Raw genomic sequence first — 72089 nt, forward strand, 5'->3', positions numbered from 1 at the left:
TCTGCTGGTAAACTTCATATCTCCTGGCCATCTTCTCTGCCACAGGAAAACTCTTGTTTCTTACTGCACTATCTGCATTCAACCTGCCTCTTGTGGCTGCCAGATCACATTGCAGAATTCTTCCTTTGGTTGTACTTGGGCTCCTCTGCTGATTAGAGACCTCAGTAAGGGCTACATTGTTTGCTGCTGGCATGTGGTCAGTCAATATAGCTGATGGTTTTCCTTTCACTGCTTTGTGGGCAGAGGCTCTAGAAGGCTGTGGCCTATTCCTTTGTTCTGTTGTCAATTGCAACTTCCCATTCTATCCCAGCAGCAAAAACAGCCATCTGTGCCTCTAGATGAACTTTTCTCCATTTTACAGTATAAGAAACCCTTGTCATTCATGAATACCAGGAGTTGAGGCTCCCAGTTCCTGCAGTGAGCTCCCTGTAGCTCCTGAACTCACCGCTGCTCTGGGTGGCTTCAGGGAACTCACTGTAGCTGCTGGTAACTACGCTGCGGCACTGCGGTAAACTCATCACAGCTGCCAAGAAACACTGAGGCTCTGAGCAGCCACTGTGGCTCCTGGTCCCCAATGTGAGTTCCCCATAGCTCCTGCCTCCACCCCTCTTAGTCCAGGACAGGAGACCTGCAAATACACGGGACTCAAAATATCAATTCAGTAAACTGTATTATGGGCCTACTTTTTCTTCTTTTGTTCAGGCAATAGGAGCACTGAAGATGCATGGGATAAATTTCTTACCAAAGGCATGTCTAGACTACGTTTTAATTATGAAAGAGGAAATTCCCGGGGAATTTGCAGATCTTCTTTCGAAAGTGAAAGTGTTTTTTCTGCCTCCTATTGTCAACATTTCATGGCCACATTGCTAGCTCCCCTATGGACAAATAGAGCAAAGTAAGGTGGGTAAGCAACCACAGGGCAGCATTGTGGGAAAGCAGAGCTGATCCTTGTGCTTCTTGGGACAAAACATACCAATGTAGACAGGACCATATAAACCTTCCCACCCCCAACTCAGACAGTTTGCAAACTGAAGCTAGTGCAGAAAGTGGTTTCCCACTTACTAAGTAGTGCATGAAATTACATCAATGCTCCAGCTTCTACAATGTCTGCCAGAGGGTTTTTGGACGGAGATCAAGGTGTGGGTTTCAACCTGTAAAGTCTTTGCTGGTTTGGAATGTGGACACTTGAGAATGCCCCTGTTCATTTGTGATACCACCATGGTAAATATCAGCAAGTTCCCTCACTAAATGGGAAGAGTCTGACAGTAAGATGTTCTTCATCAAGTTCCCTTAGCTTTGGGAGCTGTCCTTAAAATCTAAATGAATATTAAAAGAGAAATATAATTCCTAGAGATTAAGGGCTACTCATCATGTTAAGGTTTCCAGAACAGGACCCTTTTGCTTGGAAACCCCTGTTCAAAGGTGTCAGAGGGTATGTCTACATTGCAGAGTTTTCCAGAAAAGCAGCCATTTTTCCAGAAAAACTACACTTAAGTCCACACTGCAATTGCATTCTTTTAACAGATAGTCGAAAGATGCAGAGGTTTTTTTCCCACAGCGGTAAACCTCTTTCTACGAGGAAGAAGCCTTTTTCCAAAGAGCTCTTTCGGAAAAAGGCAGGTGTGGATGGGGAAGAGGGATTTTTTTTTCAAAAGAAGATACCTTCAGGAAAAAGCACAGGTGCCCTGGTGGCCACTCTGTCCATCGTAATCATAACTGAAATACAAGATAGCGTCCAATGAACACTATCTTTCGAAAAAGCAGACGGTTTTTTTAATGTGCTTTTGCTGTGTGGATGCTCTCTTTCAGAAGAAGCTTTTCTGGAAGAGCTCTTCCAGAAAACCTTCTTCCAAAAGAATCCTGAAGTCTAGACATAGCCAGAGATGGCTTTTCTCCCTTTGCTTCAGGCATTCCTTTGTCACTTATAGTTGAGCCTTTAGGACTATGAGCAGGGACAGATGAGACTGGGCTAGAATGGACTAAAAATAGAAAAATTAAAATTTGGAGAAATTGGCCTGCTCTATCTGAACTGATATGCAGATTCTCCACTTTGAGGAAAAAATGGCAAGTGGAAAGCTTAGGATAACCCTAACTGGGATTTAGTTGAATTTCGCTGTTTAACTCGATAGCTAATGTATACACTGCAACACAAACCATTCTGTTTATTAAGTGACCCTTTTTATTTTTCTGAGAAATTTATTTTTTTGCAAATGGGTACTTATATAATATCCCATTGAACATCTGTATAAACCAGTCTGTTTCCAAGGGATAAAATTCATCCACAAATTTTCCAGACTAATCCAGACTCCTTTAATATATGTATATAGAACCACAGCTGGGTTATATGGATGCACCTGAGATATTCAGATGGTTCATTTTTCTATTTCTGAGGGCTAGCTGTTCCAAAAAGAGTCCAGCTCCCATTTAGGCACCTAAAGGAAATATCCAGGTTTTCAAAAGTGCTCAGCATCCAGCAGCTCCCATTGTTTTCTACAGTCCTCCATGGAAAGTACCCCTTGCTGAGCACTTTCGAAATCCAGCTGCTTCATTCAGATGCCTAGACAAGAGCTGAATTCTTTTGAAAATCTGGCTTCAGCTATTGGTTCTGGGCATTTCAGTGTATACTGTATCCTACGTACAGGGGACTGATCCAGACCCATGCTGAGTATCTACAACAGACCCTCTCAGGATCAGCCCTTAAATAACTCTAATTTGTTGTCTTTATGAGACAGCTCTCTGATAAATTGGGATGGTCATTAGGATTATTGACTTTAAAATTTCTATAAATTCTGGCTTTAAGCAATGTCTTCTTAGGGCTCAGTTTGATTATCTTTTTCAAGCTTTTGTTTAAAGCCTCTAAAAGCAAAAGCAAGTATAGATTAGGAAGTTGAAAAAACAGAAAGTAGCGAGGAAGAGCAAAGAAAGAGGATACAGATCAATAACTCACATAGTCAAGCAGTAAACAAACTAGAACAATTATGGTGAAAGAACCGTTATTGATCAATATCATGAGCAGCTCATAGGCTGAGTTCCATTTATACTACAGCAGCACTGTATTCCCTACACTTTCATAGTATAATTGCCCTCTTATAAAGGAAATAATTTTTATCACCAAAGAAATTCTATGTTCTTTATATTACTTAGACAAGAATGACTCCAAGGCTTTGGTAATATAATAAGGCTGGGGTATTCCCTACAGATATCCCCAATAGCATGTTTTAATGAGGTACCTCTCTCTTTAATAGCAGGAAACAATAAGTAAATCAAAGTATTCAACCAAAATAATTTGCCCTCTAGCTTGTTATGATGCAAGAAGCCAAGATCAGATTCTGTGCATATAAGATTGAAACAATTTATTAAAACTAATGTTTGAAATAAAGTTCACATTACACAAGTTAAAAAGGAAGAAATACAAACATGCCCTAAAGGCATTTAAATTATTTGTGAACTACAAGAATATTATTTACACATATATATCAAGTAGTGTCCTACACTGAGAGATGCCCCATCATTTACAATAGTGATTGGAGTCATTTGGGGCTAAGTATTGACAAAGGCGATACGAAACAATACTTTCCACCTTCATCAATTCTCATCTGTTGGCCGCCATGACAAAACTGCACATTTCCTGGTCCTCAGCCCTAGTAAACACAATTTGGCAGGGCAGAACTTCCTGCTCAGCAGAAGTTCCTTGCAGCAGGAATCATCGCAGCCCAGTGGCCAGGGCATTAGCCTAAACATCTAAGAACTTGGGCTCTAGTCCTGACTCTTTCTCTGATCTGCTTGATGCTCATAGGCACTCTGGCATAGATCTTCAAAGGCATTCAGGTACCTAACTAACATAGTGCGTCTACACTGCACCCTTACCTTGAAATAAGCTATGCAAATTGTGTAGCTTTTTTGAGATAATTTTGAAATAGCTTATAAAGCGCTATTCCAACGTGTCCCTTAACCCTTGTGGAATGAGGGTGACAGGGATGCCGAAATAGCACACCCGTTACTTTGAAATACATCTATTTCAAAATAATGAGCATGCACAAAAGACGTGGAATAGCTATTTTAGGATACTTCTATGTATTCCAACATAGCGCCCGAGTGTAGACATAGCCTCATTAATTTAATTGTGCCTCTCACCTTTTGTCTGCCATGTCTATTTAGGAATGTCCATTCACTGTGTGTTTGTTCAGCAAGTGGCATTAGGGGTCCCTGATATTGACTGTGGCTTCCAGACATCACCCTAATTAAATATATCACTAACCACAGGGCATCACAGCTATTGTATCTTTCCTATGGGCGGAGGGGTCGGCAGCTTCTGTGGGCTTCTGGATGAGGTGTGGAGGGACTCAGCTCCATGGTCCCGGAAGGGGTAGGGTCTTGGGTGGAAGGAACAGGGCTGGGGACAGGCAGCACTTAGCACTGCCTGGACCATGCTGCTGCCCCTCCCCATCCCAACCCATCTTCAGATAGGGTTGCCAGCTATTTGGTTTTGAACCAGACAGTCCAGTATTTGAGCTTTCTGTTCCGGAAACAAATTGAGAAAATATAAATGAGAAAATATAAATGTCTGGTATTTTCTAAATAAGATGTAATGTAGATTGTGATGTAATGTCAAGTGTGTCCAGTATTTTTGTTGAAACCATCTGGCAACCTTATGGTCAGAGTTGTGTAGCATGTACAGCATGGCACTCAGGCAGTAATTGAAAGGGGCCAGGAGGCCCAGGCCCTTTGAATTGCTGGGATCTGGGGCAACTACTTCCTTTGCTCCCCCTCCTAGGCTGTGTCCAGACTCAGGGTTTTTTTCGAAAAAAGTAGCCTTTTTTCGAAAAAACTTCACCTGCGTCTAGACTGCAGCCGCGTTCTTTCAAAATTAAATCGAAAGAATGCGGCTTTTCTTTCGACGGCTGTAAACCTAATTCCACGAGGAAGAACGCCTTTTTTCTAAAGTGCTCTTTCGAAAAAAGGCATTCTTGAAAGCAAACAGGGCTTTTTAGAAAGAGAGCATCCAGACTCACTTTCTGCTTTCTTTCGAAAAAGCGGCTTGCTTTTTCGAAAGTTCCGTGTGCAGTCTAGATGCTCTCTTTCAAAAGAGGCTTTTTCAAAAGTATCTTTCGAAAAAGCCTCTTTCGAAAGAGGCGAGCAGTCTAGACATAGCCCTAGTGGCAGGTCGGCCCATAGGAAACAGTACTGCTTAAAAATGCATGAAGACAATGGAAATCATTTAAATAATCTCTCTTGTGCATTAACCCTAACCAACTGCAATTCATAGTTATGCACTTGAACAAACTAGAATAAAGGAAAGGGAAAAGAAGACTGTAAATGTGCTTTCTGGGATGGCCTTACAATTTAAAGGGATTAGCAAAACCACACCTCAAGCTGCTTGACAGAGGCCAGTGGTATTCACATGTTACCTCTTCCACCATTCCTGCACATCAGACTGGATTGGGAATTAATAATTCAGCACAGGACTCTGAGCAATCACTTGCTTGAGGCCAATCCTGAATGCTTGGCTGGAGATATGAGGGTTCTGCTCTGACATGAGGTGCCCTATTTATAATCTGAGGAAGATGAGTCAAGGTTCTAAGCATCTTCTTGAACATCTTAAAGAAACAAACACCTAATTAATATTTGGCTTCAGCGTATAGGGTAGCACTCTTTCCAAGTCGCTACACCTCTTCGGATCATATTGCTTACAAAGCAACATCCCAACATTCAGAACTCTCATTTTGCAGAAGGAAGAGGGATTTATTTAAAACCAATGACTAAACCCATTTGACTAAAATAAATATTGCAAGACTAGAGCTGAATAAACAAGAAGAAAAGGATTCGGGGACAAGTTCTAAAATCATTTCTTTTTTGCAGTATTTGAACAAGACACTTTTTCCTGAAAGTTAAATGTTGTGAAATAAAAGGTTTGTTTGTTAGTTTGTTTGTTTTGTTTGTTTAAATCATGACTGGGGAAGTCAATAAAAATACTGATGGGTTCAAAAAGTTTCTTATTTGAAATGAAGCTTTTTTTTTTACCTTTGGCAAGTACCTTTGGAAAGAAAACAAAATAATCAAGCTCTATTTAAAACAGAATATTCAGAGTCAAAGTGAATATGCACCGACAAAAGCTATCCGGACAGGGAGGTTTTGAGGACACGTTCAGATTAGAGGATGGTACACTGCCTTTAGTTACAAATCCAGAAACTTGAAACAGAAGACAGGATTTGGCTCTCTTTTCCTCAACTATCTCATAGGACAGGGAAGATGCAAAAGAAAATTTACCCCAGCTCCATATAGCAAAATAAACTAGAGGACTTAAATACAAACTATGTACAGTAAACTTCCGATAATCCAGCACCTTTGGGACCCAGGGGGTGCCAGATTATCAAATATGCCGGACTATCGGAAGGGGAAGCTATGAGGGGTCTGGGTGTGGGGGGGTGCCACCCCAGACCCCTCATAGCCCCCCCTTCCGATAGTCCGGCTCTGCCCCAAGCGTCCCTGATTCAGCCGCTGCTGAAACTGACCAGCAGCGGCTGAATCGGAGACGCCTGGGGCAGAGCAGCTGGAGTGCTGCCGGGTTGGTCAGGGTAACGCCGACCCTTGGCATGGCGAGACCAACCAGGCAGCACCCCAGCTGCTCTTGGGGACGCCTGGGGCCGAGCAGCTGGGGTGCTGCTGGGTTGGTCTCGCAGCGCCGCTTCTTGGCGCTACTGAATCAACCCGGCAGCACTCCAGCTGCGCTGCCCCAGGCGTCCCCAAGTCAGCCGCTGCTGAAATTGACCAGCTGCTGACTCAGGGAAGCCCGGGGCAGAGTATCTCTGCCCCGGGCTTCCTGGAGTCAGCTCTTGGTCAATTTCAGCAGCGGCTGACTTGAGGACGCCTGGGGCAGGCGCTACTAGATCAACCCGGCAGCACCCCAGCTTCTCTGCCCCAGGCGTCCCCAAGTCAGCCGCTGCTGAAATTGACCAAGAGCTGACTCCAGGAAGCCTGAGGCAGAGCTACTCTGCCCCGGGCTTCCCTGAGTCAGCGGCTGGTCAATTTCAGCAGCGGCTGACTTGGGGACGCCTGGGGCAGCGCAGCTGGGGTGCTGCCAGGTTGATCCAGTAGCGCCGAGGAGCAGCGGTGAGGGACCAACCCAGCAGCTCTGCCCCAAGCGTCCCCGATTCAGCCGCTGCTGAAATTGACCAAGAGCTCACTCCAGGAAGACTGAGGCAGAGCAGCTCTGCCCCAGGCTTCCCGGAATCAGCCACTGGTCAATTTCAGCAGCGGCTGAATCAGGGATGCCTGGGGTGCTGCCGGGTTGGTCCCACAGCCCTCAGGGGCAGCGCTCGGGGACCTACCCTGCAGCGCCCCAGCTGCTCTGCCTCTGGCTTCCCCATTCAGCCGCTGGTCAGTTTTAGCAGCAGCTGAATAGGGGAAGCTGGAGGCAGAGCAGCTCCAATGGTCCGGCTGCAGAGCACTTCCGGGTTCCTGATGGTGCCGGACCATCAGGAGTGCCAGACCGTCAGATGCCGGACCAATGGAGTTTTACTGTATAAGTAAATTATTTCCCTCGAAAGGTTCCACTTCACTCTGAGCTGGGCACGAAACTTAAATTGCAAAATTCTTCCCATACCAGGGGAGCTTGTAGGAGCCTTTCATATTGTTCTCAGCTAGGGTGTCATAAAGCAAAAGTCACACATTCATTATCTCATGAAATATAAATCCTATATTTCCTCCACTTAGCTGTGAAGGGAAATGTACCAAAGCATTCTAAACACAAAACCCCAAAGTCAAAATTCAGGCTCCCTAGCAGAAAGATCTTTGTGTTTTCAAGCCTGCAAGGTTTTTTAGACCTAGCCTGCACTGTTTGAAAGATATCAACATTGTTACATACTTACCCAAACACAACAAGAGAGCAGTTTTTGTAAGGCCTTTCTCTGGTCCTCACTGGGCCTAGATGTGACCTCTCACAACAAGCTTCACCTGGCCTTTCAGGATTAAAGAGGGCCATTAGCCTCTGCCTGTAAATCAATTGTTAGTACAACCACCTGATTCCCTGCTGACAGGCCTCTCCAGTCTTCCTTTAATCCCCAAAAGAAACTAGGAAACAAAACAGAAAAATGTGTAGACAGATACAAAGCACAGGAAAGAAAGAAAAAATGATCGTCATTATTTGCAGTGTTGTTATAGCCACATTGGTCCCAGGATATTGGTGAGAGAAGGTGGGTGGTCCAATAAAAGGTATTACCTGACCCATCTTTTCTCTTTAATGCTTTATCCAGATCACATTCACACACATACTCAGGAAACAAAATGCAGGACTATGTAGCACTTTAAAGACTAACAAGATGATTTATTAGATGATGAGCTTTCGTGGGCCAGACCCACTTCCTCAGATCAAATAGTGGAAGAAAATAGTCACAACCATATATACCAAAGGATACTCAGGAAACATGCAACATAATGAGTCTCAGAGACTTCAGAAGTCACCCTTAAAGTATACACCCCCAAAGCCTCAGGCCATTCTCAGGAAACACCTACCACATGGAAACTTCTGCAGAGTCACCCCCATGTGTGAAGTACAGAACATCTCATGTTGCTCTTAGAGGAGGAGGTTACATGGAGGTCAGAGCAAAGGGAGGGTTTTGTGTTGCCCTGGCAGGAGAGGGAAGGAATGGTCTGTGATATGTTCAGGGAGAAGTTACTTTTGTCACCCTTGGCACAGGAGCGAGAAGAATCAGGATGCCTTTGTCAGGGAAAAAATACTTCATGCCAGCCTTGGGGAGCAGGAGGAAAGAAATATCTCATGTCACCCTCTGGAAATCATGTGAGAGCATCATGTTGTCTGGCATCAACCGTGAATGTCCTGCAATGCCTCTCCAATCCTCCTCTCACCATTGTAATGGTGACTTTTGCAGGGAGTTGAATCTCCAACTTCTGCAGCCAGAAGGAGCTACAGATCATCATGATATTGAGTCTTGATTTTGGTGGAGGTTCTAAACATTAGGAGGATGGACTACTGGAGAACCTAAAGCTCTGGGAATGTTAGAAAACCTTTCTCCTATTCTCCACAACACATGCGTACTTAGTCACACATCTCTTGGAAGTGTTTTCATATCAGACAGAATCATAAAACTGGAAGGAACCATGAAAGGTCATCAAGTTCAGTCCCCTGAATTCATGGCTGGACTAAGCACCATCTACACCAGGGTGGCAAGATCTGGCTTGCCAAGCCTTTCAATCCAGGCTGTGACCGCCCACTGGGATCCTTAGGCAAGGAGCAGCCCCAGGGATCTGAGCAGTTGCTCCATCTGCCTCTCTGCATAAGAGGAGGTAGAAGCTTCACGCACTGTCCCTGCTCCAACACAACCCTTCAGCTCCCATTGGCCGATCCCACCCCAAGCACAATATCTCAGCTCCCATTGGCTGGTTCCCATTGGCTGCCCAAATATTGGAGTGGTCCCCCCATCAAAAATGATTACCCAGCCCTCATCTAGAACATCCTTGACAGGCATTTATCTAACCTGCTCTTTAGTATCGCTAGTGATGAAGATTCCACAACCTCCCTTGGTAATTTATTCCAGTGCTTAACCACCCTGACAAGAAGTTTTTCCAAATGTCCAACCTAAACCTCCCTTGCTGCAATTACCCTATTGATTCTTGTCCTATTGTCAAAGGTTTAGAAGAGTATTTTTTCTCCTTTTTCTTTGTAACCATTCAGGTACTTGAAAAATGTTTAAAGGACTTAGCTTCTGTGACTCCTTGAAATTTGTTGGATCGTGTGGGTGCAAGAGAGAACAGAATCATGCCCTCTCTTTCTCTTTCTTGCTCTCTGACCTCAGGTGTTTGAGACACATTTTGTTGGAATGGAGTTGCACTAGATGTAAGCCAGTGCAGAACCTGTCTCTGAGTTTTCATTCTTCACTATTTCTCTTGGGGTCCCTCTTTCCCCCAGCCAGCCTAGTGATGTAATTGTACCTGTGTTATGCCAGTGCCCACTAAAAGAAACTGAAGCTGAACCCACAGTTCCACTGCTTATTTTTGTTGTATCATTTTACAGGAGTAATTATTCATTTGCATCAAGTGCACCTTTTCTCTTCACTTTTTCATTCTGATTCAGCCTCCTCATGTCTTAATATTCTGGTGCTCTTCTAAAATCCATCACTGATTTTCATAAAACGCTTACATGAAATGGACAATATGGTAAGAAAAACGGCAAAGTTGCCAAAAGAGCAATTCCAATCTAATTAGGAGTTTGTACTGCTTCAGTGAAAGCAGCACTAACATTGTTAATATTCACTGCAGCTGCTTTGTCAATAACTCCCAGAGAATCCTCCAATTTATAAGGAAAATCAGGAAACTATTGGATTCTTTGACACTGATAGATCTATCAGTATTCATTGCCCCTTTCCTCTGCAACACGAGGCACAAATGCCAATAACTCTAACAGTCCCCTAAATGCTGAAGGATCATTATTAAAGTGTGCTTGGCATCCCTGGTCATTAATTATAATCTTGTGCACATATGCAGTGTGATTGCAGGAAATAATCAGCTTTGTCTGCCAAATTGGCAACATTTAGAAACTAATTTGTTATGACATCCCATCAAAGATATTTAAACAACAAACCCAAAGCTCTGCTGCTCTGCGCACTGTTAAAATATCAGATCACATCATTAAAAAATAGTTAACATATCCAAGGGGAGGTAACATTTATCCTTGAACCCAAGTTCAAGTGGAATTTTCAAAAAAGAACATGTGTAGCCTCTGTCTCTAGCAGTTAGCATGAGGGGGATTTTCTCCAGGGCAATGGCTTTTCTGGGGACAGGATCGCTTAGATTACACTCCAGACTTGCTGTCAGCCAGGAGCTATTAAGTGGCAGTGAATAAATGTTTGCCTTGGGCAAAGCTTATGCAGGATTATTTTACTGTACAGGATGTCTTCAGATTCATTTAGAGACTTAATATCCATGTTTGCCTAATTTCTTTTATGTCCCCTCTACCTCTCCCGCCAAGACGCAAAAATAAACCCCCTTTTCAGTATGCAGCAGGGGTGAAGGAAAACAGTGGGGAGAGATTCAGCTCCCCTTGTCTCTCAGATGTTTCCATCTACTTTAATCACTCAGAGCCATCTTTACCCATATGGCCCTGGTGTACACTAGGACCTTATTCCAAAATAACTGCCCCAAGTTCAAATTTATAAGTGGTGCATCCACACTACCAAGCCCGTTATTTCAAAATAACAGGCTGCCAAAAAAGAATTCTGTACTCCTGCTTTTCATGATGAGTAACTCTAATTCTGAAGCTGTAATTTTGAAATAACATTAGTGTGGACACTCCGGTGCTGCTAATTCAAACTTATTGGCCTCTGTGAGGCTTCCTGCAGCTATCCAGAGTGTTTCCTGGAGCTCTAAATCCGAGGTAGTACATCCACATTAACAGAGCCTGCCTCCAACTAGTTTTGATGCTTCTCCATAGTGAGGACACACTAGTTCAAATTTATTAACTTGGGAGTTCTTAAGTCAAAGTTAGTAATTTGAAAATAGTTTCCTAGTGTAGACATGTCCATGCAGAATACGCAGTTGTGTAAGGTTCCTGAAAATGGAGGGCACAACTGGTTCTTAATGTCCACCCACCCACCTCTTCCTATACCTATATCTGTTCTGTGGCTTCACTTCCTCTGGAGAGGATCTAGGTAACATGATTACAAGTCTGTAGAGGCCAAATGGAGTGGGGAAGGCCATCGTTTCACATTACTCAGTTGACAGCAAGATTTTCCAGTACTGTTTTTTCATGTCTAAGGTGGAGATATGGTCAGCAAACCTCAAGCAGCACCTTCACCCAGGACAGGGGGTGTGAGTCCAGTTGGGGTATTGTGTTGACTTTCCTAAAGCCTATGCAAAATTCAGTCAGCCTTCCATTGGCAACAGCACAATGGGGCTCTTTGCACATCAACCTATTTTGATAATAACATAGAGAGCACACTTATAAAACATAGCACAGGTATGAAGTCTGTGCATGTTACATTACCCAGCTGGGACAGGTTGCAAGTGCTTTGGAGGATAAAATTATAATTCAAAATTATCAGGACAAACTGAAGAAATGGTCTGAGGTAAATAGAATGAATTTCAATAAAGACAAATGTGAAGTACGCCACTTAGGAAAGAATAATCAGTTTCACATATACAAAATGCATTAATAGGAGTTTTGTAAACAAGACAGCACACCACAATCCAGGAAAGATGTGGAGAAATTGGAGAAGATCCAGAAAAGAGCAACAAAAATGATTAAAGGTCTAGAAAACATGACATATGAGAAAAGACGGAAAGAACTGGGATTGCTTAGATTGGAAAAGAGAAGACTGAGAGAGGACATGATAGCAGTTTTCAAGTATCTAAAAGGGTGTTATAAGGAGGACAGAGAAAAACTATTCTCCTTAACCTCTGATGATAGGACAAGAAGCACCAGGCTTAAATAGCAGCAAGGGAGATTTAGGTTGGATATGAGTCAACAGTGTGACACTGTTGCAAAAAAAGCAAACACGATTCTAGGATGTGTTAACAGGCGTGTTGTGAGCAAGACACAAGAAGTCATTCTTCTGCTCTACTCTGCACTGATTAGGCCTCAGTTTGAGTATTGTGTCTAGTTCTGGGCACCACATTTCAAGAAAAATGTGGAGAAATTGGAGAAGATCCAGAGAAGAGCAACAAGAATGATTAAAAACCTAGAGAACATGACCTATGAAGGAAGACTGAAATAATTGGGCTTGTTTAGTTTGGAAAACTAGGGGCCTAGTGTAGACATTCCCTCATAGACTAACAGATGTATTAGAGCATAAGCTTTCGTGGGCAAAGACCCACTTCGTCAGTTTTTTTTTTAAATGTTACAGTTTCCAATAACAAGCCTGGAAAGCTAAACTGGGTCCTGTATTTATTTTTTTACAAACTGAAGTCAGTCTTTAATTACATTCAATCAATTTGAAAAAGGATGCTCACACTGTTCTTTTTTTTTCATGGATGCTGACAGAGCACCAGCATAAAGTATGTAATATAATCATAACTATTGCTCTCTCTCTCTGAGACAGGAATGTAGCTTCCCAATCTTCAGGACAGAAGTGTGCAGTTTATTATACAATGTGTCTGCATAGGAAAAATAATAGATCATTCCAAATTTAAATATAGACCAAAGTATATTAGATAGTTTAATGTATTCCATGCATCTGTATTATGTTGTTTCCTTCAAGCTGTGACAGGTTATTCATTTATGAATCAAAATAAATATGACCATTGATCCTTATGCTCTTACCAGAAAAACATTCAATTTCTTTTCCTAAGTGAACACAACTGTTTTAAAAGGCAAACTACATCCTGCCTACAGATAGCTTTTTTAAACAAGAAGAAAGTTGTTCTATATCCAGCTACAACAGGGGAATTCTAGTAAGTTGGAGCCAATGTTTTCACTAAGCAGGCAGCTAAATTCAAAGTTGTTTCTGCAGTCATGTTTGACACTTTCTTGTCCAATTGCCATACTTCCTTCAGTGTTCTTTCTAATGTCTTCTTCTAGTAGAAGTGTCAGGAGCCCATCAACCCAGTTAAAGATAAGGGTGGAAAATACAAAGGAAACTTGTAAGTGCAAAACATTTCACCAGTGTGATTGCATTGCCATTCTTATAGTAATAACTGTTTACTCCAGGAGATTGTACTCCATCACAATGTTTGGTTTAGTCAAAGCAGTTTATGCTACTATTTCCTACATGTACCTATTTTTCCTTAGAATGTAATGTTCCATATTATTGAAACTGCATTTAGGAAATCACAGTTTTGTACAAATCCATTTCACCAGATTCTCAATTGCTATCATCAGCCACTGAACTAAAAACAACATTAATCTCCCCCCTTCTCCCCTCCATGTGGTATTTTCTAGCTTGCAACTGATTTCAAAAGCATTAATTTAGCATGCTGATGAATATGTTTTTTTTTAAGTTATTAACATCACAGATATTACTTTACCACACAGTTTTGAAATATATATTTCCCAAGGATGAGTCTTTAACATGGAAGATAATAAAAAGGTGTCAAGTCCATCAACATTTATAAAAAGATTAGCAATATCAAAAGAGTTTTTATGCTAATAAAATCTTTTATTTTGTCAATATTATTTAAATGTTTTCATATTTCCAAAGAGAAATGATATAGTACATGTGAACCTCTAATTAACACCTCATGAACAAAGCAGATATTTCTTGGATTGCTGAATATGAGAGATCATCACTACAGTTCTAGCGTTCAAGATTTTTAATTTAGTTATTTCTATAGCATTAGCTTTTAATATTTTTACATTTTATATTTGTATGTGACTCAACTATAACTCCATCAGTGCAACTATAGACAAGGACATTTGTAAAGATATTCTTTAAGTCTCTTCAACATTTCTTGAGAGAAAAAGTTTGAACTTTGCACCAGGATATATAATTATTGAGAGCTTTTCATGCTAATGTTGTAAGACTACAAAGGCTAATAATGTATTTAGGTCTGAATACAGTGTACCTACTATAAACAGATGCAGTTATAATACCTTTTAACAAGGAAGCATTTTACCTTGAAGTACTATTATAGTTTTTTCAGATTTACCCAATTAAGGCTAATATTGAGGTGTATATACATTAATATTGTAATTGCTTTCTTTTTTATTTTCATAAATGTTTTTTTAATAATTAAAACATATGCCTAAAAACATTGGCCTTGGAAACACTATATTTTCAAACAAAACTGACTAGCTTGAATGCCCTATGAATGAAAAATTGTCCTACTATATATTTTGAAACAAGTCTTGAGCTGGTGTAAATTGGCATCACTTCAATGAAATCCATAGAGCTAAATCTGATTTTTTCTAGTTGAGGCTCTACCCTGTTATGTATAAAAAAAATTAAACAAAGTAGCACTGTATTTTGATGTATTCCCAACTAAAAAACTGAAAGATGACTGGCTCTTTCCCTTATCAAAAAGACACAGAGGCTACGTCTACACTGGCATGATTTTCCGAAAATGCTTTTAATGGAAAAGTTTTCCGTTAAAAGCATTTTCGGAAAAGCACGTCTAGATTGGCAGGATGCTTTTCCGCAAAAGCACTTTTTGCGGAAAAGCGTCCGTGGCCATTCTAGACGCGCTTTTCCGCAAAAAAGCACCAATTGCCATTTTCGCGATCGGGGCTTTTTTGCGGAAAAGAAATCTCTGCTGTCTACACTGGCCCTTTTGCGCAAAAGTCTTTCAGAAAAAGACTTTTGCCCGAACGGGAGCAGCATAGTATTTCCGGAAAAGCATTAACGATCTTACATGAGATCATCAGTGCTTTTGCGGAAATTCAAGCGGCCAATGTAGACAGCTGGCAAGTTTTTCCAGAAAAGCGGCTGCTTTTCCGGAAAAAGTGGCCAGTCTAGACACAGCCAGAAGGTACTGAAGTTTTTAAATCCTGATGGGCACTGGGCCCATTTGTACGCTTACCATCCACCCCCGTGTTTCTGGGAGAGTCCCGATTTTAAGTGCTCTGTCCTGGTTTCCCATCAAGTAAGAAAAAAGCCCTGCCAGATCCAGATAGAAATGGCACAGCCATTTCCCTCCCCCACTGAGACAGCCTCACAGACACTAGCGCAGCACAGCAGCAATGCCTCCCCTTTTCTAACACGTTGGCAGCTACCTGAGTGCATTGCTAGTCAGGGCCACTTCCAGTGGCGCCCAGTTTCTGGGTTGGGTCGGAAGCGGGAATCCAGAGCATTCTCTGAGCTCCAGTGCTGTGTGCGCCGCTGCCCAGCAACCCTCTGCTAGCCCCTGCCCCACCAATGCACAGCCCCCTCTTTGCCTCTCCCTGCAGGCCCCATCTGGCCATGCCACCTCCTCCTCCATCCCCAGGCAGCTATTTGGTCTTTGGACAGCAGCTGCTGTGGTGGGGAGGAGTGGCACTGTGGAACGGGGTGAGGAGAGAAAGGGGCTTTTGCTGAGGGGAAAGGAGGAGGCCAGGCCAGGCAAAGAAAGGGGAAGGCACCAAAGGACAGGGTGGAGGAGGGACAAATGTTAGGGGATCAGGAAGAGAGAATGAGGGAAAAGGGTGGGGGGGGAGGGAAGGTGTCAGTGAGGGTGTGAAAAGGGAGGGGACAGGGTGATATTGGGAGAGGGGAGGGACAAGGGGGCAAGAGGAAGGATGAGGAGGGGGGAGGAGTGAGTGCCAGGAAAAGAGGGGTTGAAAGGAGAGGTGGGCATGAGGAAGGCAGGAGATGGAGCGAGTCATGTGTGAGGGCACAGAGGGGCATGAGGAGAACTGGGACAGAGGGTGGTGAGGGGATGGGCAGCAGGGAGAAAGCAGGCAAGGAGGGCAGGGTCAGTGAGGGAAGGGGGAGGCACCAGGAAGGTGCAGGGGTAAGAGAAGGTGCAGGTGCTAGGGATATTGTGAGGGGTGAAGCAGAATTTCAGACATGTAGAGAGGAGGGATGGGCCCCAGAGGAGAGGCAGGGCAGTTGGGTAAAGGGACATGTTATGAGAGGGGATCGGAAGGGGTAACTAGGGTATGTCTACACTACCCCGCTAGTTCGAACTAGCGGGGTAATGTATGCATACCGCACTTGCTAATGAAGCCCGGGATTTGAATTTCCCGGGCTTCATTAGCATAAGCGGGGAGCCGCCATTTTTAAATCCCCGCTGCTTCGAACCCCGTGTAGCGCGGCTACACGGGGCTCGAACTAGGTAGTTCGGACTAGGGTCCTATTCCGAACTACCGTTACTCCTCGTGAAACGAGGAGTACCGGTAGTTCGGAATAGGCACCCTAGTCCGAACTACCTAGTTCGAGCCCCGTGTAGCCGCGCTACACGGGGTTCGAAGCAGCGGGGATTTAAAAATGGCGGCTCCCCGCTTATGCTAATGAAGCCCGGGAAATTCAAATCCCGGGCTTCATTAGCAAGTGCGGTATGCATACATTACCCTCCTAGTTCGAACTAGGAGGGTAGTGTAGACATACCCCTAGAGATGATCAGAGTGGGACTAGAGGAGGAATGGGCACAGGGGGAAGAGAAGTGCTGGTGGAAGGGTCAAAGAGGAAGAGCAGGAGGCAGGTCCCCAAAGGGCTGAGGGGGATGAGAATGGCAGGAGCCAGGACAGTAGAGGAGGATGAGGGGCAGCAGGCACCAAGGGAGCAGATAGGGTTAGGGAAGAGTAGGATACATGGTAGCATAGATAAAAGGGAGAGGTTTATGAGGTATTTATTAATAACTTGGGTGCCACAGTGGCACACATCCAAACAATTGCACGTGAACTCAATACTGGTGCACAAGAAAAAACTCACTCCGCTCATGGGTGGAAAACTTTAGAGGGAACACTGCATCCGACCTCTCCCCCAGTGTTAATGCAATTCAAGTTGGGTTAATGCAATTGCAGGCTAGTTGTATGGGAGGGTCCTCTGGGGGCCAAACCCATCCATATTGGTACATGACAATGGAAGGAGTTCTTAGAGGGGACACGCAACACCCTTTACTTCCAGTCATGTGTCCATCTTGATCCCTGGAGTACTACCTCCAGGGGTGGGATTTCTTGTGGCAGGAGGTGTGGCTAATGGGGGTCAAAGGTGTGGCTAATGGGGGTCAGGAGGCATGGCTAACGGGGCTCAAGTGCATGGCTAAGATGTCCTTAATTTTGATTCAGAAAATATGGTCACCATACCCATTGGTCATGTCAGCAGATCCTTATGATGGGAAAACCAGAAGACAAGAATTACAGCAACCTTTATACCAGAGAGCCAAAAAAGAGCACTAGATCAATGGCAAGGAATGACAGACTCTGTTGGAAGAAATTCAGTGTTGACACCCATAACTTTACCATTAATAAAAAAACAAATAGTCTTGCAGAGACTTAAAAGTGAACAAAACATGTAGATGGTGTCATGAGGCATAAGGGATCAGTCGGCAAAGGCTTCCGCAGCCGACCGATCACCGTCTAGACTACCGTGCTGTGCCGGATCAGCTGATCGTCGGCACAGCACGGCGGCCATGTTTATTTTAATGAAGTGGGGATTATTTAAATCCCCGCTTCTTTGCCTATGCCAGGTAAACTAGTCGACGGAGCCATGTAGACTAGACATACCCTAATTGACTATTTCTTCCCCCACCTCCCTTTTTTTCTTCTCATCCCATCCCCTATTTATTTTAAAACTGGACCTTTAATAACTCCATTCATCTGAAGAAGCGGGTTGTGCTCACGAAAGCTCATGATACCATCTACATGTTTTGTTAGTCTTTAAGATGCTGCAAGACTACTTGTTGTTTTTTAAGTTTTTCTAGTTACAGACTAACTCGGCTATACCGCTGAAGCATTTTACCATTAATAGTTTATTTGGCCATCAATGCAAGAAATACTAACCGCACAAAGCTTTGAAAGGATGGGAGCAGGGGACAGATAGTGTACATATGTGAGGAAGAGACATGCTTTTTTAAAAACTCGTGTTTTTACTGTTACTCCTAATGAGTATTGTCCTTTTTGTGCAGTCTCATAAAAGGCCCTTTAACAGGATCACCTGGCATTTAAATGAAAATCATTAGCCTTAATTTCTAGAATACATTTTGAGAAGCCTTTATAGTTTTGAATTTAATTATATTTTAAGGATAATGCTCAAAACCAACAAAAGAACAGTAATCTTGATGCTGCATTGTTCTCTACAAATTAATATAAGTGGAACCAACCAAACTGGCAATTAATACAGCATTAAAAAGTGTCTCAGCTATGGTGGATCTTTGGTTTTTAATCCTTTTTATCATACCTAGATACATTCTTGTTCACATCCCATTAACTCCCGAATAAAAGTTCATTTGATTAATAAAAGCAGAGATACTTTTGAGTGTCACAAATCTCATGGCTATGTAAATGCCCGATCTGAAGAGAATTGAGGTCCCAATGTGCTAGGTATTGTATATTCATGCTACCCTGAATAGTTCTCCCATCTCCTTATAACACCCTTGTAGTACTTAAAACTGACACGTCCCCTCTCAGTTTTCTCTTTTCTAAACTAATCAAACCCATTTCTTTCAGTCTTCTCTCATAGGTCATGTTTTCTAGACCTTTAGTCATTTTTGTTGCTCTTCTCTGGACCTTCTCCAATTTCTCCACATTTTTCCTGAAATGTGATGCTAGAACAGGACACAATACTCCAGTTGAGGCTTAATCAGCACAGAGTAGAGTGGATGAATTATTTCTCAAATATTGCTTACAACACTCTAGTTAATGCATCCCAGAATCATGTTTGCTTTTTTTTTTTACAACAGTGTCACACTGTTGACTCATATTTAACTTCTGGTCCACTATACTAGCTTATGGTCCACTATAACCCTGAAATCTCTTTCTGCAGTACTCCTTCCTAGTCACTTCTCATTTTGTATATAGTTATGAAGAGTTCTTTTTATGCGTCCCCATACAAATTATGGTACAAGTTATGATAAGAGGAAGCTGTATACCAAATTTGAGTGGTTCTAACACTTAGGCTATGTCTACATTGCGCTCTCTTGTGCAAGAACATATGCAAATGAGGCACAGCGATGAATATCACCATGCCTCATTTGCATACTTAATGAGCCTCCATTTTTGCACAAGAAGGAACAGTATACACTGCTCCTTCTTGTGCAAAAAACCCTTCCTGTGCAAGAGCCGTTCTGTCTACACTGCTCCTTTTGCGCAAAATGGCAGCTCATTAAGTATGCAAATGAGGAATGGCGATATTTACCACTGCACCTCATTTGCATATGTTCTTGCTCAAGAGAGCGCAATGTAGACGTAGCCTTACTGTTTAGGAGGACTTCTTGAACAATCAGATGAATGGGCAGACAGAATTGCTTGCTCACTCACAGGCAAACTCACATACATATAGTAGATATATGAAAAAAGTTAAATTTGGCAGTACTTAATATAAAATAGAGGTTAGGAATTGTAGAAAACAGAAAAGGGCAGACAAAGTATACAATAAGGCACCTATGACTAGCAGAGATAAGGATGATACGAAAGAGATATTAAATAAAAAATTAAGTAAAAAAAAGAGAACTATAACTACAGTATTGGTCCATTACTACATGAAAATGGCAAAATTGCCAACAATGGAGAAAATTCACATTTCTATTCAGTATTTGGGAATAAGAATGATATATTCTTATGTTATGATGATAATGAAATATTTTCCATGTCAATAATAATTCAATAGAATGTTAAACAGAAGCTACTAAAGTGATTTGAAATCAGCCAGTGCAGATATCGTGTATCTAAGAGTTTTAAAAGAGCTGGATGCGGAGTCATACAGACTGTTATTTTTGAGTTTTAATAAGTCTTGGAATGCTGTGGAAGTTCCAAAAAACTATAAGAAAGCTAATGCTCTGCATATATTGAAAAGAGGTAAACAGGGACTACCCGGGTAATTATAGGCCTGTCAGTCTGACGTCAATCCCAGGCAAAATGATGGAACAGCTTATATGGAAATCAGATAACACAAATTAAAGGAGGGTAATATAATTAATGACAATTAATATGGTTTAAGAAAATATAGATACGGTCAGACTAATTTGATATCTTTTCTGGATGAGATTACAAATTTGGCTGTTGAAGAAAATATAGATGCAATATATTTAGACTTCTGTGATTCACTTGTCTTGGTTCATACACTTTGATTAAGATGCTAGAACCATACAAAATCAACATGGCACATGTTCAATGATTAAAAACTGGCCTAATGATGTCTCAAAATATAATTATAATAAGGAATCAATATTTAGTGGGTTTGTCTCCAAAGGCATCTTAAAGTGATCAGTTCTTGTCTCTATGCTAATTATCATTTTTATCGTGCAGCCGGTCCTTTTGACCACGGCCTCTCGCGTATTGCCCATACTGCCACACTAAAGCCCCTCACAAGAAAAACACAGGTCACTGAGGAGGATCCAGAGACAGAGCTTGAAGTCCCTCAGGTGCTCAGCACTGTTCTCAGTAAACAGAACTTAACTTGGAAAGCACCTGGGCCAAAAAGATAAGAGTAGGGACACAAGCTGTCCCATACACCAAGTTAACGAGCACCAAAAAAACCCAGGACAAGATAGGAATAAGAGAAATGAGCTGTCATATACATCAGTTAACAAGCACCTGGAGCAGGGAAGCAAAAACATAGCTAGCTTTCACGTGTGCCAGTCATGTCTGCGTCAGGCACTGAGGCAGACATCATGTCACAAGAAAGGAACCCTAATATGGTACCGGATATCAAATAACCCTAATATGGTACTGGATGTCAAAATTATAGTATAAAGTACCCTGTGCCCTAAGCTCAGAGAGGTTCTGTATCAAGATAGAAGGCACGTATCGTCCAGCCTGGCTAAGGGGTTGATCACCCAAAGCTGCCTCCCACCCACCGAATCACAAAAGGGTGTATGAATCCGGAGCATGCTATGCATTGTTTTTTGTCTGTGTATCGTAATTGTCACTGGGTTTGTAAGTATTGCTTAATATATTATTTATCAGCTTAGCAATAGTTAGTTGTGTTGTATTAACCATATTGTATAATGGTACCACACCTAGGTCTAAATAAGAACAAGGAGTAGAATTGAGGGGTTGTTAAGTGAATAGACAAACTAATATTCTTTAATGTATGTTTTGTTTGCATGCTACGTTGTCTTAAACAAATCAGAGACAGTAATTTAATATACTCAGATTTTAGCTAATAAAGTTTGTAATTGGTTAAGTACATTTAAGTTCGGGCTTTCCTCCTTCGCGGTCCCAGTCCCTTGCCACAAAACGCCACCCCTAGACAATCTTGCGAGCCTCTGGTTCATCAATTTTTAACAAGGACCTGGAAGAAAACATAACTATTGCTAAGGTTTGTGGAAGATACGTAGATTGAGTAGAAAACAATGAAGTCAGGTCAGTGATCTGGATTTTGAAAGTTGTTTGAACGTGTAAATAACTGAATGAATGCAAAATATTATTATTATAATATCAAGTATATTATAATACTTTCATTTCCAGTAGCTTGCATAAAAGGGGAAACATTTTAAACATGAACAGTTATTTACAAGCTGTCAAGTTTTTTCCAGCCTTAGAAATGTGAACTACTTACTCTTCCAGCTCAACATTTTTTTCCTAATAGACATGCAAGGATGACAATATTTTCCCCTTTTCCAAAGATCAAGGTTAAATGAGGATGAAAACAGAGCACATTGATTCTGCAATATTATCAGTAAGGGATCCACAAACCAGCCAGGTAAGAGTCATAGGTAAGAGTCACTGAAAGGGATAGTTTGTGTTGTATATATAATGCTTGTATAGTAAAACTCTAGAATTTTTAAGTCGGGTCTTGCTCCAGAAATCCTCATACTCATTTCTAGGATCCTTGGGGAAATTAGGAAGCTACTAGATGAGGTAATGCTTTGAAGCCATAATCTAAAGGGTTTTTTTTAAAGAGCAATTTAAAAAAAAAAAAAAAAAAAAAAAAAGCTCTTGGCATATTTTAAACAGAAAATTGTAATAATAATTATGGATAAATTGACCTCTGTGTTCTCTTAGGATGGTCACTCAAGTGAAGCAGATTTTAACCAGCTCCCTGTAGGATTCTCTATATTCTAATGTCAGGTTCCTATTTTCTTATGTTATAGAACATCCTGCAGTCATCCTGAAGGGTTGCCTAATGCTGTCTTAGGGCTAAAAAAAAAAGCAACATTTTCCCAGACCATTATGATATATATTTCTGAGATACAATGTTCCCATAAAATCCAGGTTATTGTATGCCTGTTTCTAATGCCTGTAGCTGCAGCTACCCTTGCAAACTTTGTAGCCATAATTCACCACAGCTGCAGCTCCATTCTTGTTAGCAATGGTATAAGCTGTAGCTTGTGCAGAACCTGGACATTTTGACAACTGTATCTAATCCTGTATGAGATAAAAATTTCTGATCTCTCTTTACATCTTCTATTATCATTATCACTGATGCAGCTGCATCAGTCACAAAATGAATTTTGCCAATCCAAACAAGACTTTTGACTGTCCAGAAACCATCTTTGATGGGCCTAATCCAAAGCCAATTGAAGTCAGTAGAAAAATTTGCATTGACTTTGGATCAGGCCCTAAGTAAGTAATTTTAAAAAGAAGGCATAATAGAAGCAAACATATATCATGGTTCCCACAATACTTATACAAAATAGTAGTCTGGCCAAAAAATTGACATAGAACTATCATTTAGATACTGCTAAATCACATACACTGTAATTTTAGAGAAATTGAAACCCTTTTCAGTTTTGGCATTATTTCAATGAATGATCAGTGCAGTTTTCAAACACATATTTGTGTGGCCATAATTTCTTATGCAACTTTCTGTCTTTTTAAAAAAATCAGCTAAATGCTGTTTCTCAGCGAAGCCTAACAGTGGGAGTATGGATAATGGATTGAAACATGAAAAATAAGGGTCAGTCTCTCAGCTAGTGTAAACTGGAGCTATATCAATTTACACCAAGAATTCATCTCAAAGGATTTAAGCACACCGGGAGATTCTTCCTTGTCTTTTGGTATTATTTTTAAGGGCTAAAAACCCCAAACAAAAAACCTCAAACACTATTAATCAGAGCAAAAACTACAGATTTCATTTTCTTGTCACTTTCACTAGTGTAATTCATGAGGCATTCCAGTGAAGTCAAAGGCATTAAAACAGTGTATAACCAGAATGAGAAATGAGAATTAGAACTTCTCCAGGGACTATAGAAAAAAATGATGATGGTGTCAACACTCCTTTCAGTTGTTTGCTTTGCATGGTAATGTATTGAGTACAGGTCGTCCCCGACTTACGAACAAGTTACGTTCCAAACACTTGGTTGTAACTCGATCTGTTTGTAAGTTGGACTCCATTAATTTAAATACGACTGTGCTGTTCATAAGCGCAGATTGCGTTCATAACTTTGGGATCAGCTTAATGGGAGGTTGGTCGTAAATATGAACAGTCATAAGTCAACACATTCATAAGATGGGGACGACCTGTATTGAAAGAGTCTTTCCTCCAATTATGACCATACCAAGACCGTTCTCCCACTTTACCATTCTAAGACACATAAGGTCAGAATCTGATCTGAATTTCACCAGTCTAACTCAGGGTATGTCTACACTACAGGACAAAGTTGAATTAAGATACGCAACTTCAGCTACATTAATTGCGTAGCTGAAGTCAAAGTAACTTAACTTGGCTTTTGGCACTGTCGACACTGCAGGAAGTCGAAGCAAGAACACTCTTCCTCCAACTTCCCCTATGCCTCGTGAAAGCAGGGTTACTGGCATTGACCAGAATGCCCCCTCACTTCAAATTAGCAGTCTTAACTAGACCGGAAAAACTTAAAAAGGCCATTAATTCAAACACTGTAGTATAGACGTACCTTCAGTTACCTCAGTTGAAGTCAATGGAGTCACTCCAATTTGACACTCATATAATCCTGGAGGCTGAACTGTGTTATATAAATATAGTATTATTACAGACAAAACACCAGACTGGTATCCACAGACGTATAATAAACCCATTTCACAAGTGTCACAAGCTCTGAATATAATGCAATACTCTCAGATGCAGAGAAATGTATAGTTGGCTACTTGGTCTACACCAAATCCAAAATAATGCCCTACACATTTTGAAAATATTTTTTAAATAATCCTCCTAATAGAAAGGAAGCCATTTACATATAAATATCATTCCCAGATTGTCGCCTGCTTCCTGAAAGGAGTCTATACAATTATCTCCACATATATTATGGCTCACTTTAGACATCACATACCACACATTGGAAAAGTAGAGCTGGAAGTTAAAAGTAATTTTGATGCACTTCACCATGTGCAATGAGTAACAAAGGCTGGGGGAGGCTGTGCCTCCCCAAACAGACCCGTGTGACCCCCACCCATGCTTTGCCTCCAGCTCTCTTGCTTCCCACCACCACTCTGCTGTGGCTCTACCATGTGGCTAGAACCTGGACTGGAGCTAGTGGGAGCAGGCCTGTGGCCAGGGGCTCTGGGCAGCTGGATCTGGGGTTTGTGCTATCAAGTGTTTCAGACCTGGGGGAGAGGGAGGCATTTAGGAAGTGCAGGACAGGAGTGGGGAGAGGTGGTGTTCTGGGCTTTGGCAGGGGAAATAGGGCAGGAGGCCTAAGGCAGAAGGGGCAGGCCAGGCCAGTCTGGGGACTAACCTCCCCAAGATGGCGGTTCACCAAACACCCATGCACTTGCCTTTCAACAACAAAAATGAAGTGTTGTTTTTAATGTTATCATTACTCCTAAAGATTAGACACGCTGTGATTCAGGCTGTATATTCTGTATACCAAAAGCCTACAGTGCAGACATGTGAAACTGATTCAATGTAAATAGCAGTGACATTACCACTTAGCTGGCTTTAGTCAACAAAACTCAAGCACAGGCTCTGTTGGAATTAGTTATGATATCTCTTGGAGCACTGTGGCAGCGCTGACATTTTTTTCATTTCTAGCACCAGATGTAAAACTTCCAGCATGTGTGTCCTTGAAGAGAACAGAAACAAGTAATGACAGAAGAGCTGGTACAGTAGAAACCGTTTCCAGCACTTCAGGTCAGTTCACTTGGTTTAATGTCACAAGGAGCTGAATGACAGCTCTCTAGGTCTCTGATTTACATTCAGAAATGGCTCCAATATTCCCCAGTGCACAGCATAGAACTGAGTTTATGTTGCCAAAAGGGATTTTCCCCCCATTTTTATTATGAGAGGTGAGTCATTGGGTGAACAGTTAAGTGTGAGGGAGGGGGTAGAATTGACATCAAAAGGAACAACAAGCCTGTAAGGCACCAGGTGTCTCCTAGCTTTCACTTTCCTGCCTTGCTCCTTCCTACCTAAAACAGTCCAGGTTTTAACACCCATCCTGGGGAGTTAGGGTGTGTCTAGACTACAGAGTTTTGTCGACAAAAGTGGACTTTTGTCAACAAAACTATACCTGCGTCTACACTACCGCTGAGTTCTGTTGAAATAATGTCGACAGAACTCAGCAGTTTTGTCGATGCTGGTAAACCTCATTTTACGAGGCATAACGCCTTCTGTCAACAGAGTTCTGTCGACAGAAGGTGTTATTGCATGTAAACTGTCCTTGCGTCTACACTGCCATGTCGACAAAGCAGCTTGCTTTGTCGACAGAACTGAATGTAGTGTAGACGCTCTTTGTCGACAGAAGCTTTGTCGACAGTATCTGTCGACAAAACTTCTGTCGACAAAACCCTGTAGTCTAGACGTACCCTTAGTGTCCCAACCAGAGTTCCACTACAATTGGAAGCCTCTCCTCTCAATCCTACTTCTTTTAGAACAAGGGGACCCTTTTTAGGTCAGATGTCACTGACCCAAAGAAAAATTAGTCAGGGTTCGCAAACAAGTGAGAACCAAAACAAACACACACAAAAACCCAAACCCTGTGGGCACGTCTACACAGGAGAGCAAAAGTTGAATTCAGTTATGCAACTTCAGCTACATTTGTTGCATAGCTGAACTTGAAATAGCTTAATTCGTCTTTTGGCACTGTCCACACCCTTACTCCTTGTGAAATGAGGGTCACTGAAGTAGGAGCAAGAAGTCCTCCAGCTCAGCATTATTTCAAAATAATGGCTTGTAGTGTAGACATGCTCTTTGTTATTTCGGAATAACTTTAGTTATTTTGAAATAATACTGCTCTGTAGGTATACCCTCACTGACCTGGCCACCATGTGTGAAAAAACAAGGAGAGACACTCACCTCACTCTTCTGGAGCTCCAGTCTACTGAGGCTTAGGGCTTACCTCTAGGCCAGATTAATTCTTCTGAGGGCCTGAGGTTAGCAGATTTTGTGGGGTTCCCCTAGGCTCTGGAGTGGAGCCAGAATTATGGTGTTCAGTATGCTCAAGGGGAGCAGGCTGGGAGGAGACCTCCCCACATAGCTGGAGCACCAGCACTGACTCACCCTGCTACAGGGGGTATACGTCCCAAGCCTAATGAGCCAGATCGAGGCAAGTGGATCATAGGTCATAGGTTCCCCATCCCTGCTTTATAGGCTGCCCTGCAGTCTTGATATTTTCCAGGAGATTGCTGTTCCAAGACAATCCTGTTCTGATCTACCCTTGAAACAATGGATCCACCCTGCCTCGCCTTAACCCATTCACACCTTTTCCCCTGTTCCCACAAATCCTTCATCCAAATGAACTCTCTCTGGCTCTCAAACCAAGCAATGCAGTGGTTGATGTGCTGTTGCCCAGAGTGAAGATTGTGATTTCTATTCCCTAGGCCACATTGTCTGTAGTTAGTGAACTAATGTGGCATCTGTGTATGTATGAGCAGGCACCACAGAGTTGTACACAATTGTCCACCACTGTGGGGACCACCTTCAGGAACTCTGCAGAGACAAATGTCTCTCCTGCAGCCTTTAGACCAATCCACTTGGTACGTTTTTTCCCCTTCAAGTTGCTCCCAAATGTGAATGCTTTTCAGGATTGCCAAGTCAGCAAAGGCAAGGAAAAAATCCAGTGCCTGGTTCTGTCTGCCTGAGGTATGCAGCATTTCAGAAAGGGTAAATCTTCTGTGTGAGACCTGTAGGTGAGGAAGAAAGGAATCCAGTTGTGGATGAAAGTAAGCAAGGGAAAAAATAGGAAAAGGAGGAAGAGACGGAGGACAGAAACATAGATAACTGTGTTTACAACAACCAGGAAAACCACATGGTGACTTGCCTGCTAGGTGTGAAGGTCGCAGATCTTTCAAGACATCTAGATAGGCTTATGTCTGTGCTGGGGAGAAGCCAGCAGGCATGGTACATTTAGGTACCAATGACACAGGGATGGACAGGAGAGAAGTCCAAAAGGCCAAATGCATGTTGTTAAATAAGGGTACGTCTACACTAGCCCCCTAGATCGAACTAGGGAGGCTAATGAGGGCGACCAAAATTGCAAATCAAGCCTGGGATTTAAATATCCCACACTTGATTTGCATGTTCCCGGCTGGTTGCCATTTTAGAAATTGACTAGCCCGAAGTAACTGCCTGCGTCTACATGCGGCAGTGAAACGAGATTCCGATTTAAAGCCCTAACTTGAATTAGCTGGTATTCCTCCTGCAATGAGGTTTACCAGCTAATTTGATTTAGGGGATTTAAATCAGAATCCCGAGCTTGATTTGCAATTTCGGTCACCCTCATTAACCTCCCTAGATCAATCTAGGGAGCTAGTGTAGACGTTCCCTAAGAAATTAAGGTGCAAGACCTACTTTGTTGCGTTCTCTGAGGCTATGTCTAGACCTCATCCCTCTTTTGAAAGAGGGATGTAAATTAGACAGATCAAAATTGCAAATGAAGCTGGAATTTAAATTTCCTGCACTTCATTTGCATAATAGCGGCCACGCGTTCTTTCAAAAATGGGTATTTCGAAAGTGGAACTGCCATCTAGATGCAGTTCTTTAAAAAAAAAAAACCCTTTTTCAAAAGATCCTGTAAATCTCTTTTTTTTTAAAGAACCACATCTAGATGGCGGTTTTACTTTTGAAATACCCGTTTTTAAAAGAACGCGTGGTTGCCATTATGCAAATGAAGCACAGGAAATTCAAATCCTGGCTTCATTTTCAATTTTGATATGTCTAGTTTACATCCCTCTTTCAAAATAGGGATATAGTTTAGACATGCCCTGAAATGTTTCCAGAATTCCATGTGCAGGGCCAGCTAGATAGGCAGAACTTCAAGGTCTCAGTGCATGAATGTGATAGTGTAGGGAGAAGGGGAGTTTTTGGGGAAGGGGAGGGGCCTATACAGCAAGAATGAGCTCCACCTAACCTAAAATGGATTGCCAACACTTTATTTTAAAAAAGGTCATAGAGCAGTTTTTAACCTAAGGTGTGGGGGGAGGCCAATTGGTGCAGAGGGGAATGTGACAGCGATATACCTTAAGGGAGAATCTATTTAGTGAGATTCTTTATATCCTATGAAGGAGAGGCTGGAAGATGATAAAGTGAGGATAAGATCTGAGAAGAAACAGTCAAATGAAAAAGAGTCCCATCGTGTAATGGCAGGCAGCTAGAAAGTGACAATTTTTTAAAGTGACAATTTTTTAAAGTGCTTATATACCAAGTCTAGAAGTCTAAATACTAACATGGGTGAACTTGAATGCCTCATATTAAATGAAAAAATTGGTATACAGACATCACAGAAACTTTGTGGAATGAGGATAAGCAATGGGGCACAATAATAACAGGGTACACAATACATCAAAAAGACAGAATAGATTGTGCTGGCTGGGGAGTGGTACTGTGTGTGAAAGAAAGCATAGCGTCAAATGAAGTAAAAATCTTAAATGAACCAAACTGTATCACAAAATTGCTCTGGATAGTAATGCCATTTTTTAATAAGAAGAACATAGTAATAATGATATACTACCAGCAATCTGACCAGGATGGTAACTGCAAAATACTCAGGGAGAACAGGGAGGTAATACACATAAAAAAACTCAATAATAATGGGGGATTTCAACTGTCCCCATATTTAATGAATACATATCACCTCAGGATGAGATGCAGAAACACCTGAAGGCCCACACCTAAAATGAGGCCTAATAGAATCTCCCTAGAAACTAGCATCAGGTGGGTTGAAGAGTTCAGTGACCTAGGCTATGTCTACACTACAGTGACCTAGGCTATGTCTACACTGCCACTTTTTATCAGAAAAAGGTATACAAATTGCACTCCTCTGGTATCCCAGAAAAACTCCATAGTCTAGATATAGCCCCAGTGTAGATGAGGAAGGGAACGCGTAGAAACTGAGCAGGAACAAGCAAGCGAACACAAAGAGAGGCAGAGCCAAAAAGCAAGAAAGTCAAGCAATTGTCCCAATGAACATACTGTGTTTGTGACTTTGGATCAAATCAGACATGGAGCTTAGCTTTTAGATTTCTGGGCTAAAGAAGGTTATGGGCTGCCCAGAGGCTCCTTTTGTTATTTGGTACTCCTGTGTTTGGAGCATGACTTTGTGCATTCCTTCTAAATAAAGAACACATCAAAGGAAATGCCTGATCCATCAATATCTACTTCACACTGGAACATCCCCTGGGCCCTGAAATTTGACTAGCTGCTTGGGTAGAAAAAGGACAACAATGCACCATTGAAATGAGCTCTTGAAGAGTGCCAGGTTAGGGTCGCATTTGTAATGTTGAACAGAGTTTATGTCTCTGAATAAATTTGGCAGTACTGTACTGAGATATATATGGACGCAGCACATGGTACAATATCAGGTCATAAGCGATGAAGCATTTCGATCTCCTGCATGCAGCAAGAATTTATATTTGTCTAATATTGGCTAGCATGTATCCTTTTCCTGAATTGACATTGAAGTGTGCATATAGGTCCTGAACTTACAAACTCTCTTTTACCCCACCTCCCACACATTCCTGAGAATAAGAAGTGATTATAAGCATTGTAAGTTTCAACACAGTGTTGAAAACAGTGTGTCCTGTATAATTGTTTGTGTTTGGCTAGGCATTAGAGCAGAGGGAGATTCAATTCCAGAAATGTTTCTACATATCAACTTGTCAAGTGAAATTGCTACAAATATTTGTTAAATTAAATTGTACCTGGGGTTTATATATAGTTTTATAAATAGTCTTCACTCTGACAGTGGCCATTCACCTCTTATGAGCTCCTCCTGTTGGTCAGGTGCAAACCTGTATGCTCTCACTCTGCTTCTGGTATCCCTTCTTGTCTATTAACTTCATCGAGTGGCTCTTCAGTAGCTCAGCCCTCCCCCTGCATCCACAAAGAATCTTTATCACACGAAGGAACCTGTTTGAGGGTGATAAAAGTCCAACAGAGCCTTTCACTGTGCCCTGGTTGGTATCCATAGCTCTGTCTTTGGGCTCAGTTCTCAGCCTCTCCTGGGCTAGCTTTAGGTCAGCGTCTGTCCTGGTATAGAGCACTGTGTCTCCAAATCTCTCTCTCTCTAGATGCTAAGTCCTGCCCTTCACTTGAACATCTAAGTAAGACTTATCCCTTTCTCAGGGCTTAGGCCATCCTGCCAGTGGCTGGTGGGATTGGGGGTGGATATGGGGGTGGGACCCAACTCCAGTCCCGACTCAAGGATCCCATAAATAGCAACCGTGTGCTGCTTCCTGTAATAGTTGCTGCGTCTATTCCCTGGGCAGCTTCCCCTCTTTACCCTCACCTCAAGGCCCTCTGTCTGTTCCCTGCATGAGTGGGGTCTTCCCTAGGCCTCCTTGCCTGGAGAGTCTCACAGCCTTCCCGTCTTCCTCACCCTTTCAATCTCAGCCAGCAATGGACCTTCTCAGTCCCAGCAGCTCCTTTTAACTGAATGTGCTTCATGTGGTTGGCCACTTCTCTGCAGCCTTTCTAGACAGGTCTGGAAGACCCATCATCACTGCTCTTTTCCTGGGGTGAGGCATGGCAGGACCAAGTTTCCAGCAGGAGGCCTCAAAAGGCCTGGTGCTCCTAGTGACACTTACATTCTGTGCCCTGCACAAGCACTAGTGGGTGTAAAATGCTCCTTTACAGCAAACATAATTTGGTTGCTAGTGCTTGAGATGGTGACACCCCGAACTGATTGCAGCAATTCCAGCTCCAAAAGGGACTTGGGTGCAGCAGCAATGCTCCTAACTCCTTTGCACTGGCCCACACATACAGAGCAGTGCACAAACTATATCATTAAGACAGGTAGAGCAACTCCTGCTTCTCAGCCTGTTCCCTCCGCATTCCTAACTCTGAGGCTGCATTTTGGAGTGAGCAGGAGTGAGCCTCCCTGCCCAGGTTGACAGACTTGGGCTAGCAGGACCCAGGCTAACACTCTAAAAATAGCTGCATGCATAGTTCTTTGATGTTACAACTTGGGCTGGAGCTCAGGATTTGAAACCAATCCCTTCCCTAGTCCTTAAAGCCTAAGCTCTAGCCTAAGCCACAACTTCAAAGCAGAATTGGTTCAGCCAGGGGAGCCGAGAGTCTAGCCAGGCCCCTGGGCAAGGTGGAGGGAGGGGTAGCTCCACACTCCTGGAAGGGGCGGGGCCTCAGGCAGAAGGGGGCAGAGGCAGGGCAGTCAGCCCTACATGCTGCCCAGAGCCCAGCTCCAACCCAGCCTTTAGAGCCACATGGAGTGCACGACACATCATTCCGACCGTGATTTAAGGGACCCAGGGCTCCAGGCACTGAGAAGGTCTTTTTCCCCTTTGCCTCCCCCCTCAGGGTCCTGGGTTCAGCTATTTTTAGAGCACTAGAGTGTGCCTGTTGCCATTGTTAATCAATCCAGGATGGGAGGCACGCCCCTACTACTCCAGAGTTCTACGGTACCCCCACCGCTCCAGAGTTCTACAACACTATGGGTACGTCTAGACTACATGCCTCTGGCGACAAAGGCATGTAGATTAGGCTACCAGGCATAGGAAAATGAAGTGGCAATTTAAATAATCGCCGCTTCATTTAAATTTACATGGCTGCCGCGCTGAGCCGATCAGCTGTTTGTCGGCTCAGGGCGGTAGTCTGGACGTGCCGCGGTCGACATCAAAGGTATTTGTCAACCTCCCAGATATGACTGCTCCTTACACCACCCCATGGGTCACTGCAGAGTGTTGCTCCTCTTCTCTGCTCACAGCACGAAGCTGCGTCACACAGTACTTCATGATCCGCATGTACGTAATCCAAAAGGAGTAACCAGTACTCCGAAATTGGTCACCGTGTGTGATCATCCTATTTGGGATCTGGCCCATGAAAATGAAAAAAAAAATCATTTACAAATGAAATGACTGAATTCAAGACTACAAAACTTTGGTACAGATTGAATTTTGGGAGAAGGTTTTTGTTGGTTTTTATTCTCTCCAAACCAGCTAACCTATGCCTAAGTTTCTCTATGCTGGGCCTTTTATATTACCAGACTCATCTCTCTTCTTGTTCTTTTTGCTAATGCCAGCCTTTTTAATCTCTCTTCATTTGGAAGCACATCCCCTCCCAATACCTTTAACCATTTTCATTGCCCTTTTATTGAAATCAATGGGGCTTTGCAAATTACCATTGTACAACTGACTCCATTATGCCCATTCTAGATTTAAAAACATCATTATGGGAAGCTAATCTGAATGCACATCTTCCACTTTTCTGATGTAATAACTCAGCCATATCATTTTTTAAATATTAAAAATTCCTAAATTATAGATTAGCAACCCCAAATTTCATCTTTAAATATGAGATGTGTTTTGGGGGTTTTTTGTAGTTAAGATAATTCAACACAGCTCACAAACTGGGCTAAACTGATTGTTTGCTTTCTCTTGTTTCACATTATAAAATTAATAAAGACGTATTAACCACATTTAATTTTAAAAAGATGCTCCTAGTCTTGGAACAAAGTGCCAAAGTGTCACACCTAAGTAAATATTAATGGAGGCTTTGCCACACAGTTGCCCCCAGTGCCTTGTACCAGTTGAAGGCAGCTTCACCTTGTGAAGCCTCTGAAGTTTGGGCTGCCTAAGGAGTACACTGTGCACATCCATCCTTTGGATACTCTTATCGGGTATGTCTACACTGCAAAGTTAATTCGGAATAACAGCTGTTATTCTGAATTAACTTCCATAGCGTCTACAAAAGCAAACTGCTATTTCAAATTAAATTCGAAATAGCAGGGTGCTTAATTCAAGTTTGGTAAATCTCATTCTATGAGGAATAATGCAAAACTCGAATTTGCTAATTCAGAATAAGTGCTGTGTAGACGCTTAGTCCGAATTAGCTGGCCACCAGCCTTCCCTGTTTCCCCTGGTGGCCATTCTGGGCCAAACCAGGAAAACTCTTCTCTTTCCCCCCAGCCCCGGAGCCCTTAAAGAGGCAGACTCTGGCCACAGTGCCTGTGCCAGCTCCAAGCCTGCCAGCCCAGAGCCAGCAGTCATTGCCGCGACCCAGTGGCCCCAAAACATGAGCCAGCAAGCCACTGGCAGCAAGCCCTCCACTGCGCCCCAGGAGCAGTCTGCCAGCTCCTAGGAGCCTGCTAGGGCCCGGAGAAGTCGGGTGACTTTCTGGTCCAGGGAGGAGATCAGGGTGGACGGTACTCAGTTTTGGAGGGATGCCCCCAACGTCCATGATCTCCACACTAGACAGAGGAATGCAGCCGACTATGGCAGGAAAGCTGCCAGCCTGGCCACCAAAGGCCACATGTGGACCCAGGAGCAGGTTTGCAGGAAAATCAAGTTGGTCCGGCAAGACCCCCAACCCTGAGCTTCTCCTCCCCCTTCCTCCTCTTGCCTCCTCCTTCCAGCTCCCTCCTCCCAGGTTTCCCCCTTCCCTCTCCCACCCTCATTCCCACCCCAGTTTCGGTCAATAAAGAGAGTTTGTTTTTGGCAAGAAATGTGTTTTTATTTGACATCAGGAAGGGTATGTCTACACTAGCCCCCTAGATCGACGTAGAGAGGCTAATGAGGGTGACCAGAATTGCAAATCAAACCCGGGATTTAAATATCTCGCACTTGATTTGCATGTTCCCGGCCGGTCGCCATTTGGTGGGACTTTTCAGCTTAGAAAAAAGGAGATGGAGGGGGGATATGATAGAGGTCTATAAAAGCACGAGTGGGGTGGAGAGGGTGATACAGAAAAGTTCTTCATTAGTTCCCATAATAGAAGGACTAGAGGACACCAAAGGAAAGAAATGGGTAGCAGGCTTCAAACTAATAACAGAAAGTTCTTCTTCACAAAGCAAATAGTCAATCTGTGGAACTCCTTGCTGTAGGAGGCTGTGAAGGCTAGAACTAGAACAGAGTTTAAAGAGAAGTGAGATCAATTCATGGAGGTTGGGTCCATGGAGTGGTATTAGCTAGGGGGTAGGAGTGGTGTCCCTGCCAGAAATTTGTGGAAGGCTGGAGAGGGATGGCACGAGAAAAATGGCTTGGTCCATCCCCTCCAGGATCCCTAGGGTTGGCCGCTGTCATCAGACAGGCTACTGGGCTAGATGGACCTTTGGTCTGACCCAGTACGGCCATTCTAAGCTCAGGGCTCAGGGTCGGGGGTCTTTAGCCTCTCTTCATATGGGACCTGTTCCAAACCCCTCATCATTTTAGTTGCCCTCCCCTCTCCCACCCTCTCTCTTCCCCTCTCCCACCTCCTTTTCCCAGTCTTCCCCAGTTTTGTTCAATAAAGAGAGATTCTATTTTTGAACACAATTGTCCTTTATTTTGTACATCAGGAAGGGGGGCTAGGGAGGGGTAAGTGGAAGGAAGTGAGGGAGGAATGGGGTACGAGCCCCCGATGGCGAGGACAGGGCTGGCTCTGCGGGCTTCTGGGGGTGGAACTTCTCCTGCAGCCTCCTCTCCCCAGATGGCAGCCTGCAGCAAGTGCAGCCGGTCTGATGGCCGAGTGCTGTGATGTGCCCAGTGTGGGTACTCCGGGCAATCCAAGCCAGGACTGCTTTGCAAGCGGGGCACCCCTGAGAACTGTCTGTCCGGGGTGGGGGTCGGGTCCCTTTAAGCACAGCCCTCGGCTAGCCTGAGACAGCAGCTCCACGGTCTAAATCCTCATCTGATGCCCTGCCGGAACTGCTTCTGTCCATCCTTAACCCCGGTTCTGGGTCCACTCTGTGTGGACATGCTAGTTTGAATTAGCAAAACGCTAATTCGAACTAGTTTTTTAGTCTGGATGCGTTAGTTCAAATTAGCTTAGTTCGAATTAACTAATTCGAACTAAGTTAGGGTATGTCTACACTACCCTCCTAGTTCGAACTAGGAGGGTAATGTATGCATACCGCACTTGCTAATGAAGCCCGGGATTTGAATTTCCCGGGCTTCATGAGCATAAGCGGGGAGCCGCCATTTTTAAATCCCCGCTGCTTCGAACCCCGTGCAGCGCGGCTACACGGGGCTCGAACTAGGTAGTTCGGACTAGGGTGCCTATTCCGAACTACCGGTACACCTCGTTTCACGAGGAGTAACGGTAGTTCGGAATAGGAACCTAGTCCGAACTACCTAGTTCGAGCCCCGTGTAGCCACGCTGCACGGGGTTCGAAGCAGCGGAGATTTAAAAATGGCGGCTCCTTGCTTATGCTAATGAAGCCCGGGAAATTCAAATCCCGGGCTTCATTAGCAAGTGCGGTATGCATACATTACCCCGCTAGTTCGAACTAGCGGGGTAGTGTAGACATACCCTTAGTTTGAATTAGCGCTGTAGTGTAGACATACCCCTTGAGTTCTTTGGAGGGGTTAACAAACACGCAGGCAAGGGGGATCCAGTAGATATAGTATACTTAGATTTTCAGAAAGCCTTTGACAAGGTCCCTCACCAAAGGCTCTTGTGTAAATTATATGGCCATGGGATAAGAGGAAAGGTCCTTTCTTGGATTGAGAACTGGTTAAAAGACAGAAAACAAAGGGTAGGAATAAATGGTAAATTTTCAGAATGGAGAGGGGTAACTAGTGGTGTCCCCCAAGGGTCAGTCCTGGGACCAATCCTTTTCAACTTATTCATAAATGATCTGGAGAAAGGGGTAAGCAGTGAGGTGTTAAAGTTTGCAGATGATACCAAACTGTTTAGGATAGTCAAGACAGAAGCAGACTGTGAGGGACTCCAAGAAGATCTCACCAAACTGAGTGATTGGGCAACAAAATGGCAAATGAAATTTAATGTGGATAAGTGTAAAGTAATGCACATTGGGAAAAATAACCCCAACTATACATACAGTATGATGGGGGCTAATCTGGCTTTGACAAATCAGGAAAGAGATCTTGGCGTTATCGTGGACAGTTCTCTGAAAACTTCCACGCAGTGTGCAGCGGTGGTCAAAAAGGCAAACAGGATGCTAGGAATTATTAAGAAAGGGATAGAAAATAAGACCCAGAATATCTTACTGCCCCTGTATAAAACTATGGTACGCCCACATCTTGAATACTGTGTACAGATGTGGTCTCCTCACCTCAAAAAAGATATTTTGGTCTTGGAAAGGGTTCAGAAAAGGGCAACTAAAATGATTAGGGGTTTGGAACGGGTCCCATATGAGGAGAGGTTAAAGTGACTGGGACGTTTCAGTTTAGAAAAGAGGAGACTGAGCGGGGATATGATAGAGGTATATAAAATCATGAGTGGTGTGGAGAGGGCGGATAAAGAAAAGTTATTTATTAGTTCCCATAATAGAAGAACTAGAGGACACCAAATGAAATTAATGGGGAGCAGGTTTAAAACTAATAAAAGAAAGTTCTTCTTCACATAGCATGTAGTCAACCTGTGGAACTCCTTGTCAGAGAAGGCTGTGAAGGCTAGGACTATAACAGAGTTTAAAGAGAAGCTAGATAATTTCCTGGAAGTTAGGTCCATAAAAGGCTATTAGCCAGGGGATAGAATTGGTGTCCCTGGCCTCTGTTTGTCAGAGGCTGGAGAGGGATGGCAGGAGACAAGTCGCTTGATCATTGTCTTCGCTCCACCCTCTCTGGGGCACCTGGTGCTGGCCACTGTCGGCAGACAGGATACTGGACTAGATGGACCTTTGGTCTGACCCAGTACGGCCGTTCTTATGTGCTTATGTTCTTATGTAAAGGTGCAGAATTCCCCAAGCAACTTTCCATCACCTGTGGATGAGGATGATTTAGCCCATTGTGTAGTCTTCTCTTCTATGTAATTTATATTCATTGGTGTGTACCAGTGCTGCACATTCTCCTCTAAATATGAGCAATTAACTCCCATTAGCACATGTGGTAGTCACTCAGGAGACTATTTCCCATTATTGATTGTCTCATTTTTGTACCAACTCCTAAAAAATGTACAAGGAAAAGAAAAGCATATAGTGTCTTTGGCTAAGTTAAGGCAAGCAAATTAGATTCATTACCATTCTTGAGCTAAATAGTTGGGCTTATTAGAATGTGGTCCATTTGCATACTTTGATCTGCTGGGTGTAGATACCTAATTATACAGCAGCCAGCAACTTATTTTTATGGGTTTGATTAATTAATATTCAGTATTATAATTAATTGTGCAGACTGCTCATATGCAAATCAAACTACATTTCTAAAACAAAAATAACTTTAAGAAATGTGTCTGTGAAGTATGTGATTGGCGATACAACCTTCCACAAAGCATTATAATGCACACACCATTTTATAGCAAATGTGCCACACAGCTTTGACCAAAGCTCCATTATTCCCAATCCCACCTTTAACTACCAGTAACATCTTTGACATTGAATCTGCCATCTGAAATATGCTCCTTTACGTAGTGGATAATGAAGTTACTTATAAATTCTTCTTATCTGAAAACTAAATATTGCATTTTACATATATCATAAAAAAATTAAAAATTGACAACTTGCATCTTAGTTACCGCATTTGAAATAGTATGGCACAGTACATACAAATATAAACAGACTTGAAAAGGGAAAAGCATGTAGTCTAGCTTCCTCTCTTATCCAGGACCAAGCCTACCTAGATTATATCTGTTTTGCAAGGGGAAGGAGGGATACAAGACTAATTATCATACAATATTTTAATACATCTTTTAGATGCAAACCATAGATACTATAGATATGGTCACTATCAAAAAACCTAAACAAACAGATCTTAATTTAAGCAACACTGCCATATTCTACCCTTATCTATGCTCTGAAGGCCTCAACAAGTTGATAGACTAATTTCTGCTTTCACGCACACAGGCCTGAGCACTGAGACCCATAAGATACCGAGAATTCTGTCACTGGCCTAGCAAAGCAAAACCCTTAATTATGTGCTTAATATTTAACATATGAGCAATGCCATTTATGTCTTAGCAATTTTTCTTGGTGATTGAACTTTTTTTGACCAAAGTGGGAGGGGAATTTTTTTAGACCAAAGTGTTCTGTTGGATTTGCAAAAATATTTTTTCAGTTTCTCTTTTCATTTCATTTTTAGGAATTTTATATGTTTTAAAATATTTTCCAATTAAACTTAGATAAATTCCAAAATGAAATATCTTTCCAAAATGAAAAATCAAAACATTTCATTTTGGAAATGCTGAGACTATGTTTCAACGTTTCTGATTTTTTTTCATTTCCTTCCCCCTCCCACCTTTGGCCAAATCTATTCACCACATTCAACCTGAATGAACAAATAGTTTTGGCTGACCCAAATCTGCATTTTTCAGCAGGAAAAAAACTATTTGCACACAAAAAATCCTGACCTGACCTAACAGTAGTCTCACTAACTTCAATATTTCTCATGACACATATGTTCAAAGTTATGCACATGCTTAACAGTTCCATTAGACCAAGCATACCAGAAGTATCCCAAAATAGCTATCCTGCATCTTTAAAGTAGCCCAATATTTCAAAATAGATTTCGAAATAACGGGTGTGCTATTCCAGCGTAACCCTCATTCCACAAGGAGTAAGGGACATTTTGGAATAGTGCTTTATTTCAAAATGACCTCAAAATAAGCTACACAATTTGCATAGCACAAGTAATGTAGCTTATTACAGGGTAAGGGTGCAGTGTAGATGCACCCTAACATGTAAAAGACTCACAGTTGTGTTCCTGAGAGTAGCATTTTTTCTAATGAACTTGCAGATGTGGAATGGAGAGAGGAATTTAGTCCCAGGTATATAAACACAAGCAGGATTTGGCCCATTAATTTGTTTTTACGAACTTAGATAATATCCACTACAGAAGTGGTTACGAGGCCATATACAGTATATTGTTACACATACATATATGTGAGATGTCTTAAGAAAACATCTTCGCTTAATTCTGCCTAGAAATTTCAGAACATTTTCAAGTGATGTGTTGATTTGAGTTAGGAGAAAGCCTTTTGTTTTGTGTCACTTTGAAAAACCCTTTTAAAGCATGCACCTTTGAATTGAAAGGCATATATATACGCTGGTACAACCATAGCAATCATCTGCTCTTCTTGTCACTATACAAACCATTCAGGAGAGAGTGGCATTATGTAACATTGCTCTAAAGGAAATAAGGGTGGGCTCAAAATAGCACGACGATATCACAAAAGCCGTCAAATAAAATTAGCTGGTGCCAATAACATTTTACAGACAGTGCCAAGCAAGCTGAAAAATTAATTTACTGTTTATTACCATTTTTGTTCTGATTGGTATCTTTACAAGTCTGAATCATTAGCATGCAAGTTTACAATTCTGCGTTGAGCTTTGTAATGTCCTGTCGTTTGCCTCTAGGGATTTACAATCTGAATCTAACTCAATTCATAAGTGATCGTCCTGCAGGACAGAATGACAGAACCATTATAGCTCCCTGCAGCAGATGATGGGAGTAATATTATTATTCCCCACAGTTTGGCAATAGTTATTTGAACTTTATCATTATTAATAGAAAAAATAATAAAGGTATTAATATTTGAAAGCTCGCTGTATTATGTTTAGTATCATATTATTGCTGCATTTTATGGCAAGTACCTTGACATTTCAGTGAATTTCCATTTACAGCATTACTGGCATAATCTATTCACTTTATAATTGCTTCTGGATACTTATAAGGTTTAATTTCTGATATTTCCTCTCAATAAAAGGGCTTGCATATTAAATTTATATACATTTATCTCTGGAAATTTACACTGTCAGGCTAAAATTCTGATGCAAAAATATTCTCTGTGGCTGTGGGCCCAAATGAAGCTTCCTTGGCCTTTTGGGTTCTACATTCCTGAAAACTGATTACAGATCTGAAGAACATTCTCAAAAGTCTGTTTAAGAAATCCACTCAACCTTCATTCAAGGGGGTAAACAGCTGACTTCCAGACTGATAGCCACAGGGCAATGCTGAAAATGATGTCAGGTGACATTAATAGTGAGTTCAGCACATGTCTCTTTCCACCATTATAACACCTGTGCAGACTCCCAATGCTATTAGGAACTCAAGTCTACACTAAAGGGGAAGGTCAACTTGAGACACGCAACTCCAGCTATGTTAATTATGTAGCTGGAGTCAACGTACCTTAAATCGCCACCCACACAAAGGGAGGTCAACGAGAGCAAATGCTCCCATCAGCTTTCCTTACTCCATGTGAGAAGCAGGAGTACTGATGCCAACAGAGGCACTCTCAATTTGAATTAGCGGGTTTTCATTAGACCCACTAAATCAAACCCCGGTATATCAACTAAGACCATCAAATGATAAACTTGTGAAACTAAGACCATCAAATGATAAAACTGATGTGGTATTAGTTTCACCAAATGACTCTGCAGCATTTTGCCCTATGCTAATATTTTGCAGTTTTGTAGGATCAAGTTTTGGCTGCACAAAAGCCCAGTCTAAAAAATAACAAATGCACTGAAGAAAAAACTTCAAGCCAAGAAAAAATAAACATGAGTCTGCCACTTTCTTCCTCTGGTGAATGATGCATCAAACAGGGTGTCAAACTCAGCTGCAGAAGCATGACTATTTCTGTGTCTCAGCTTAAGCTAGCCATTTTCTCTTGACTCTCCACTTCCATATCAGCTTTGTTGTAATGTATTAGCACAAGAACACAGTACATGATAGCTGCCATAAGAGTTCTTTGTATTCCCGCATATGCTATTGTGTGAGATGCACTTTTGGAAACTACCTAAGACATTTCATGGAATCACATTCACAGCAACTCTCATGAGGGTACTCACCAGCTTTCATGGCTCAAATGAGGTGCTATGAAGAATGGCAGAGCTGAAAGGGAAGATGTTCAAACAGCACCCAGTTAGCTCGATGATTCATGACATATTATTTTGGTGGCTCTTAGGAGCATCATTCACCCCCACCTCCTAAACAGAAAAGAGAATTGCTGTTATAGGAAAGGAGAGCTTATTCACAAACTGCCTCTATCCGGCCAAACACTTCAGATGAAAAAACAAACTCCAACAAAACAGAAAAAATATTGCTTATTCATTTAAGTGCCCAAGACACAGTAGCAGACAGAGCTCCACCTATAGGGGAGGTAAAGAGAGCAGCTGCCCCAGGTTTCAGTATTCAAAAGGGACTGGGCTCCTAGCCGCCACTGTCAGCACCCAAAGCCCAGTGGCTCTGATGGCTTGGGGCGGGGGGAGGGAGGGCATGTCGCACTCCAGGTGGCACTGAGAGCTGGCCATAAGAGGTAGCACTGAGAGCTGGCCATAATGGTCCTGCTCATTCCCCCTGAGTCACCCCCATGGAGGTAGGCACCCCACTTTTGCCCAGGGGCCTGAAAACATTTCTATACTGAAAACTTAAACTAGACCTATCTTAGGTGGACTTATAGACATGGCATTAATGCCTCCTTCTGACAGTGGTGCATGTCCTCACTGGGAGCGCTTCCACTAAGTGAAAAGAGGCAGTCAGACCCGCTGACAGGGAAGGCCAGGGGGCAACTGCCCTAGGGTTCGGAGATTCAAAATCACCCCTGGGCAGCTGGGAGTGCTGGCTGGGAGTGGGTATTGTGGAATGGCATGTTCTAGCACCCAGCCCCTCCCCTTCTGCCCAACCCCCCTCTTCTAGGAGCATGAAACTAAGCCCCCTCACTCCCACACACACCTGGCCCAGGGGCCGGGCAAGTCTGTCAGCCCTCCTGAAGGCAGAGGGGGGCTAAAAGCCAGCTCTGCACAATTCCCCAATGGGAACCCAGCTGCCCCGTAGGCTTCTTGCCTCCCTGAGCAGGGAGTGGGGAGCTGTGCAGGGAGCAATAGGGCTCTAGCTGACGCTCACCCCTCAGCCTCAGGCTTTCTTGTCAATTTCACAGTTCTGAAATGGAGCCATGAAAGTGACAAAAATGATAGTCAACTGCCAAAGTAAAAAGCACAATGGCTACACAAACACTTTGTCACCCTAACTACACCAACCTATGCCTCTTGTGTAGTCATTATGTCACTGTAGGAGGGCACTTACATCGGCAGGATCAAGGCTGTAGTTTATACACTGACATAATTAGGTTGACATAAGCTGCCTTGCGTCAACCTAATTCTCTATTTGAGACCAAGCCTTATTGTCTAAATAGATAGATATTGCAAAACACATTGGGAGGTGAAGACTGCTCAGTTATAGAAAGCTCAGATAAAGAAGGCTCAAAATCCTATGCAGTAAAAACGTCTATAAATTTTCATTCACTGCTACTGATTTTTCATTCTTTTTCAATCTCCCACTTAGGGTGTCTCTAGACTACAGAGACAAAAAAAGTGGCCATTTTTCAAAAAAACTTCTCCTGCATCTAGACTGCTGCCATATTATTTCGAAAGTAAATCAAAAGACTACAGCAGTTTTTTTGACCTAGGAGAACCTTGTTTTACAAGGAATAATGCCTTTTTTTGAAAGTGCTCTTTCGAAAAAAGGCGCTATGTAATGCAAACTGTGCTTTTTCGAAAGAGAGCATTCAGACTGCCTGGGTGCTCTCTTTTGAAAAAGCGGTTTGCTTTTTCGAAAGTACTGGTTGCAGTCTAGACGCTCTTTTTCAAAAGAGGCTTGTAGTCTAGACATAGCCTTAGTGACCAGCACGTGGAAAATGCTTCATTCTAAGGTCACTAAGTTTCTTCTTTTCACCCAATACTTATCTGATTCTGATCTCACAGCAGTTTCATCATCGAATTCAGTGACTGGTGTATACTGATCAGGCCACAAGTGTGCAGCTTTCTGTGTTACCTCTAATGTGGGAAGTGTTAACTCTTCAAATAATCTATGACCTAGGCAATAGGTGTTGCTAAAGAGCACTGCAGTTCCCTGGCTATCCCATGAGATCGAGAAAGTGGCCTCCACAATAGCTTAAATTGATCTCAGGTTTGAATTTGTCAAGTCTCTGCTTTGAGAGTGATGAGGTAATAATCTTAAAGGCAATCTCTAGGATAATTGGCTCTCTGAAAACTGTATTAGCCCTCATTGACTTAGACTCTGTCTACACTGCATCAGGGAGGGAGCGTTCAACCACAGGTAGGCACATAGACACAATTACCACCACTTGAGCTAAAAATAGCAGCATGGCCACAGTGAGACAGGTGGCAGTATGGGCTACCTGTCCAAGAATGTATCTGGGGCGGAGAGTGATAGTATTTGGTTGTTTAACTCAAGCTACCACCTGTGCTGCTGTGGCCATATTGCTGTTTTTAGTGTGTTGTCTGGAATAGAGCTAGTCTGTCTGTTCACTCGCATTGGGAAATGCCCACTCAGCTGCAGTGTAGACAGAGCCTAAGCCATGTTTGTTCCCTGTGAAACTGTACCTCCGATTAGGGAGACTAAGTTGATTTATCTTCAAGATTTCTGGTGAATTTCAAACCTCAGGTAGCATTGAATAGAACAGGGAAGAGGAGACATATACAAGATTTTAGTACTTTGTCAATGCATTTTTGTTATCCTGAGTGACAACTGCCAAACAAGACCCGTTGCATGCTGGTGATGTGGTACGGAAAAATATTGGATTGAAGCAACTAAATTAATATACCTCCAGAGGTGCAAGGCTATTGGATAACCCTTTCTTACAATCAATTCAATAGAATTTTAACACAATCACTCAGTAAATTTGCATGGTGTTATGGTATAATAATATTGATCCTCCACTGCATTAACCTCACCATGGCTATTAAAATTGTAACATGCTTTATTTGTGGAAAAATTTTCAGGTATTTTTTTTTCGTTGGAGCTCCATTCTGCAAGGTGCTGAGGATTCCTATGACATGCTGAGCACTGAAGTCAGTAGGAGCAAAGAGGTGCTGAGCACTTCCCAGGAATGCAGGTGAGAGTAATGTAGCCATTTCTAAGGACCCAAAAGAGTTGTTTTAAAGACATCCTGCAAGTTGCTGCTGGCTAATGCCAATGTGCACAGTAAATTCTTCCACCAAGACTTTCAGGCATTCCACACATGAACCTGAGCATATAAATTGTCCTATTAATGGGGAAATGATCCTTTACAAATAGGGTCATGCTGTTCACTGGTTTAACTGAGGAGACAGTTTGGGTCTTAATTTTCAGAAGGGTGGCTCTGTTAGGTTGTTTCAGAAAAAACAATGAAGAGTTAGAATTGTTGGTCTTAATAATGTACTTGGTTTATTTCATGAACAGCCATCAATGTTTTCAATTGAAAGTCCAAGTATAGTATCTGGAACAGATCCTTGAGCTATAGCAACCATTTACTGCATGATCTTTCATTACTGGTATGGCTACAAACTAATGTTCACATGTTCTTTGTGCCTCCAAGTCTGTGGCTATGTACTCTGGCAGTCTTTTCTCATAATAGGCTTCATCTTATGATTGTTTCATACTAGAGGATTTTAAAGTGTACAGGCAGTCCCCAGGTTACATGGATCCGACTTACATCGGATCCCTACTTATAAACGGGGTGAGGCAACCCCGTACTAGCTGCTTCCCCCCAGCAGACCAGGGAGATGCGAAGCTAGCGCCCCCCACAGCAGACCAGGGAGACGCGGAGCAGCTTTTCTCAGCAGACACCTCAGCTTGAGAATAAAGGACTGAGGGAAGTGAGGTGTGGGAGAATAGAACTGAGCTCTGGAGAAATGTTTGTCTAGAGTTTCCCCTACAATATGTACCAGTTCCGACTTACATACAAATTCAACTTAAGAACAAACCTACAGTCCCTATCTTGTACGTAACCCGGGGACTGCCTGTACTGCACAAAATGTTAAAATTTGCAGTTAGTAGTTTTCATTCAGGCGTGTGCATAAGAGAATCTTGCTATTCTACAGGAGATAGTATCCTACTAAATTATTGATGCACAAAAATTAAATGAACACATCATATCAAAATGTTTCCCCAAAAAAGGGAAAGACTGATTTAGTCCGAGGTTCCACTTTTTGTTAGCATTTTGTTATCAAATAAATGAATTAAGGGCTGCTTCTGGCTGACCTTAGCACTTAAGAAATATTAATGGGGTTGGCCATTTGTAGCATTTCAGAGTTGTTGCACTTTATTTAAGTGCAGTTGCTTTCTTTATTCTCAAATCTAGTAAGTACAGCCCTGAAAATTATTGGTCAGTGCACACAAAGGTGTAAATATGTTGCACTGGTGTAACTATGTACTAACTCTCTTGCTAACCCTTACCCCAATATAACTGAGCTCAGAGGCTGGCCCGCAGCATAGAAATGTGACTTAACAATCCAAGACAATCACTGTTTGTTCGCTGTACAATGAGTACATCAGTACTGTGCGTGCTCTGGTTTGGGCTGTTTCGTCTTTGCTGAAGAGGATAAAACGAGAAAAGACGTTCCAAAAATGTAGAGTCTGTCCAGAGGCAGCAGAGGGCAGTCACACTCTGTGGTACACAGCACAGGCTGATCTGCAGCACGTTTGCATTGTCTGCAATGCTGTCAAGAGCTGTCAAGCCCTGTGCAAGCAGAACTCTCCCCTAGTCTTCAAGAAAATTCCACAGAAATTTTTATTCTCACTCCCTGTGAATTTTTAGTGCATTTAAAAAAAGAAACAGAAAAACAACAGTCAAAAACTGTCTCAGACCCACAAAATCCTTACATACACCCTGATGTGCTCAGGGCCAAATCCTGCTTGACCTTAATCATGTGGTGTAAGGTACTAACTCTAGTGGCGCTACTCAAGCAGGTAACTGAGCAGGATGTGGGTCTTAGGGATTTCACAAGCTTTGCAGTAGAAATGGTGAGGGATCAAGTAATGCCTCCTAAACTGCATAAGCCTCAAGCAAGTTTTATTTAAGGTTATGAAACTGTAGAGCCCTGATATGTTGCTATTGCAATTGTTAATAGGAGGATGTATGTGTAAAGAATAGTGTCCATGTGTTTCCAAGCTTTGTCACAATTTTTGTTACCTTGTGAACAAATGGGTTCTTACAGTAAATGACCTAGATAAAATAATTTCTTATTCCTCAGTCTACTTCTGCAAGGCATTAGTATGGGGGAGAGAGGTTATATGTGTATTACAGATGGCTCTGAAAGAATCCAAGAATCTAAAAATACTGTAAGTTTTACAGGAGAGGTTTCTTAAGGTGGCTGTCTCCTCCTTGACATCACCATTCAGCGGGCTATTGGAATGGGACTAATTTAATTAAGAGAACAGCTCATATAAAGCATTTTTGTCAGATTATCCAAGTCCTATTCACCTTGCTTGAGAACTCAAGCAAGTCTTCTATCAAGCAGTCCAGCCATTTCTCCCAATAGATGCCTTCATGCCAGCTCAATTGAGCACAGTAACAGTAGTAGCAAGCGGCACAATGCAAACTATTGAAGTTAATGTAAAAATCATCATATTATGTTTCTAACTCTGACTCCCATGGTCAAGGTAATTGGTGGTAAGAATTTGTTGAATTCAGGCTTCACCTTCCATGCCTCAAAAGCTGAAGATGAGCTTTAACTGAGTAGGAACTGCAATATTTAGTCCCAGTTCCCCCAAAAGCTTTACATACCCTTCTCCCCCTTTTGTTCTGATCTTTCCAAAAGATCTGAAGGAAAAGCAGTCCTGTGTACAACAAATGTCAATAGTTTTCTACTATTTACTATTAGGCTACGTCTAGACTACATCCCTTTTTCGGAAAAGGGATGTAAATTAGACGTATCGCAATTGCTAATGAAGCGGGGATTTAAATCTCCCGTGCTTCATTAGCATAAAAATGGCTGCCGCTTTTTTTCGACACGGAGCTTTGTCGGAGAAAAACACCAGTCTAAATGCTGATCTTTCGAAAAATAAAGCCTTTTCAGAAAGATCCCTTATCTCTCTTGAAATAAGGGATAAGGGATCTTTCGGAAAAGGCTTTATTTTTCGAAAGATCAGCATCTAGACTGGCGCTTTTCTCCAACAAAGCTCCGTGCCGAAAAAAAGCGGCAGCCATTTTTATGCTAATGAAGCACGGGAGATTTAAATCCCCGCTTCATTAGCAATTGCGATACGTCTAATTTACATCCCTTTTCCAAAAAAGGGATGTAGTCTAGACGTAGCCTTAGTATTTCTGTTCTCAACATGTAACCACAAAACAGAGTAGTTTAAACTAAGGAAAGACAGATAATTTAGAGAGAGATTATTACTTTGGGTTGATTCCAGTTTCCCTGGGCCTGAGATTTTATTTCCTGAGAGTGAACCTCTGTATCTGATTTCAGAATGTGATACATATATACAAATCACAGTGTAAAACTATTTCATTTTTAAAGAAAGAACAAAAGCAAAGAAAAACTATTCTTAGCACTAAACAGTACCATCCTTAAGACCCAGAGAAGAATCATCATATTAAATTAACACTGGAGGTTTGTGTGTATGGAGAGGGCTGAGCAATTGATACACGTTTTCCAATCTACCTTTTTCAAAGTAAACACACAAACAAACAAAAATTGCCTGAACCTAACCAAGATGGAAGAGTGTCAGAAGTATGTAATGCAGTCCCTGCAGCAAAACTCTACTTCAGATCCAGGTTTCCTTCCACATAGCATGTTGATTGCTTGCAGCAAAACCGGGTTCTTTTCAACAGCATGTTCCTTTATCATCACAGAACCAGCAGTTTCAGATTTCATACTTGTGATCTAAATAGCTTGCAGGAATTCATATTCAGAATACAGCTTTAGTGTACAAAGCTGGAAAATGTCTGACAATGTATTTGCATATTACCCAGAAGTCTCTGGGATAGGATAGGTGCATTTTGTTTATTCCAACATTGCTTTTTAGGCTTCAGAACATAGACCAAAAAGAAGAAAGCGACCTTTGCACTATTTAAGAATGTGCAGCTATTACATGACACAGTGTTAAAAGACTAGGTTCCCTGAAGAAACGATGTGGTTTGTAGTCCTTCAGAAACACTGCTTGGAAAACCTAAGTTTGTATATACACTTACACATAATTAACATTGTTTGTGTGCTCTAATTAAGAATCTTAATTATAACTTTATCTCAGCTCTGAATTTTCTTCCTTCTCAGAAATAAAAGGCAGTCTGTTAATGTGTCAGTGTTACTTAGGTGTAACTTTTCATATAGTAATGTGAAGTACTCTGTGTCCTCTCAGTACATTGAAGGATCAGTTCCACAACATGTTTCTGATTCAACCCTTTGTAGTTACCCATTTTGCTATCTTTTCAGTATGGGATTTTTGAAATCATATATATCACTCAGCATTCAAGATTCTGTACTTATTTTTAGTGAGTCAGAAACAATACAGTGTCAACTTACTGTAAGTTATTTCCATATCCTTTATGTAAGTCAGAACATTTTAGTGATGGTACAGAAAGTGCATCTTAAGGAACTAAAACATATGAGCCTGATTTTACTCTGTTGCTTTCTGTGCAGTTCTAAAGCTAATTAAGTATAAATCCCTGGGAGAAAATTCAATTTCAGTCAGTATAGTTGTGTGGGTGTATCTGAAAGCAAAATCAAATCCTCTCACACTCCTGAAATTAATGCCATAAACATATTCCTGGGCCCTCATCTTGTCATCAGACTCATGCTAGCAGACCCTCGCACCTCCCAGAGTCCAGTGAATGCAGCCAGGCTCCCCACAGCAGATGGATGTGGCCACGTGAGCACAGATGTCATAGTTACCAGTGATACACTTTTCTTTGCAAGATGGAGCATGAGACACAGGACTCAAATTTTCTGGTCTTTGTTATATTTTTGGCATTATTTACTCATTGCTATTTTTTGTATTTTATTCCTATTTTAATTTAATTAGATATTAATTTAATCCCCCCTTGCATGGATAGTTATAAAATGCATATTACTTACCTGAGACCCCAGATCTTTTCAGTCCCATGAGTAAATCCATAATTAGTCAGTTCTGTAAAATGCATATCATTTACTTGACAGGCCAGAGTGGCTCTTCAGGAACTGTCCTCATGTCTTGGTTAAGTGTATAATTAGGCAGTTGTTGAAAACCCATATTACATTCCCCACATTGGAGCCATTCCAGTCCATTGGTTAAATATTCATTTTTAAAAGGTGTATTATTTATTCAATTGACCAGGACAGCATCTAATTGTGTATTTAGGACGTGTGCTTTGCATAGTAAAAACATACTTAGACAATTTATGGGAAAATTGCTGCACATAGGTAGTCAATTTTAAACCAAAGTATCTTGGCCATTTACATGTTTCCTCCTGAGAGGCTAAGACCATTGAGAGTCAAGGCCATCTTCCACTGCAAGGAAAGGAAGTCATGTTTTGTCTTTCACAAGCGCAAAAGTCTTTTAAAACAGTTAGAGAAAAACTTCCTTTTGCACTGAGGCTTTCGAGCACGTTGGGCCAGATTCTCCACAGGTGTAAATAAGTACAGCTGCATGGAAGTATAACCACCACCAGGTGGATTTCAACCTGGGACCTCTGAAGCAGAGTATAGGAGCTTCTACCCTCTGATCTAAAAGCCAGCCAGCTCCTAGCCCATGCTGTAGAGGTCTCTTGATCTTAACTGTTGCTGTGGTCCACGTACCACTTGCATTGCTCAGTAGCCACACTAGGGCTACGTCTAGACTGGCAAGATTTTCCGCAAATGCTTTTAACGGAAAAGTTTTCCGTTAAAAGCATTTGTGGAAAAGAGCGTCTAGATTGCCACGGAAGCTTTTCTGCAAAAGCACTTTTTGCGGAAAAGTGTCCGTGCCAATCTAGACGCGCTTTTGCGCAAAAAAGCCCCGATTGACATTTTCGCGATCGGGGCTTTTTTGCGCAAAACAAATCTGAGCTGTCTACACTGGCCCTTTTGCACAAAAGGACTGTTGCCCGAATGGGAGAAGCATAGTATTTCCGCAAGAAGCACTGATTTCTTACATGAGATCGTCAGTGTTCTTGAGGAAATTCAAGCGGCCAAGGTAGACAGCTGGCAAGTTTTTCCGCAAAAGCAAGTGCTTTTGCGGAAAAATTTGCCAGTCTAGATACAGCTTAGGTGTGTGGGTTACAGAAGCAAATGGAGCTATGTAAATTTACACCAGCTGTAGATCTGATACATTATGTACCAGTTATTCAGCGCTATTATTTTACAGAAACTATGTCTCCTCTATGTGAATCCCTGGAAAGCGGCTCATACTATTAACACAGAGTGCTTATTGAGAGACGTTCACCACATGCAAAAATCCTGCAGAAGGTCAATGTCCTATTTTAAGGGCTTAGATGGGCTATAAGTGGTGCACAGGTGTGGCCAGGCCATAAGCACGGGACTCAATTTCAGCCACACTGATTAGCAACGGGAAAAAAGCATAACATGGTAAGCCATAGTAAGAGTACAGTTGGAGCAACTAACGCTAAGGAGTGGAGCTGAGAAAATAATTGATTTTTGCCATTTGGAAGCCAAACCCATTAGGTGAAAAAAAAACATTTCAGTTTGACCTGAAATGGCTGATTTTATAGCTTTTAGTGTGATGAGAAACTGGAAAAATTGGAGACCAGACAAAATATTTGTTAAATCAGAACAACATTGTTTTTATTTTATTTCTTTTTGTTTTCATGTGTATTTTACCTTTTAAAAATAAATCTATCTACATTTGAAAATGTAATGTTGTTTCAGAATGGAAAGTCAAAATGTTGTGTTTAGAAAAATGCCAAAATGGTTTGACCTTTTCAGAAAAAGAAATATAGGTTGTACCTCCAAAAACTGGTACTCTCTGGTCTGCCCACATCCGTCGTCTGGCAGGACCATGGATGCTGCTGGATCAGATAGCCCAGGAGCCTAAGGGCAGGAGAGCCAGCCAGTTGGTGCAACAGGGTCAGCACCCAGCTCAAGGCAACACAAGACTGGAGCCAGAGTCCTGCAGCAACCTACAGCAGCCTGCAGCAGCGGGCCATGCAGGTATCCCCCAGCAGCATAGATCGGTGGCAGCCCCCAGGAACTCAGAGCTGAGGTCGGAGCCCCACTCCAGTGCAGGACCAGCATCCTCCAGCAGCTTCTTGGAGTGCAGGGCTGGGGTTGGAGCCCCGTAGTTCCATGGGTGCAGGGCCAGTGCACTGCAGCAGCTCTTGGATGTTCAGGACTGGAGCCCCATGGCAGGAGTTGCAGCCTCTGCTGCCCAGGGAGCTGGCAGTAGCTGGTCAAGCAGCCCAGCCAGGTTGGGTGGAGGAGAGGTGAGGCAGGCTGCCTGCTGGGGCAGCCTTGGGAGCCAGTGACAGGAGACCTCACCTGGTTCAGCAAATTCTCTTGTTCAGGACTAGTCAGGTCCCAACAGTGCTGGATCAGGGAGGTCCAACCTGCACATATTTTCACCCAAAATGTCTCAGAATTCCATACAAATTTACAAAGCGTTTTAGTTAACCTGAAACTGCATTTATCAGCTAATAAACTATTTGTGTTAAAAATGTCACCCAGTTCTACTCAGGAGCACCTCTGGGGAGTAATCCCACTAATAGTAATAGCACACTCCTATACAAAGTCTTTCTACCCTCAATCTCAAAACACTCCACAAAAGAGATGATTGTAGATATGGGAAAACTGACACACAAAAAGGTTAAGTGATTTGTCCAAGCTACAAGTAGGTCAGAGGCAGGAATAGAATCCAATTCTCCTGAGCCCTAATCTAGAGCACTATCAACTAGGCAGGTCCACATAAGGAGATTCCTACTAGCACCTCATATGTGAATGTGCTCATTCTGATGCTCATTGTTCTTGCTGAGCTATACCATGAACACCTAGGCTACGTCTACATTGGCCCCTTTTCCGGAAGGGGCATAGTAATTTTTGAAATCGCAATAGGGAAATGCGCGGGGGATTTAAATATCCCCCGCGGCATTTAAATAAAAATGTCCGCCGCTTTTTTCCGGCTTTTAGAAAAGCCGGAAAAGAGCGTCTACACTGGCCCCGATCCTCCGGAAAAAGTGCCCTTTTCCGGAGGATCTTATTCCTACTTTGAAGTAGGAAGTAGGAATAAGATCCTCCAGAAAAGGGCGCTTTTTCCGGAGGATCGGGGCCAGTGTAGACGCTCTTTTCCGGCTTTTCTAAAAGCCGGAAAAAAGCGGCGGACATTTTTATTTAAATGCCGCAGGGGATATTTAAATCCCCCGCGCATTTCCCTATTGCGATTTCAAAAATTACCATGCCCCTTCCGGAAAAGGGGCCAATGTAGACGAGCTCCCTACAGACAGTAACCAGTGCTTGTACCAGCTGATCCTATTGAGCAGCTTGGTTCATATTTCACATTGGTGGGCACCATATGTGCTCCAAGTCATCTCTACAAGCTAATGTGAAGATGGAAATATAATCAGATATGAAACTACCAGCGAGTTGAGGAATCCAGGAGAAAATACACGACTAGCAGTAGTTATTTCAGACATGCAGTTCCAGACTGATCCTGCCACTCATACCTTACTCTGAGTAGCCTCATCAAAATGAATAGGAGTAAAGCAGTATTCAACATGAATAAATGTGTTGGCACCCTTCAGTTGGGAAAGTCAGAATCCTATCAACTCCTAAGAGTCACAAAGGGATCCATTTAAGCTTATGTATCATGGGAAAACATAGTTTGAACTTGAAAAGTACATCTGACTTTTTTTTCTTGAATAAATTATGAGAGTAACTCTTCTTAAGTAGAACAAATCACATTTTAGAATCTGCACTGTCTCATTTTCCATCCACATTCACAGGAAATTCATGGTTTTCCAAGAAGAAACAGTGAAGTTAAAAAAAGACAAATGCCTGACACAAAGATTCTGAAGCTTCAGAGGGGTAGCCACATTGATAGTGGTAGCCATGTAGATTTATGGTAAATCTATTCTTTTCTCCCCAATTTAAAAATAAGAATTCTTTCTTGCAGTAGGTTGGATGTTTCCAGAAATAATATGTGAGTGGTGGCTATTTTACCCAGCAGGTTCCTTTATCACTACAGAGCAGGAAAGTTGACAGGCTTTGTATTTGAAATGTAATTAGCTTGTGGGAGTACAGTCATAATGAAAGTAAAATTTACATTATTACAGGCATGTGATTGTTTGCTCATTCAAACAGAAGTAAAAAAGTGAATTCCAAGATGTGTATTCAATAGGCTTATTCAATCAGCATTCTCAAACCTCTTGTATTTTTGTTCAGGAAAACGGGGGAGGGGGAGAGATACTGGAGTTTAAAATCAGATCTGTGTATGAAAGCTTTTAAGACATCAGAAGATCAGAATTATATTGGGGCTGATTTGAGATACATTGGAGTAACTATTAAAAACAACAAGTAGTCCCGTGGCACCTCAGAGATTAACAAATATATCATGAGCTTTCATCAGTAACTATTATATCACTTCAATTTAACCCACTCTAACATAGCAGAATCTGCCTTTTAGAAAAAAATGTAGATATTTGCAATCACTGTAAAATACAAAAATTAGCAACCCCAACTCAGTAAACAAGTTTAACTATGTGGAGTAGTATCAGAGGGGTAGCCGTGTTAGTCTGAATCTGAAAAAGGGGGTGCTGTGGTCATTATGAATAAGGCCGACTATTACCAGGAGGCAACCAGACAACTCTCGAACACCACATTTTACAAACCTCTCCCCTCTGACCCCACCTTGGACTACCAAAAGAAACTACACTGTCTCCTTAAAAGCCTCCCCACAGCTACTCGGGAACAAATCCTCACAGAATCACCTTCTGACCCCCGACCAGGATTGTTCTATCTACTTCCCAAGATCCATAAACCTGGGCACCCCGGACGTCCCATCATCTCTGGTATTGGCACGCTCACTACTGGTCTATCCAGCTATGTAGACACTCTTCTCAAACCCTTCGTAACCAATACCCCCAGCTATCTCCGAGACACTACTGACTTCCTAAGGAAACTACAAAACATCGATAACCTCCCCAATAATACCATCCTTGCCACCATGGATGTAGAAGCTCTATATACCAACATCCCACATGAAGACGGATTACAAGCAATTAGAAACACTATCCCAGAGGACACTACTGCCAACCTGATAGCAGACCTATGTAACTTTGTTCTCACCCACAATTATTTCCAGTTTGAGAACAACTTATACCTCCAGATCAGCGGCACAGCCATGGGTACACGCATGGCCCCACAGTATGCTAACATCTTTATGGCTGACCTAGAACAACGTTTCCTCAACTCCCGTCCCCTTTCACCCCTCCTCTACCTACGGTACATCGATGACATCTTTATGATCTGGACACATGGCCAAGAAACACTGGAGATATTCCACAGAGATTTTAACAACCTACACCCCACCATCAACCTCAGCCTGGACCATTCTACACGAGAGATCCACTTCCTGGACACCACCGTACAAATCAACAATGGAAAATTAGACACCACTCTCTACAGAAAACCCACCGACTCATACAGTTGCCTACATGCATCCAGCTCCCATCCAGAACACACCACACGATCCATCGTCTATAGCCAAGCCCTTCGATACAACCGCATCTGCTCTAACCCCACTGACAGAGACCTGAAGCTTCAGGATCTCTACCAAGCATTTATAAATCTCAACTACCCACCCAGAGAAATAAAAAAGCAAATTGAAAGAGCCAGACGAATACCTAGAAACCATCTACTTCAAGACAGACCCAAGAAAACCAACAATAGAACACCACTTGTCATCACCTACAACCCCCAACTAAAACCTGTCCAACACATTATCAATAAACTACAGCCTATATTGGAACAGGATACCATACTCAAAGAGGCTCTGGGAGACAGACCCATAGTCTCCTATAGACAACCACCTAACCTCAAGATGATTCTTACCAACAACCACAGGACATACCACACTAATACCAACCCTGGTACCTTCCCTTGCAACAAACCCCGTTGCCAGCTTTGTCCACATATTCATTCTGCTGATACCATTATTGGACCTAACCAAGTGAGTTATAAGATCAAGAACACATATTCCTGCGCATCCAGAAATATTATCTATGCTATCATGTGCCGAAAGTGTCCGTCTGCTATGTACATTGGACAAACATCTCAGACACTTCGCCAAAGGATTAATGCCCACAAAACAGATATCAGACAAGATCACAAAGAGAAAACAGTTTCTTGCCACTTTAACCAGAAAGGACACTCTCTAAATGACTTAGCCACCTGCATTCTGCTACAAAGACCTTTTACATCTGCACTTGAAAGGGAATCCTCTGAACTGTCATTCATGTTAAAATTCGACACTTATCACCAAGGACTTAACAAGACTTTGAACTTTCTCACCCATTACCAAGACAGTTTCCCCAATTATCACCTGTAATACCATTAACTCACAAACATCCCACTCTCCCTACCTTTAATATCAGCAATTCACAGACACTTACCTTCCTTCCTCCCCCTTCCCACCCCCCCGCATCCCCCTTCTGCTCTGCAATGTGATTTGTCCTTTTCATATTTGTTCATTTTTTTTAATTGTATCCTTTGGTATATATGGTTGTGACTACTTTCTTCCACTATTTGATCTGAGGAAGTGGGTCTGGCCCACGAAAGCTCATCATCTAATAAACCATCTTGTTAGTCTTTAAAGTGCTACATTGTCCTGCATTTTGCTTGAATCTGAAAAAGCGGTGAGGAGTCCTGTGGCACCTTAGGGTACGTCTAAACTACATGGCTCCGTCGACGGAGCCATGTAGATTTGTTTTTTGGCAAAGGCAAATGAAGCCGCGATTTAAATGATTGCGGCTTCATTTAAATTTACAAAGCTGCCGCACTGAGCCAACAAGGAATAACGGGGCTGCCGACAAAGGGCTTTGGAGCGTCCAGACTAGTGTGCTGAGCCAACAAACAGCTGATCAGCTGCTTGTCGGCTCAGCGCGGCAGCCATGTAAATTTAAATGAAGCCGCGATCATTTAAATCGCGGCTTCATTTGCCTTTGCCTATCTGTCTAATCTACATGGCTCCATCAATGGAGCCATGTAGTCTAGACACAGCCTTATAGACTAACTGAAGTGTTGGAACAAAAGCTTTCGTGGGCAAAGACCCACTTTGTCAGATGCATGCATCTGACGAAGTGGGTCTTTGCCCACGAAAGCTTATGTTCCAACACTTCAGTTAGTCTATAAAGTGCCACAGGACTCCTCACCGCTTTATGTGGAGTAGGTTATGCCATCAAACATGTGTGCAGAGATCTCATTGACCTCAACATGCATTGCACACACAAACCAAAAGGCAGGCTTTAGCGCTACAGAAATGCCACCAATTTTAGAAATACTTGATATTGACATTTAAACTTTTAAACATTCGTATGTATGATATTTTGTGGCTTAACTAGGTCATGACCTCTCCACCAATCTGTGTGCAGGATTCCTGTACATTTCAATGTGTTCTGCTCATTTGTTGCTGGAGAACATAAATCTCTTTCTAAAGGACGGTAATATGCTCATGTCACAGCTGAAGGAACGCTTGCCCAATAAGAATTCCTTCACCATTTACAAGTTGGGGTTTATACATACAATGTCAACAATGTATACTAGGCTCACAAGTACATATGATGTTTCATTTATTTTACAAATTTTAACATATATTCTTTCCTGGACATCACGGTTCTCAACATATAAATCCTCACCATCCATTTCTCCACCTATTTATGTCATATCACTATAGGGCAGAGTTCCTGTAAAGTGCCCCCTGGTTCAGCCAAATCCTGAATGCAGTCAGAATAATACTGTACATGAAACAAAAAGCGATTTTATTAGCAGCTCTGATCTGCACAGAAGGCCAGTGTATCTCTTGTAAAGACCCCCCTGGAGCACATCAAGGCCTGCATATTAGTTCAATGAGAAAGTAGAGCTGGACTCCTGCAAGGGACAAAATTAAGTGGATTATTCATAATGTACTGGGTCAGCACCTTGCAATCTGCCCCTGTAAGTGATGGTGTGGTAGTTTCATTGTCCCAGGAGCAGTGTGGGGACTAAATGGTGACTCTGCTTTCCCCTTATGGTCCTTTTCTGGAGCAGACTACTTCATACTCTGTGCTGGCTCAGCTGTGCTGGGAGTGGAAAGACCATGTTGCACCACTCCCTGTCAACTCTCCCCTCTCAAAGAGCAACCACAGACAAGACAGCGGGCCTTCATTCCACAGAGTATGGACAGCCCGTGCAGAGTTGTAGGAACCCTCATTATGCCTCCTTTCTCCTTTGTGTGGAAGCATAACCAGCGTCTCGACTGTACTCAGTGAGAGGTGGATCAAAAGATTAAGGTCAAGAAATCTACTCTGAGGCAAGAGGGTCCTTAATCCCACAGCAGATAACTATGGTTTCTGTAGTGCTTTGGTGGCGCATACTGAAAATCAACAACAGATTCTGAAAGAAATATTAAAATAGCAACATTTAGCAAATGCAGTATGAACACAGATAATCCAATCTGCATAGTACTCTTTCCATTATATGTTTTATATTAAATTTTGTGATGACCCCAGATCTTCAGTGTGCCATAAATGTGTGCATAGAAGACACATAAGTGCATTAATGTGGGAAGTGGCAGTGGGAAGCTGGATGTTTTCCCAATGTGGGGAGGGGCAGCTGGGACAGTTTGGTTTTTGGTACCCAGGAGGAAGTCAAGAAGACGGGGAAGGGATGTGTCTCCTTTTTCCTTTCTCCTTGTGGGCAGAGTTAGGCATGATTTCAAATTTAATATTGAAATCTAAACTACTCATTCCCCATCTCAGCAACCCTTGACAATAGCCAGATATCCCAATGCACCCTATCCCAATCTCCTTTGTTCCATATGGTTATTATGAATAAATATGTTAGCTGGATGCTTCTGGTAAAATCATCAACAGTGATAAAGTTATGGGTGCCTTTTAAAATGTCAACATCAAACATCACATATAAGGAATGGAGCAGTATACACCTCTCAGAGCTAATATTTTAGGCTGCCTGCAGATTCCTGCAGTATCAGTTCATACTCAGTTCATGTTTGAAAGGTTTTCTTTACAACCTTGTTTTTTTCAATTAAATCTTAGATTTTGTGGCACAGTCCTTGTGCAGGAATGTACAGAGCCCCGGTTATCCCATCCCAAAGTACAAAATGGTCTAGACAACAGATTGGAAAACTCAAAAGCCATATTGGAATGAACACCATTGATAATTCAGCATAAAATGGATGCACATATTGTTGAAAAATACAGTATTTTTGCACCATATTGTAATGTTACATTGCAAACTATCTGAGGGATAGCTGTGTTAGTCTGTGTCTGTGTAACTTTCAACAAGTGAGTCATCCCCACTGACTCCAACTTCACTGAATCAGTCTTAAAGGTGGCACAGGACTCCGATGTTGCAAACTCTTATCATTCACGGTAAGGATGACAGCACTATTCTTTGCTTCTGAGAGACGGTATCTTTTCTCAGACTAAATGTTACTCTGACCACCCACAATCAATGTTTCGGAATCTAGATGCACGTCCATCACCATTGGTTTTTTAATGTGCAATTTTCAAATGCTGATAATTGATGATCAAAAGATTTGACATTAATGCTTGGAATTATCAAATATAGTAGTCAATAAATTGGAGTTTGACTACCTGTTTTTATGGTATCCAGTTATCATACAACTATTTCCTAATGACTGTATCTGTGTACTGCTATTATTCTTTCCTCTGAGGTAAAAGTAGGTCTCAATCTGCCTTATTTTGTTTTTATATCATTTTTTGCTTTTTCCTTAAATCAGCAAATCCACTACATAGCCTCTTGCTGATTTTAAGAGGCATATGCTTCTTAATCCAGTGGTGTATGAATTATGGCAGTAAATGGCTTTGAAAGTGCCTCGAAAGCAAAAATATGGAAATTTCCCCCCAAGAGAATAGGATGAGCAGTCATTATTTTTGCGAATGCAGAGAACACTGCCCAAGCGTTCCAAGACAGTGTGTGTATAATTGTTTGTCTTTTTCTCTCTTTGAAGTATTTTTTTTAACTGTAAAACCTCAGACGCGGCCAAGGACAGCATCCACAGCTTGGTCAAGAACACTAGCATATCTACATATTCACTAAGTCATAAATCTTCTATACTTTGGCTATGCATATATGACACATGACCCTTATTTCTCCCTTGTGGTTGCACTCCGAGAGACAATAGAGATCCACTAAAGCACAAAGCCTCCCTGTTAGGTAATATTTCATATGGATCTCATTGCAACTACCAACACGTCAAGGTAACTGAACTGCAGTCTGGGAGGGGATTTTAACCATAATTGTCTTAAATGCTCTAATTTAGATAAAATGAGCAAGAAAATTCCCTCAGCTATTTATTAGTGCAATAATGTCATCTAAATGTTCCTTGCATTGCGGTGTTGTGTTTTGTTATGGAGAATGAACTATACTCTGAATCCTTTGGATATATGGTTCGATCTGTCTGTCAGCCATTAATTAGTTTCATAGCAATCTCTCTCTGCTGTCTTGTGGAAAGAGTGCAAAAGTGAAAAATAAGCCAGGATGACAAAGGGAGAGCTTGACTTGCTTCTGACCAAAGAAATCTGTCATTAAGAAAAGGTTCAGAACACAGCTCCAATGCTTCTATGCCTACCTAGTGTGAGAAGAGACAACTATATTAAAAACATTAATACATTCTATCTGAGAATAACATTTCAAAGAAAGGATACTTTGCCAAACAAAGTAATGTACATAAGCAACAGCAGAAAGGGACATTTTCATACCAGTGTGCTGGAACTAAAGACTGAAATTCTCATTAATGTCTGTCGCACACAGCCAAAGCACTGAATGAGGCTTTCCAAATTAACCTCAAAATACCATTATGGGGCCTTCAGTGGTGAGACTCAAGTTAAGGTTTATGTTGAAATAGAGGGATATTAATACTGGTCTAAGTTCTATTTCACACTTACATTATTCCATTTTTGTTCCAAATGTTATATACAGGAGGGCTGATTCTTGGCTGCTTTATAACCCTTTTATAGAAGTATAACGCCACTGAACTCCAAACAAAAAATATTTTGTGATAGAGCTGGAGAGAAGAATCAGATCCTAATTCTACTGGGGCGAAGGAAATTTTCAGCGGTTTCAATTCATTTGATTACTTTTGGATTTTTTTTCCAATATATGAACTTTGAAAGAGTTTCAAATACCCATTTTTCTAAAATTTGGCTCAGGGAATCTCACCTCTTTTAGTTTCCAGTAACTAAAGAATCAGTAACTAAAAGCTCCAAACCACACACACAAATTTTGATGACAGGAAGGCTCTTTTCCTATTCTTAGAATGTAACAATCTAAATTATCCCTCTAATTCTTCATAGATTATCTTTAGCTCGAGAGGGTAAAAGTGGCATACTGTTAATTATTGCAGCCACTTCCTGACATTACCTCAACTATCTCCCAGAATCAGCAATTCTGCTCTTTACGCTTCATTGATACCTCACTGTCCACACCAGTCAGCAACACTAAGGAGAGTCTAGTATCTCCCATACTATCGCACTTTTCCTTCAGGCCTCAGAGCCTACTTCTTCCTTTGCCTCATTGCCACAGCTCCTTCAGTCTCTGAAACGAAGCTGCTTTTATTTAGGCAGCTAACAATATGCACTAAGTTTGAAAATGTCAGTTAATATGTTTATGCTTTTATGTGAAAGATGCATTTCTTAGAGTTAATGTAGCACTTAATTTCATGGGTGCCATTAGAGCACTAATGGCACAGCTATAAGTGTGTTAACTCATAACTATAAATTCCTGGTAGAAAAAAGGATTGAAAAGACCTTTGCTTTTCCATCCCTAGATTGTATTAGAGGACAAGTAGTAGCTGGACAAGAGCAGGCTTTGCTTATTCTATTACAGTAGCAAAGTGGAATGGGCTGGCAACCAACACTTCACACTATGTCTCCTAAAGGGTTTCATGGGGAATTGGTCTATCCACTCATGCCCATCTCCCCAAAAAAGCAAAATGGGAATTAGACCAGCCAACTGCCTCCTGAAAACATGTGGGCTAGACAGAAGGCCATTGGTCTTTTTCTTTCCCTAAAACAATTCAAGATATGGGGATTCCAGCCTCCTGGGAATTAAGCTGAGTGGCCCAGATAGGAAAAGAACTAAGGGCATGATCCAATGTCTTTTGAAGTTAATGGAAATTTTCCTATGGAAAGGGCCAGATAGTTCACTGAGGCATCCACATATTTAAATCACCATCCAAATTTTGAACACTGTGAAGTTAGAGCATCCCTCATACCTCACACCTACTGGCAAGGTGGAGAAAGGGTAAATTATGTTTTCATTCACTATCTTCTTCCTGACTTGATCTAAACTAGGAACACTTTGTTAGTGTAGCTTTACCACGTCAGTGCTCCTAAATGTGGACTATAGTTTACTCTAGCCCTCATGAATGAAATAAACTATACCAGAAAAAATCCCATAGTTTTACCAATATACCTACATCTATAAGAGGGGCTCAGATGGAACAGCTAAGGTGGTCAAGGATCAAACCTCTGACAGACATAGCTATGCAGGCAAAAGTTTGTAGTGTAGATTTGGCCCCTATGTGTATATGGCAACACTTTCAGGGATTAGAGGGATCAGTGTTCAATTGGCCAAGAGGATATGCATATGAAATCAAGCCTTGCAGAATGCTGGAGAGTGTGTAGATGATCCAATAAGGTTTATAGGAGAGCTCCCTCATATTTCACACTGGACAGTTTAAAACATTCAGGGCCCTAAAAATTGTGATAAAAGACACAAACATGCTCCCACACAAATAACTAACAGTATTCATTTGCTTACAGAATGCTGCAATGAATTGCATAAACTCTTCTGTATAGGCTGAATTACAGAATAAATGGTAAAGCCATTAAAAAGAGAGACTTCACTAAAATATGAAGAATGGGCTTCTCAGATTTTTACTCAGTCCTTATTCAGACTGTCTCCCTAGGGATTTCAGAATTCGGCCCAATATTTTTAGAAACACTATGATGAAAGACTATCAAGACATTTTAAGGTCATTTTCAGTAATTCACTGAGATCAGCAGCTTCTAACGTCTAATGTGATCTACACAAACCCATAGAAGCATACCTTCATACAGTAATGAAGGGACAGACAAAGAAACTCTGCCATAGCACATATAGGATGTGCCAGTACATTGTGTTTCTTTTAAAATGTTTCAAAGGCTGTGCCATCCAGAATGATAATCTCAGTCATTAGTAATTTTGATACATAGCTGGTGTAATTTTAATCATAAGTAAACCTTGAGAGGTCTGGAGGTTTGGTTCATATCCACATCTCAATAGGTTAAAAAATTCATATCTCGTAAGAGCCTTTGGAATTTGTAGTTTGAGTCGGGTCAAATATATCTCAAGAAAAATATTTTACCTTCCCCAGATGAAATTTGGAAGTGCAGATGTATAATAAATAAATAAATAAATGGAACACCAAATAGCTAAATCTAGCATTTTCAAAATTTAATGCCAAAATTTAGGCTCCTAAGTTGTAAGTGCCTGCTTTCCAAAAGTGATGAGTAGCCAGGATTCATATTGAAGTCAAATTATGAGTTGGCCAAAACAAATAAGGCCAGTATTAAAAGTAAGCCAGAGAATCCACTTCTGGTCCCTGCCAGGACAGGAAGCACGGAGTCGTGTGAGAATGGCATGGAGTATGTTTTAAAGTTATACAGAGTTTTCCAAATCTGCCATGTAATTTGTTTCGGGGTTTGGATAAAAGATTATCTTTTTATGCAAACATATTCCCAGTTATAACTACTTGTGTCAAAATTGCTTATCTGTCTAAGTATCCACCTCTGAGTCTAATGCTTATCAGGACAAGCTCCCCGTCTATGCATTTCTAAAGTGGGCATCACCATAATACCTACGTGCCAGTCTGAATTCTCACTCCATGCTCATGTGACAGTGCAGTTGTTGGGGAAAGCAGAATTGTGTTATGCAGCAGCCAAAATGAGAAACCACAACTACCTCTGTCCAACTTTGATAACTGCTCATGTCACTTTTGCCACAATGGTATCAACAGTCATGAGGTATGCACCGGACAGGTTTTTTGTTGCGTATATTGGACTCCAGCATGTATCCCACAATGTCGTGTTTAGCCACTCTGGACATCAACTTGAACTCAGCTGCCCTTCAGTCACATAGGGTATGTCTACACTGCATCCCTAGTTCGAACTAGGGATGCAAATGGAGACAATCGAAGTAGTTAATGAAGCGGGGATTTAAATATCCCGCGCTCCATTAACATGATCTCGCCGGCGCGCTAGTTCGAATCACAGCTGATTCGAACCAGGAAGTGCGCGCCGGGACGCGTTAGTTCGGACTAAAGCCCTTAGTCCGAACTAATGTTACTCCTCAAAAAATGAGGAGTAACATTAGTTCGGACTAAGGGCTTTAGTCCGAACTAACGCGTCCCGGCGCGCACTTCCTGGTTCGAATCAGCTGTGATTCGAACTAGCGCGCCGGCGAGATCATGTTAATGGAGCGCGGGATATTTAAATCCCCGCTTCATTAACTACTTCGATTGTCTCCATTTGCATCCCTAGTTCGAACTAGGGATGCAGTGTAGACATACCCATAATGTTTACAGGTAAAATGCTCCTCCCTTCCACCTGCAGGCCCCAGGAAATTTAAATCTATTTCCTCTGTCTGTGGCACATTGTGAGATGGTGCTCATGAAGTCTTCAGGAAATAGGGTTGGCAGCTCTAGAACCAAGCACTCCCCTGCTTGAAGCAATGTGAAGCTTTTGGATCTAATCAGTGCATGGGGTGAAGATTCAGTGCAATCAGAGCTGCAGGTGACTTGTAGGAACTGGGACACATATAGTCACATTTCTCCAGCCCTGTGTGCCAAGGGGTATGAGTGAGACACCCTACAATGCAGAGCCAAAATCAAGGCACTCCAGAAGTCCTACCACAAGGCAAAGAAGGCAAACAGCTGGTCTGGTGGTGCACCCCAAACATGCCAGTTTTTTAAAGAGCTGGATGAAAGTCTGGGTGGGGACTCCACAACCAAACCCAAGGACAGAGAAAACAACCAAAAATGTTTGTACCGGACACTCAACAGACACAAGTTGAGGAAAAGACTGAAGAGGGCCAGGAGGTGAGGGTCAAGTCGATTTCAACCTGTGCACCCAACAGTGAGGAATTGTTCTCAAGTGATGTTTGTGAGGACACTCAGCAACTCAGCGTGGAAGAGATGCCATGTGTTGAAACAACGGAAGGGAAGTGGGGTACATTGCTGTGCAGGTGTGTGGGGCTGTTTCTGAGCAGGCTGGCATTGTGGCCATGCGAGATGGGATGATGTGGTTCCCCAGTGAGCACTTGCTGTGCAGGTGGGCCGTGATGGGCGCTGAGCGTGCAGTGACCATTTGCAGCCACATGGAGCTGTCTGTGTAGTTGTGGAGGGAGAGAACACAATATCGAACAACCGTTTCACTATGGCCAAACACACCAATAGAATCTTCCTGGGAAATGGTGTCAAAGATTTGCCTGGTGTACTTATTAATTTTTTCACAGCAATTCCATGGCAGAGCTGTCTTTGCCTACTCCCTCTCTCCCTTCCCCCACCCCCGTACAACATTTTCCCAAACCAGCCCTCAGTGTGTGCTGCCAAAGCCAAGGCAGCACTCAATTTGGCTGCATAAGAACCACGGGTGCCCCCTTCCCTCCCCCTCCACTCATCTCCAAAATCACAGCCCAGGTTTGCTTGTTAACTTTCAGCAGGGATATGTCAGTGATTGCAGCCCTTAGACATAGGATAATTAAAAATTGTTTCCTTGCACAAGTGCTGCACAACCATAGTTTGTATTTCGAGAGAGTCAAAATTAAAATGTCTTCCCCCTACCACCTTGCCCCCAAATTAAAAAAAAACTCACCATGTGCTGCACAACTGCAGTCTATACTTTGAGGAGTTATAATTAAAACTTCTTCCCCCACCACTCTGCCTCCACATTTAAAAAATAAAAAAACCTATAGAAGTGTCTGTAGAGCAGAGTTCTGCTTGACTCCAGGAGGATCCAACAAGTGGGATTTTTTTTCCAGGACCATGCATATTACAGGCAGGATTGTAACAATCTTATCATGAACAGTACAGTTATTCTAATGTTAATGGTTAAACAACCCACACCAAAAGCTCTGGCACTAATACCTCACTTATAGCCCCAACATACAGAATTCTCAGGACTCCTAATTGTTAAAGAGGTCCCTCAGAGCCTCCCTGATATTGACAGCCAATCTAAGTGCTCTTCTGACAGCTCGAGGGTCTGACTGTTCAAAATGTGTGTTCAAACCCTGTGCCTCAATGCTCCACCCACGGGGAAACAGTTCACCCTTATGCTCACAGAAATTATGTAAGCAATAGCATTCGGTCACCTCTGTGGGGATATGATCCTTCAAAAGGTCCAGCCTTCCATAGAGACACCTCCATCTCCCTTTCAATCTGCCGAAGGCGCGTTCAACAACCAATCAGCAGAGGCTTAGCCTGTTGTTGAACCACTCCTTAGTGCTGTCCAGGTGCTTCATGTAAGGCTTCATAAGCCAGGGCTACAAGGGGTAGGACATGTCACCTAGGAGCACTATGGGCATTTCCACAACCCCTACTGCAAATTTCTGGTCTGGAAAGAAAGTGCCAGCATGCAGCTTCCTGTATAAGCCTCTGTTCTTTAAGATACATGCATCATCATGCACCTTTCCAGACAACCCCACATTTATGTCTGTGAAATGCCCGCAGTGATTCACAAGCACCTCAAGCAACAGGGAGAAGCACTCATTACAATTTATGTACCCTGAGGCAAGGTGAGGTGGTGCTATAATGGGGATGCATGCCCCACCTATTGACCTGCCTCAGTTAGGTTTCTTTTTCAACAAAGCTAGCCACTATGTCATCCACATTTCCAAGAGTCACTGTCCCGTCCAGCAAAAAGTCATTTATTGCCTGGCACACATGCATAAATATTCCCCTGATGATAGACTTGCCTACTCCACAGTGATTTGTAACTGAACAGTAGAAGTCTGAAGTGGCCAGCTTCCACAAATCAACGGCCACATGCTTCTCTACTGAGAAAGCAGCTCTCGTTTCGGTATCCTTGCGCAGCAGTGCAGGGGCCAGCTCAGGACTCAGCTCAAGGGATGTTGCTTTATCCATCCAAAAGTTCTGTAGCCACTGCTCTTCATCCCACTCCTGCATGACAATGCAGTCCTACAACTAGGAGCTGGATTCTCTAGCTCAAAAGCAAATATCAGATGAGCATACAGATCTATCATAACAACATTATACATTAATTCATTGTCTGCTATTTCTGGTTAGTTTGACTCAGATTCTGATGAATCTGATTAATCAGATTCTGATGGATCTGAATCCAAATCTGAAGAGTACCTATAATCGCAGTTGTTGTCCTCTAATAGGTCATTAACTAGGTATGCGTGATATCTTCTGCACAGTGCTCACAATAAGGGCCAAAAGGCTGAGGTCCATGTTTTCTTGCCACGATTGCTTGAGTTGGCATTAAATCTGGAAACTCCCAGGGATATTTAGGAAGAAAACAGATGGCTGAAGGGAACGCTTTTCACATTCCCATCGTGCCTAGTGCTACACTCCGTATTCTCATGGTGCTTAGCATATGAAGGTGACACAAGGCACTGTGGGATGCATGCCCACAATGCTTTTCTCTTTCTGTTGTCGAGGGAGCTGCATATGTGGCCATGAGTTGTAGACAACAGATACCAGAAAAACTGGTTTGTCAGTTTTACAGTTATGGCAACTCCTGCCAGTCCATAGCACTTGCATCACCAACCTTGATAGAGTAGACATAGCCTAAGAGTTAGTAGTAGCAGCTATAGCAGTGCCATTTTATTGGCAGCATATAGATTTTAAAATATGGTACACTCACAGATATCTAGAGTTGTGTGTTATAAAGAGAATGGATGAACATGATGACTTTGGTAAAACTTTCTGCAGGCATTTAGAAAACACAGCTCTAATTCACATAACAGGAGCTGAGGGCACTCAGAACCTGGTAGGATTGGACCCTAAGCATGGGTCACAAATATGGAGTACTCTTCAGGATAGAAAAATGCATTGGTGTTGAAAATACATGAGAGAGAAGTTCAGAAGTCAGGCACTACATTCAGGAAAAAAAAAGAGAGAGAAAGAGTGAATTATAAATTCACCAAACTATTACAGGGCACTGTGATGTTTTCCTTTGTATACAATATCGATGACTGTGTAGTATGCTCATTGAAAAAGCAGCCATGGGTAATTGTCAGGGATCTTCATTCTGAGTGCAGGCTCTACTGGAAATTAATTGCTTCAGTGCAATCTGAACCACATCATAAATGTCATGTAGAAGTTGCAGGGAGTGAGGAGGCAATGACAGCTCTATCCGCACTGTTTCATTTAAAGGTGGGTAAAACACACTGCGACAGAAGTGCTCTTCATCAATAATTTAGTCCACAGTGTAAAGCCAAGCCTTGCCAAAGATGCCAGGGGAGCAGCTACCTCCCTGGTTTTAATGACACCAGCAGGGAGGGGTTGAGGGGCCAGCTCAAATCAACATTCATTGCACATCTGGGCATGTCGGCAGATGAAGATATCAAGGACTGAGCTGACAGGACAAAGGGTTGAAAAAAGAAGCGTAACCTAGAAAACCTTTACTTTGAATTCTTTGTATAAATTCAAGGGGGATGACAGTTCCTAAGGTCAACTTATATAATAAAACTTCAATGATCTACATAGAGAATTTTAACTCTTTCCAATGTGTAATCAAAGAAGCTACAAGTTAAGTTTATATCATTCAGTTTATGAATGTAAAATGCAATATCCTTAGTTCTCTGAATAAGATTATTTTAATTAATAGAATGTTAACATTATATGCCTGATTTCATCTTAATAATCCTAATTATTGACCCACTATTGTGGAAGGTCATTGGAGTTTCTGGTATAAACCCTTATCTTGGGGGTATTTAATAGCTTTGCCATTTCAAAGAATATCAGCCTAAAACTTGGAATATAGTTTGGCAAAGCACTTTGTTTAGAATTCATTTAAAATTACAACTGTCATTTTTTAGAAAATTAGTTTTAGTTTCCTCCACAGCACCCGCTTCTTGCGAAAAAAAAAAAAGTTGTATCTTGATGATTTGTTGAGAAGATCTATGAGTAACCAACATACCTTCTGGGTGTGGTATACCGTCCCATCTAGTAGCACTGAGACCACTTACAGAGAGAATATTAAATCTGCTCTACAATCTTTGCTAATAGCTAGCTGGCTTTTAGTTTATGTAGCAGAGGTCCATGCACTAAGCTCCAGAAATTCCCAGGTACAATTCTTCCTGAAGATGGTTGGGGTATGCCGGTGTTACATGTGCAAAAGCACAGCTCCATTTTTTAAATGGAATGTGACATTTTGATGACACAGGACAGACTACGCTATTGTATGTTCATCCCCAGGAGGGTTTGAACACCTGTAGATGCCACACTGCTGAAGTTGTCCTGATCTGTAATGTAATCAGAGCCCAGGGGTGGGCTTTTAGCTAGTAATATTGGGTTCTGGGTATCATATGAAGAGAGATTAAAAAGACCTGGCCTTTTCAGCTTAGAAAAGAGAAGACTAAGGGGGGGGATATGATAGAGGTTTATAAAATCATGACTGGTGTGGAAAAAGTGAAAAAGTAAAAGTTATTTACTTATTCCCACAATATAAGAACTAGGGTCACCAAAGGAAATTAATAGGCAGCAGGTTTTTCTTCACTCAGCACACAGTCAGCCTGTGGAACTCCTTGCCAGAGTACGTGCTGAAGGCTAGAACTTTAGCAGGGTTAAAAAAAAGAGCTCGAGAGATTCATAGAGGTTAGGTCCATCAATGACTATTAGCCAGGATGAGTAGGAATGATGTCCCTAGCCTCTGTTTCTCTGGAGATGGGTGACAGGGGAGGGATCAAGTGAAGATTACCTGTTGTGATCCCTCCCTCCGGGGCATCTGGTATTGGCCACTGTCAGCAGACAGGATACTGAGCTAGATGGAGTGTTGGTCTGACCCAGTATGGCTGTTCTTATGTATGTGAAGTTCCTCTTGGGGTGGTTGAGTCAATGGCAAGCTTGCTAATTACTACGGTGATATTTAGTACTGAGACTGGTGAACCTGAGTAGGTGACAAAAAAGTCAGTGCAACAATATCCTCAGCAGTTCTCCTGTCCGCAACATTTTTTGGGGGGAGCCCATATTCTTCCCCTCATATCCTGCTCTTCCCAAAGTGGCTCTTACCTCTGTCAAGTCAAGGTTAAATTCCTGTTAGTCACTTTCCTTGGAGTGCTGCTTGAGGACTAGTTGGAAGATAAGTAGTTAAGCCAGTTATATTTCTTTAAGCAAGGTATGTTGATAAGAATATCTCCCACCTGTGCTTCATTTCTTCTGGCAGCAAATTCCCTTCTGGGTGAATCTCCAGATGTCTGTCATGACTTACCAAACCCTAACTGGTCTGGGCCTCTCCACAACTACACTCAGAAAGAAAACTTCACAAAGTACCACTTCAGTGAGCGCTAATGTGTTCCTCAGAGGAATCCAGATTTTTCTTCCAAAAGAGCTTACAATTTAAATACACAATAAAGAGAAACAGTAGGAGCTGACACAAATTCACAGAGAGTAACTTGACCAAGTCACAGAGTTGGTCAGTGGCAGAGCTGGAAGTAGGACCCCTGAAATTCTGGACATTTGTCATGGCTGGGTCATGAGCAGACTGGCCTAGCAGGTAAGGAGTCCTGCCCAGTGGTCAAAGCAGCAGTAGGGCCTGGTGATTGGATCAGGCATCAAAGTCAGTTCCAGGAATAATAAGTCAAGGATCAGACTCAGAGTCTGAAGTAGGGAATGAGTTGTAACAACAGGACAGATACTTCCAGATTTTGCAGACAGCCTGCAGCTGGAACTCCCTCTATGCTTAAATAATGTGTCTGGAATAACCTGAGGTCACTGGTATTCCAGTCAGGTATTCCATGGTCAGCACTTCCTGTGGTGCTAATTCCTCACCAAGTCCCAGGGTTACTAGTTCATAGAATGTAGTTCTGCCATGGCTAGAGAGCGGTGGCATGGAAACCCCAGTGATCTGGTGCCCAACCAATCTAGGTTCTAGGCCTCTGAATCCTTATGGCAATGCCCTATCTACTACTTCCTACTGGCACCCCCTCAACATGAACCTCCAACCATATCTGAAAGTCTGTGTGTGAACCAGGCAAATGGCAGTGCCTGGTTTATTAACCAAATCCTGCAGGGTTCACAACTCCTGAGTCATAGTTCAATTAATTCCTTAGGTTTTCTTCTCAGGTGATAACTTTCCCTCATAGAGTCAGAGTTAACTGCACAACTCTATCAGAGTATAGCACACGGAATGCATAGAGGATGGTACTGGAGATGGAAAACCAAAATCACTAGCAATATGAATCGTGCAACAAGAGGCAACTGCGGTCATAACTTGTGCCACAGCAAAATGATTGCGCTCACTCATGCAGTCGTATGTTCTGAAAAGGTAACAATGTAGTCTGAATGGCAGTCTGCCCTTGCACAGAGGGGACCTTCATGAGGACAGAGCACAATACCAGTCCTTGTGTAATGGTACTACTAGTCCTTTCTCCCTCCAGGGACAAAGCTGGAGAGGAGAACTGGAAAAGAGATGGAGTCACAGTTGTGTATCTCATCTGCCCAAACCCACAAAAGCAGGGCTTTTGCATTATGAGCATTATGAATGACCTCACACAGCTAATGACCTCTCTATAATGTTACTATTCCTTCTCACAGGTGAATCAGGTCGACCCACACTAGACTCAGGTGGTGCAGCTCTTTCCAAGTTGCAGTCCCATATTGCCATGGCCAGTCTCTGGCTACGTCTACATTGGCCCCTTCTCCGGAAAAGGCATGTTAATTTCCAACTTCAGAATAGGGAAATCCATGGGGGATTTAAATATCCCCCACGGGATTTAAATAAACATGGCCGCCACTTTTTTTCCAACTTGGGGAAAAGCCGGAAAAAAGCATCTAGACTGGCGCGATTCTCCGGAATAAAGCCCTTTTCTAGAGGATCTCTTATTCCTACTTTGAATCCCTACTTTGAAGTAGGAATAAGAGATCCTCCGGAAAAGGGCTTTATTCCGGAGGATCGCGCCAGTCTAGACACTTTTTCCGGCTTTTCCCCAAGCCGGAAAAAAAGCGACGGCCATGTTTATTTAAATCCCGCGGGGGATATTTAAATCCCCCGCAGATTTCCCTATTCTGAAGTTGGAAATTAACATGCCTCTTCCGGAGAAGAGGCCAATGTAGACGTAGCCTCTATGTCACATGGTGCCAAAATGCTGAACTGTCTTCCCAAGCTCTATTTAGCCAGCTGTCTAACACCAGTATTACAAATGGTGCTAGATGGCTAATGCAATGG

The sequence above is a fragment of the Pelodiscus sinensis genome, chromosome 3 (assembly GCF_052426305.1).
Source record: "Pelodiscus sinensis isolate ZL-2025 chromosome 3, ASM5242630v1, whole genome shotgun sequence".
Taxonomy (NCBI): domain Eukaryota; kingdom Metazoa; phylum Chordata; order Testudines; family Trionychidae; genus Pelodiscus; species Pelodiscus sinensis.